This window comes from Dermacentor andersoni, chromosome 7 (genome assembly GCF_023375885.2).
Source record: "Dermacentor andersoni chromosome 7, qqDerAnde1_hic_scaffold, whole genome shotgun sequence".
NCBI lineage: Eukaryota > Metazoa > Arthropoda > Arachnida > Ixodida > Ixodidae > Dermacentor > Dermacentor andersoni.
The window spans coordinates 149,883,243-149,955,331 of record NC_092820.1 but is presented as its reverse complement, the minus strand read 5'-3'; the positions used below and the strand labels follow the sequence as shown (position 1 = coordinate 149,955,331).

Below are 72,089 nucleotides of genomic sequence, written 5' to 3'. Positions count from 1 at the left end.
CTGGAGGCGACGTGCAAGCCGCCTTGGAGCTGCTTTTTTCGGACTTTGGCGATAGTGATCCGGCCAACATGCCCACGTAACTTTTCCTGTAATCGGCCGGCAGGTGCCGAAACTCTCCTTGTCGTGCTGTCAACTTATGAATGTTGCCCAGATAAAAAAAAACAAAAAAGACAGCAGTATGACAGCAACACGTGTTGACGTTTAGTTGCCGTTTAAAAAAAAAAAGACAATGTATGGACGGTGTTGTATTTGCAATGATGCACAGATCTCGGAGATGGTCACAGTAAATGCAAAGCCTTTACTGCCTCCTTGTTCACTGCTTCTGCCTCGTTACCCCTGGTAACTCCGTCACATGTGCCCTCTGGAATATCCTGTATGTCGTGAGCTTGATGTAACTGAATGCATGATGCAAAAATTTTCTGTTCAGTACAAAAGCATTTACGTTGAGGACACGTTGGGGACAAGTTTGATGTCCCAGGGGCAGTTTGTAGCCGAGGCTGTTACGAAAAACGTATTGGCAAGGGAAGAACACAGTTGAAAGAAACATACTCTCGCCAGCAGAGACTGAAAAACATGTACATTGACATTGGCTGCCCCGTACAGATCTCCTCGTTCACAAAAGATATGAATTGTAGTTTTAATTACCTGTACAAATAATGACATTACTTGTATTAATAATTATTGCATAGAGGTACCACATTCAAGTTATTGGTTATGCAGTGTTATGTAATGATTCTTAGAGCGGCAGTATGATAAATTCTTGCTTCTTATGACGAGAAACAGTGTCCTTTGGTTTGGCCACACTGTTGGCGTTCTAATGTACTCGTGTGACATCTAGTTCCAGTAATGTAGCTTGCCTGGCAATCTTGAAAATGGGTACTGAAGAGCTTTGGCCTGCTTTCAGAGATGTGGCAGACGTGAATGCCATAATATTAGAATATCGTTGACAGTCTAAAATGCCTGTTTCTTGATTTTTTTTTTCTTTTTAACTTCCCAGTTTTTTCGTTTTTTAGTGTTTTGTACCATACTAGCCTTTGGATTTTGACTATGCTCGGTGCATATGTGGTTGTGTTGCGAGCATCCCCGTCCAGACGAGTTTCCGTCGAACCCTCGACCTCATTTTTCACAGCGGCTCACTTGAGCGTAAGGAATCGTCACTGTTTGTCGTATCGTGTGAAGCGCCTGTCAGTGGATGTTGCGTGCAAAAAATATAAAGATGGGGGGAATAGAAAACAAAGCTGGATAATAAAAGGAGGGCTGGCTGCCGTGGCTACATATGTCTTTGACTTGACATTTCATTCTGTGTTGGCGAGTGTGCGTTAATTTTTACAAAGGCAGCTGGGGTAACCTAGCACTTCTTTGATTGGCAAAGGGACATTCAACATTTTGGTGCACTCGAAAAAGAAAAAAATATTGGGATTGACAATGTTTGCAAATGTACTTTAGCGTCTTTTTTGTTATTTTTTTGTTCGTTTTTATTTTGTGTGTGCCACACACTTATTATTGCAGGGAAGTGTGCAAAAGATTCCTTATGTAGTGTGCAAAGAGGGGAAAAAAATGAAAATGCATACCCAGTCATTCTTACTTAGAGAAACCAAAGGTAAATGTTAACTGTAAATAAAGGGACAACATTTTTGAGATAAATCTTTCAGTGCGTTTACCATGCTGAGTGATAGATTAGATGGCGACAAAATGTCAGCTGGAAATAGGACACTTCCTGCGGGATTTAGGTAGAGTCCTGAATATAGGATCCTGCCTGAGAAAGTGTTCTGGTGCGATATAGGGATCCTGGGCTGAGCTGGCAATCTCTGAGGCCATGCTTTTTGAGCTACTGTTGCCCTCAGCAAGTTTGGAGGGTAGCATAGAGAGGGCGCCACGCTCTAACAACCGTCACTGGCACAGCAGCCTTTGTTGCCATCGTCGTTACGTTTTTCTTTTCTTTTTCTTTTTTTTTTTTTTAAGTTGCAGCGACACCAACATGTGAATAGTGTTTTTGACGGTAGCAAGTTGTGAAATTGGGGTGCACCAAAATGCGCCTGGGGAGCGAATAAATATTTAATTTTGCGGGAGGGACGACCACACTTACGGTGTGTTGGCTTTGGAAGAAACCTTGCTGTGCCTCCATTTCATCTAATAACGCAACACTGACGTGGTATTTCAGACACTCATATCAGTACCCTGCGAGCACAAATTCATTCTGCATGTGGAACTTCGTCATAACTGGTTTCCATATTTCAGTGTTCGTGATGCTGGTTTTGCTGTACCAAGACTGAGAGTTTGTCTCTCTTTCTTTATCTGCTGTTGCATCTGTGTTTGGGATTTAGTTTGTGTGATTTTTTTTCAGAAGCTTTTAATGTTTTTCCAAAGGTGTTTCGTGATGTCCAACGGCGTAAAAGAGCAGAGAAGATGCTTGCTTCACCGATCGAAAAGTCACGTTCGACCTAGTCTCCTTTGCTATAGCTGTGCTTGTTAGTCATGTCACACACTGGCCATTTCGAAGAAGTACCTCGAGCGTTTGATGTCCTGGTCATTCATTTTCTTTGTTCAGCTTCTTTTTTTTCTTCTTTTCGTTCAAATTCCTGTGATTCTTTTTTTTTCCCCCTCTGAATCGCAGTTTTGCTGGCTGCTATGTCTGCCTGCGGAGACCAGCAGGAAGCCGAAGCTCGCATGCGATCTTTCGTTGTTGTAGCAGCTAAATTCCACGCAGTGTGCACAGATTGGCTGAGCTGCTTGTGTCAGTTCGATCCAGATGCAAAGCATGGGTGGATTGACAATGCTTGTAATGACAAAAATCTAGGCATCCTTAATTTGCATAAACTACTCTAAATATATTGAAATATACCTAAGCTCACTGCACATATGATTAAATATGTTCAGTGCATTGCAACGGTTCACTCCAAATTAGTATTTTTGGACATAGTTTTGAAGAGAGGCCTCTGCAATAATTTTTTTACCATTTTAGGTCTCCCCGACACATAACATCAACCACTCTTTCCTGTTAATATGACTGTGACCGATGATACAGTCATGTTAGCTTTTACACTAATTTGGTGTTTCTTCTAAGAGTGGATCATACTGTTTGTTAAATGTTACTGTGTGTTGTTTATGAGTCGTAGTGCTGTTCAGTGGCGACCTGTGTTACAGGGTTGTAGCCTTTGCATAACCACTATGTTTTCTGGCACTTGTTGGAAATCAATAGTGGTATTACACACAGACGCCATAGTTATTGGCAGTGATTCTAATGTGCATGAATTGGCCATTGTTAATGATTGACCGTAAAAGCTAGCTCAGAAAATAATACGTGAGTGATTAACAAGACTTGGCTGCAGCACGTATGCAAAATATCTCAGCAATGCGAGCCGTTTGTTTTCAGGCAGGGCTGAAGATGTTGAGGAATACGCTTTGGAGCATTCCTACTGGCAGCCGTGTGATGTTCACGTAGTGGGAGAAGTTGGTATGTACAGGCAGTGTCAAATATTTATGGAACATGGATTTTGAGAAACCGCTGGATGTTTTCACAGCCCGGGCAGCACAACCTGGAATGTACTCAGGCTTGTATATGTGAACAGCATGCTGTCCTGCCATCTTACTGGATGTGGTCCTAAACTGCTCCGAAATCCCCACGTTTTCTCAAATCTCACAGTCCGTAAACTTTTGACACTCAGCTGTAGAGGGCGATGCACGAGAAAACAAGCCCAAGTTAAACAAGCATAAGGGATGAGGCGGCATGAACGCTGACCTTCCTCCTCCATTGTTCTTGAATGGTTTGTACTTTTGTCGCTCACTCAAACACGCGAGACCTAATTTCTGCATCAAAGGATGTCTAGGTAGGGCTGTTTTCACTGATAATTGGTCCACTTTTACAGTTAGTTTTTTTTTCCTCACTTTTACAGTTTCTGCAATTTCTTTTGCCCCTGCCCTATCTGTGCACACTGGGAAGGATCTGTCACTGCGAAAATGAATGGAGGGGTTGAGGTGGCACCGAGGCTCCTGCAGTTCCCAAAGTTGTAACTTTCCCTATGCATGTAGGTGGCTTAACTGTCTTCACTAATTTAAAGATCTCTTCCTTAAAGTTATAAAACATTGCTCACATAAGCAGCTGGTATTGGGCTTATATAATGAAATGTGCAATGCTTTTTCGGAAGTAAAGTGTGATCACTCTGGCAGGGAACTTTATTTTTGGCGCGGTGTTATGCAGTAAAACCTCGATATAAGGAAGTAGGTAAAATCGGCAATTTGCTTTGTGATATCGAAATTTCGTTGTATTGAAATTCGACCTTTTATGCAAATAAGTACAGTCGTCATTCAATTTTTCTTAGATGGAAAGGGGCCGCAGAATTTTCCCGATTATCGGGCAATCGAAAAAAGCAAATTTGAATGAGAAAACAATTCATTTTGATGGATTTGGGAGTCGGTGACGAACTATACGGTCTATCTACGGTCTATCTTCACATCGGCGGTGCGTATTAAGCGAAGCCAGCCACGTTTTCGCTTGCATCGCACCCCCGCGGCTGATCGCATTGCCCTCGCTGGGAGGACGCTATCATGAAAAGTGCTGACGTAGGGTAGCGAATGCTTAATCTGCCTCTCGCTCCAGTGAGTCAAGAAAACTCGAGATTACGCAACCTTGAATACTAAAGGCGTAGGAAGACGGCTTACATGATGCCACGCCGTCTCGGCACGCCCACTCTGCACGCACGCGGCATATTACCTCTGAAGCAGGATGCGCAGCTGAGCGTGCGCTCGGCTGCGTTTACAGCCATGCGCAGCCACGGCCAAGACGCCCGCCAACTTAAAGGGACACTAAAGCGAAACAATAAATCAGTTTAGACTAATGAAGCATTGTTTGAGACCCCTGCAGGCAGCCATTTAAAAAAAATTTTTTGATTATTAGGTGAGAAAACGAAGGTCCAAGTATCGGTATTTGAACTTTGCGGCGAAACTCCAGGACCAGTACGTCAGCATGACGTCGGGGATACCAAAGTATGTTTTCACATTTGGGCCGCGTTGGCTGAATAAAGGTTCCCGAAACTTGCCATGTTTAATATTTGGTTCCTTTAGAATACAATGTAGTCAATCTGTACCGCTATATATAATTAGTAGGCCCTAGACGATGCCATCAAAATCCAAGACGTCACAGCCCCCAGGTGTGGGAGCTTAAGTAGGCGTCGCCACCCGTATTTCGTTCTTGCGCTTTTTCTGGCTTACCAAACATCTTATCGTTCTAAGAGTGGTGTTTTTGGTGTTGTAGAACAGTAATTTACTGATGCAGAAGAAATAATTTTTCACTTTAGTGTCCCTTTAAGCACCCCCCCCCCCCCCCCCATAATGCCACTCGCGTGCGCTTGGTCGCGTTACTGTGAGCTCGCTCCCCTACCCCTCTTTCCCTTTGCTTGCGCGAGAAGGCGGCACTCGAAGCCACCATCTTTTTTTCTCACCCTCACACACTTTCACTCGCGCCTAAAGCACAAAGTGCGCGTGGCGCCATAGGATCTTACTGCATTTGGGCTTTATATGAAACATGATGCGGATTCACTTCGGCAGTCGCTCTTGTCACGCCGCACATGGTTTGAGAGGTGCGTCTGCAAGCAGTCGCATGTAATTCAATCATTTCACCATATGCGTCCGTGGAATTTTCCACTTATTGGTTCGGCATTCCTTGCATTCCTTTGCAGAGGAAGTGAAATTTCGTTATATTGAAACACACTATGTTATATTGAGGTTCTAAATACATGGTGTTCTATGCACAAGAGTTTCTGAAAAGGTAAATACTTTGTTATATTGAGAATTTCTTTATATTGTTCGTTATATCGAGGCTCAACTGTACTTTTTTTGTTGACTTGAGTGCCAGGCGCTGAATTGTCAGAGCTTGGCATTTGGTATCTTGCCTTAGTGATAAGGCTACAAACTGCGAGATTTGTCAAGAAATGTAGATAATCTATATGAATTTCGAAGTCACTAAAAACGCAAAAATAAGTGCCCGACTTGCATGCAACTTGGCATAGCACTATGACTTGTAGGACTGTAGCTTTCTGTTCTGAGAAAGCTGAAGGGAATCCTGCTGTGACCTTTTCCTCGCGGTTCATTTTCATCTCAGGATATGTGTAGCTTTATAATAAAATTATCCTTAGCTATCACAAGAGAAGTGGTTCATTTTTAGCCTTCCAGATAGTCATGGCTGTGTGACCAAAGTCTTGCCCGGCAACATTTCAGTAGTCAGGATAGCGTGAAGTCATGGTGGTGACTAAGGCATTGTTACAAGTTTGTGACGTTCTGTAGCAGTTAGCTTGCATTGACTTGCTTGCAGTCATCATATGAATGGCCTTTAGGCTATCAAAATGCCCTATGAAAGTTCACATATATTTGCAGCACAGATGCGGGGCCTTTCTTTTTTCTTTTTGAAGTCAAAACAGTTTCATACGCACATAACCTTGAAGGGGTGTGAATCTTGTGGTGGGTGTTTTGGAAGTTGTATGGATGCATAACAATTTTCTGTCAATGTCGTTCTTGCTGTTTATGTATAATGGCGTAAGTTTAAAGGCAATATGATATCTGCTAGATAATTTTGTGGAGTGTCAAGGGTTTGATTGTAAATAAAAATTTTGTGTGTTTACATAGCGATTGCAACGTATTGCAACACACAAATTTTGTTCGCCATTCTCAAAAACGTGTACTGTGTGTATTGAAATGCGCAAACTGTGGTATCTCTTAAACAATCCACACATTACCTCGACCTTTTCTGTATACTATACAACAATCCCACGAAAACTAGGAAATTGAATTTCGACTCAACATTTCTATAACTCTTGATGGAGATTCCATAAACACTTTGCCATGTGTTAACCAGGAAAACATTAAGGTAATGAAGAATTCGTTAGCATTTATTGTTTGTTACTAGTTGAAGAGATGACGTGTTGCCAAAAAGGCAACAGGCTGGACTCGCATACAATGGAAGGCATTTAAAGGAGGTTTATTGTACCAGAATATATTTAGGCTGTGACATAGGACACTGTTTGGCAGAATAACAATACTAAATTGTGAATAACAGCATAAAAAAAGTGTTGGGCACAAAGAAAAAATCTGGACAAGCATCGTCAAAAGGAAATGTAGCAAATTTTATATATGTGTGCAGGATGACGTAACATTATTTACTAGCTTTGATTTGTCAGCAACTGGCATTTATGCTTAGTTGTACTTGTAGGAATTTGAAATCATCTTTTATTTTTTTCGCTTACGCATCATTACCTTGGTGCCTGTTGAATAGTGGCAGTCAAACGAAATGTGTTTCCAACATATTTTCGACGTACTGTCATTTGGCATCTGCACATGTCCGTTTGATGCCTCACTGTGACCACACTCTAAGCCTGATCAGTATGGGTTTTGTAAGGTTACTGACTGATGCACACACTTCAGACTATATGCATATCAGCTGTGATAACAATGTGGCTATAATCTGGCATTAGAAGTGGACACGCCGATGCTTCGTGATGTCAAGCTCAACATATGAAGGATCTACTTTCTGCACGGTTGCTGCTTCACATATTACTGTGCCCATTTCACTTCATGGCACTGAGTCACGCTGTATCGGGTTAAACAACTCAGAAACGTTAATTTAAGAATGCGCATGTGCTTCTATCTTGTGGACATATCTTTTTTTAGAATGCCAGTTTTTCCTGAAGAGCAGCAAAAGAAGCTTTGTCTTGAACGTTCCATTTAAAGGTGGCACTGCTCTTTGAACTGCAGCCATTTGCTGCTTGCGTAGAAATTACTCGTACGATTGTGTGTGTAATGGCAGCCTCTGCCATGTTCTAGGAAATGGCAAAGCTTGGGAAGGGTAGCAGGTGGTTGCATGCACAAGCTACTTGCCTACATCAAGTGTATCTCTAGGGAGATAAAAAAATGGCAAAGGCTAGCATGGACAGCATTCTGGCCAATTTCATTAAGCCGAATTGGGCACTGTGTATCTTTTACAGATCACTGACATTTCATGCCATGCACATTAATAAAGAGTCAGTAACCAGTAGACAGTAGAAAGTTATTTCAATGTTGGCACACTCTATTGCATCTGCAAGGTTAAATTTTGCTGTTATATCTGTTATAAACCATTGAAGCATATCTTGTGGTATGCTGCTGGTTTTGCATTTTCATCCCACAGTACTGCCATTTGCAAGTCGTAATTATTAGCATCTTGTCCCTGCCACTGGCTGTATATCACAGGTTTCTTATTACCAAGATGGAGATGTAGGCGCAGGTGTATACTGAAAAATGCATCCAAGAGCATCACTGGTGGTGACAATGTGAGACAAGCCATAACACGCTACAATGTACTTACGTCACACAGTTTTCTTCTTAGAAGAAAAATCATGAAAATGGCCATCGCATCATTATGTCGCTGCTCACAGTGTAGTGGACAAGTTAAACACGAGTGGTTATTGCAACATAAATTTCTTGCACTTTGGTTGAATGCACCACCACAAGGACGTTGCCTCAAGGTTGCCTCCTGACGTCAGTATTCCGTCATTCATCTACACTAGTAAATCTCCACTATGATGTGACACTGTTAGCCTTCACAGGCAGCATTGCAAGTTGCAGGTAGAATTAGCGTGAAACACTACACCGTGTCGTAGCGGTAATACTAAAATGCTTTTGTGTCGCGACCTGCAAGCATTTTTAGAAACGCTCGATAAGCTCGTGGCTAATTTGCGCTTTCTTGCTTAATGTTTAATTTGAGCTGCACAAAATGTGCGCCACTACAACGTTCCTCTCTCACTGGCAAATGTGAGTGATGGTAAGGCTATATTTGCAATTTTTTAGAATTTCATCACCTACATTTGTTGAAAGTCATCTAGACCAAAATGAAGCAACAATCTATTCCTATTGCTTTCCTTTTTGCATTTTGTCATTGGTCTCAAGTGACACCCTTCTCATACTAATGCCAACATCAGTCAGTGCATTGAGGGATAAAAGTGAAATATAACCAATGTAAAAAACAAAAGTTGGAAGTCTGCATTTTACTTGCTGCACTGAAACTATTGTGGCTTTATACAGTGATTAATGGCTTGATACCTGTGTATTGAATATTCGGTATTTACAGCCATGAACTTTTATCAACGCTTTTTAATATGTACCTCAGAGATGGGATTATATGCGGACTTTGCACAAAAAGGAAATAGTGGCACGGTATGTTGTGTGGAGTAAATAGTCGCAAGACTATCGGCCCAAGTAGTAATTGAGTTGAACTTAGAAGTTGCTGTGAAAGTAAGGCTTAGTGCTCCACGTTTTCAGTGCTACAGTTCAAGATTTGGCACAGTAGTTTGGATTCAATTTGAACGGTTTTGCAACAAGTGACGTTGCACAGATTCTTTCAATCAGTCACCCCGCGCAGCAAGTGGCTTCTAAAGGCAGCTACTTTCGTGATGTTAGAGTTGTTTCACTTTTGTTCAAGCTATTGTACTTTTCCATATTCGTGGTATAGCTTATAAACATATCATTTTAGGAGCATAAGGAATACATCTTTTCTGCAAGCAAATGGAAATCCTTTAGCATGATTAATGCACCAGTGTAGGAAAATTTCTCCTTTGCGTGAGCTAATTAATGGCCTTGTTCTTTGGACAAGGCCAATTTTAGCACTAACCAGCCAGCAAAACATAAAGCAATGAACTTTCATAGTGGAGTTTCATTTATAGCTAAATATGAAGTTTGGTAGCCGCTTATGTGCACAAGTCGGTAGTCCATGTGTTTCAACTCTTACAGGAATCGCTACATGTTAAAACTACTGCTACATGTTTATCTGTGTGCAGAGCAAAGCCACTGAAACATCTAGAAAGAAGTAAGATGTTTGCAGCCAGCTAGACGTAAGGAATTGCAGTTAACAGCACATTTATGTAATATTTATAATCCTTGTGTCGCACGATCAAGGTTAATGCCATTAAGAGTCTGGGACCCTAAGTTTCTTGATGTCATTACATAAAGTGTGATACCTATGTGAATATTTTCCATGACAAACATCTTGACACTAGCTGTAGTAAATTCAACAAGTTTGCCAGTCACAATATTATTAACAAATTATTTATCAGGCGAAAGTTCAAGAAATACTACTAAAAATTGAACAGGCACGTTTTGTGTAGAGCTGTATTTCAGATTACTTCAGAAATATGTTTTTAATGTACAGCCATAGCTGCTAATGCTGAGAGTGACAGTGTATATTTGGTAATTTATTGATCTGTGAGAATACAACATGCTACAAAGGGCATTACATTTTAATGACATCATGCATGTCCCTGTGGCATTGCATGAATGCCTTTAAACTTAGCAGTTAATGTCATCTATTGTGGCATGTTGGCATGTATATTAAGTAATATAAATGATTTAAGATGATCACAGGTCTCATTTAAACTTTGAAAAAAAAAATGGCTCCATATTCATTGTCTGGTAATATTTGTGCTGTTTGATTGTGTTTCTGTACAGGAGTGCCAGAACCTTAAGAACATCTATAGCTACTTAATATTTGTGCTGACGTAGTTCTTCTGCAAAATTGAATGTGACATTTCGAAAGTGTATGGTGTTTGAACTTGTACAAAATTTTTCGCATGCTCAAGAGACCTTACTGTGGGCGCTGTGTTTCTGAAGAAAGAACTGAATTTTTGTCGCGCCTGCGGCATAAACACCGAAGGTGGTCACTTATGTGTCACACAGTGTGGTCACTTGCCGGGTGTTTTGTTGACTTGTCTCATTGTCCACACAGTTAAACGTTGTTGAGCTGTGAGTATAATTTGGGGGTGGTGAAGTATTTTTATGCATTTCGCTGTGTTGAGCCATCTGTTCCCGTAGTGTAATGTTGAACCTGAAAAAAAGAAAAGCTGTGTACAAATTTTTAACTAGCACTCTTGTCATCGTATGTTAACTTCCTTGAGATTGATCTTTCTGTGACTGCAAAAGGATTCCACAGAAATATGTTTTTTGAACATGCAAGGCAATGGGAATGACATTCTCGGTGATTCTCATTCACTGAGGATGATGCTCTCTTTCGCAAGCAGTGGTGTCCGACATGTAGAGACGGGGGCACGGTTTTCTCAGAGAAACCTCATTTTCAACAGAGGTGTGTGATGTACAAGACAAAGTGGCTCAAGGAAGTAAAGTCCAAGACTGTACTGCTGAATCGTGCTTTGCATTGCTTGGGATCAGTCTGGAGAAGTTGAATAATTTGGTGAAAGCTGTTTGGCTCTGTTATATGTGTTGTTTGTCGACACACACGCATTTCCTGTGGCGTTTAGTGCCTGCAAGACCGCAGTGTTACTTGAGTTCCGCTTTACTTTGATGTATAAAGTGCAATATACAAATAAGTGTTGTGATGAAAATGAACACCTTTCTGGCATGTAACCATTGCTTGCTTGGACTTCCATGTTTAGAATAAAGTGATATTTGGTGGCAGCTTTTGTATGATGCTAGGTTTGGCAATGGTAAGGTTCCAGAATATTTGTTTTTTTCTTTTTCTCATAATAAACCGCAGCTTTGCCTGTGGCAAGGCCCAAAGAAATTTCAGCTTTACCACTGAAAACACTGCATTGTGCCCTGTGTTAGGAGACACATCTCTCTGCTTCCCTCCCACCATGGTAGTTTTCTAGGCTGTGCTAGCTGTGGGGTGTAACAGGTTGTTTGCATGCTTTAGCTCTGTCTCAGTGAAAAGCACCATGGTAGTTAATGCAGGAATGTTGCATAGTGCGGCTCATCCATGACTTTTATTTTGGCGAGATGTCTAGTAGAATTGATAAATGTTAACTTGTGACCAAATAAAAGAAGCTTTCATTTGCATAAGGCTGTTTGCAGATACGAATGTTAGACTGCAAGCCATTTCTGCTGCTATTGTGAGAAAAGTAAAGATGCTGTCGTCGCTCGAGACATGCTCAACAGTGCAGTTAGCACCAATAAGTTCCCAGAATGTTGCAGTTTACGTACTTGTATATGCAACAACTCTGCTGATAGCTATTCCCTGCCACTAGGAACTCTATGCTGCCTATTGCATCAAAATTCTGCAATGCATAGTCTGCCACGATTCGCTTCCTTTTTTATCTTTAATTCTCTCTGGACTTGGCATGTGTTGAGCGTTGGAAGATTGTACCCGAATGACGTGGGAAGGAAGTGCACAGCACCATATTTTTGGATCCATGTTACTGTAGTCGTGTGAAGGCGCACTAAAAGCTGGAATAAACATGAAGGAAAGGAAGCAGCTGTTGTCTTTTGTCTGTGAACCCTTGCAGCAACATGTTTGTTTATGAACGGCATGAAGAAAACTAAAAGCTCTTTGCGTGATATAGGTACTAAAAGGACTTGCAATACAATCCAGGTACATGCCTCGATGAAGTCCATTTGCTGCGGCGTCATATGGTGGCACCAACTAGTATGCCCTTGGCAGATTATTTTTGTTGCTTCTGTGATTTAGGTGAACACTTTTAGGACTTTCCTGCATTTCTTTTTTTTTTTGCTTGATCAGACATGACGTGCAAGAGGGCTTCAGACAAGATAAAATGAACCTATTCAAACACTAAATATAACGCTATCACAAATAAAATGTTGCATGATTACACACTCGGAGGCACATATGACACCCAACAGGCTTCAGACAAAAAAACTTCACAGACTATACTCTGATTCTACATATATCGCACAACACTATATGTAGGACTCTCTCACTGCTTGCACACGCATCTCAGAAATAATGCATTACATATGAAGAAAGTAATAGGTATACGGCATGTAATTTTAAGCAACACTAAGTGTCATATTATTATGACAAAAAAATATGAAGGATTTATTGCGTGCAAAACGTCACAGATCTGAACCTATTCAACACCGAATGAGCAAAGTTACACATTTCTGCAACCAGTGGCCACAGAGTGCATCGCTCGTGACAAAACTGTAGCATGCCTACTGGAAACAAATCTCGAAGTAATAAGAGTTGCACAAACAATATGTAACTTGACATAACCATGCATCCGCAACTGTAGGTAATTCCATAGCTAAGGCAACTTCACTGCGAAACGTACACAGTGAGAGTTCATGACCGCATAATTTGCGGTGTGAAACGGAGTGCAGTCCAAACATTACTTGTCATCGTAATACCAAAGCCGTGCCAAGTATATGTGGTATAGTGTCCACATTGTTGCTTGTTTAGTCGAACGGCTCTACAGCAAATTCCACTACAACGAAGTATCCTGTGTGTCCCGGCCTACTTCCTATCTCTCATGTGCATTGTGAACGACTACAGCGAAGACCACTACAACAGGTTTGCCTTTGCAATGAAGTAATTCGCGCGTCCCCAACGGCTAATTTGTTGCTCTGCAACGAATGCACCGAGCAGGGCCGCCTCTGCCCTCCGCAGCCGCCACTCAGCAACGCGGTCAGCGCTAGTACTAGCGACGAGCGTGCCGATTAGAGCGTGAGTACCGTACAGACACGTGCAAGGGCCGCACCCCCAACTTGCCAGCCCAAAATTTGGAAGAAACTGGACTGTAAAACTTTATTTGTCCAACAGATCTAGGGAAGGCTTTAAGCCTTCCCACCTAGACGACGGCCTGGAGTCCTTGGACCCTAGCGGCGGTTTCGGCCAGTCGGACGGTCTTCAGTTGAATCTCCGGATCGGAGCTGAGTAATAAAATTTCCAACAGTGAAGCAATCGCGTTCGGTGCCCGATGCCGCGCGCGCGCGCTCATCGGCGAATTTTCGCGCGCTGCGTACTTCCGCACGCTGCTACTAGATGGCGAGAGCCGGGGGTCTGCATGAAAACCCCTTAAACTTCATAAAGTAGTGACACTCCTCCTCCGCCTTCACTCCTCGTTTCTCCTCTCTTTCACACTTTCTCCTTGACCGTGGCGCCACCTACACTGCTCCAGCGTAGCAACGGCGCCAATATGCACTCCGCGCCACTCCGTAGACTCTTCTCGAGCAAAAGTGGCGCTGATGCACGGCGCGAGCGCCCACGTGATGCTATTAGGCCAATAGCGACGCGTCGTCGGCATCGGCCAGAGCGCGCGAGGAGGATGCGGCATTCTTCAAAGCGTGTCGCCACTTTACGAAGTTTAAGGGGTTTTAGTTTGCATAAGGTCCAGGGTGTGCACAAGTCGCCGGCTAGGCCGTCACTATTTTTACCAAAAAGTTCGGTTAGAGTGTTCTAGGTACGTAGGAGTAGTGGGTCCAGCCAGTGGCGTAGCTAGGTCATCTGGTACCCGGGGCTCATAGGTCTTCTGTCACCCCCCCCACTCCCGGGTGTAGCCGGCGGAAAGAGGGGTGTCTTCAGCCGTATGACACCACCGCCCAACTGGCCCTTTGCACCCGGGGCCCACGGCCCCCCATGTTGCTACGCCACTGGTTCCAGCCTATGGGTCCAGCGCGGGCTCCCCGCTGAGCCTTTCCTTTTTTTTTTTTTAATTTGGTGGCGCCACCGTCGCCTTCACCTGAGCGGGCGGCCGCTTGTCGCGTCGGAGACCCTACCGCAGCTGCATGGAGCTTTGAGAGGCGTTTCACTCTGCTGCATCTAGTTTTGATACCCGGAGGCGGAAACACCAGTTACTTTTACTAAGAAACCACCGTTGTACGCATTTAAGCACAAAAGTGACTGGAACACCAATGCATTTCGACGGACACGTTGAAAATGATGTCGGAACTGGTGCTGTCCAGCGAAGCCGTTCCAAGTGGATGCACCGTGCGAACTCGGCGGCTATAATTCGTAGATTGAGCTATGTGGCTTAACGTAATTAATCATAAAGTTAATTAGGATTGCTACTCCTGTTATAGGATTGCTACTGCTGTTAACCGCATTAAGTGTACTTTTTCTGTGTATTTATTGTTGGAGGTCCCTCCCCAGTCTTTGACTATGGGACCTCCTAAGTTACTTTTCTGTAGAAAATTTCAATCTCATTAACAAACTGAAACTGAAAAAAAAAGTATGTTAGTTATTCAATTGAACATTTTGATTTTTAGTTGCAGTAATGGCCGCCTGATCGAGTAATTTCGATCATGGGTTAGAATTGTGCTATATGCCATAGGCAATCACCAGCTGCACCAAAACATTTGGTGCAGCTAAAGAAAACACCCCGCATATACTTTGAAATCAGTGACACCACACTGGCGTACCGGCGCTTTGGTTACCGAACTTTTCTTTCTTTTCTTGTTAAATGGGGAACTTTGACCTGTAAGTTTCTGCTTCTGGAGGCTTTTTGTCTGCGCTCCTTAACATCTCTGTGACGTGAAACAAACTTGATTTGCATTATCTCTCGCTATAGCGTACACCCAATCTACTACCGCGAAATTAAAGAAAATGCCGCGTTCTGAAAGAGTACTCAATCAGTTTAGACTGGATTAGTGTTTCTATTTATAGCGTCCACTGAACTACTCGCGTTTGTTGAAGTTCGGAAAGAGAGAGAGAAAGAGGAAGGTCATTTATCGTTGAAGTTCAGAGCACTATATGCATGTGGAGTACCAAGTGAAATCAGGCTTCTCCCTCTGTTCAAAGGACGCAGGTCGTTAGGCGAAGCACGGTGGCAGACGACTTTCTGCGGTCTGCGACGAGAAAATGATGGTCTTTGCCGGCCAGCGCAAGCATTCCTATGGAAAGAACACGGGATGGACATTAGCCGACCGACCGAGTTGGTGCTGGGCTGTCATATGTGCGCCTTTGTTTACAGTGCTCGTTTACGCGAGAAAGAACGGGCGCTGTTCTCGAAGACAAACGGCGCTCTCGGCGAAAGAGCCAACGACAACGACTCCCTGGAGTTGGCTTAGCCGATGGCATCGTTTCGCCAGTTTTTTTTTTTTTTTTTTCAGACGAAACGAGGAAATCAGATTCGGTAATCACGCGGATTGCATGTGTGGAGCGTGCGTTTCTTCTTTTTTTCTTTTTTTTTTTTCGCTGCTGAATATGTGTCGGTATAACGATACCGCGTTAGGAATCTGGGCTGTTAGTGACGATTTTCAAATTTATATACGTGGGGGTGGAACGTATATGATGTCTTTTGTAGATGCTGGTTGCTGGCAAAATTTAGAATACCGTATGTTGTGCGTTCTTATGACAACCGGTATCATCTTGTTTATTTCCAACCGCAGGAGGAAAGCCTTTCCTTGCAGTGCCTAATTGTCCCTGTTCTGCCACAGCTAACTTCATTTACGGCGGCAAATATCCTATCTAATCGCGCCACGTAATCTGCCTTTGTCGACTGCGCTTTCCTTCCACTGATGCTCATTCCCTTAACCAATAAATTGCCGGTGATCTGGTCTACGCATTAAATGGCCATGCTCTCAAAGACCAACCGCAATAATCATGTTCCCTCTCAAAGCATCAAAGCAGATCGTGGTTTTGGGGTGTAATACACCCCTGAATTTAATTTTAATCACTATACCAATATTTATCGAGCCGCGCAAGAAGGCCGATTTCTTGCACACATGCAGACGTGGAACAGTCTCCATTCAAAATATTTCGTTCAAACTACGAGCGGATGCGTCACGATAAAGCTCGCAAAAATAGAAGTTCCTTATACCGAAACAGAGGAGGAAGAGGAATGAACGTTTATTGTGCGAAACAGCGAGAAAGTGTCTTGGCCAATCCCCGCGAGTGGGTAAGCGCCAAACTCATCAAGGACATCATCATCATCATCATCAAAGTGTCCTTTCTTCGCCCTAGGTGGGCGGCTCTCTCAGTCCAGTAAGCCGTTGGCTAATGCCGCGGCCCGGGCACGGTCCACCAGACCTTGACTCCAGGCTCCGTGCCGTCAACATTGCCTCCCACGTTTCTTCAATGGCTTGTAGCGTTTCCGAAGCTTCATTTTGATGGTTTTTGTCGTGCTGTAGGCACACCAACACCACGTGCTGGAAGGTGTCTGGTACATCACAAAATCGGCATTAATTTCATGGATATATGTATTTGTTTCTAGCGTGGGTAGGGCGGTGGCTTCCTTCTTGCCTAATTTTCGATGTGGTAGTGGATATTGTCTTCTTTCCAGTCGGTAGTGCTGCACTATTACGGCGTAGTTGATGGAAATGCACTGTAAGTAGGTATTATATATATAGTAATATATATATATATATAATTATTATATTATTATATATATATGACGCAGAAGGCTGAGAACCAGCGCTGCTCTTCAGAATGGCATTCGAGATCAGGTGACTGCCCGGGGCGCACTGATCTCGAAGGCGACGTGCTGTGATTTGCGTCATATCCGCTAGCCGCCATGTGCACGCGCCATCTCCTTAGGTGATGTTCGGAGGTGGCTATTAAGAAAATTAAACAATTATCAGCCCTGCAGCGTTGACAAAATAGCTCCAATCGTATAATGCTACTACTCCTGTATGTTTTGTCTGAAGACACACTTTGTTGCGGTTGGCATTTAACCTTCTTCTTTTTTTTTTTTAAATTAATGACCTTAGGCGACATTCTGTAATCGCAGAATTGAAGTTAGTGCTGAAAGTGTCACCATTTGCTGGATACTCTGTGCCTTGCACGACTTTATATAAGTACGGACGCAATACCCGAACGAAAAGTGTAAAGCTGCTCCAAGTAACGCGCTTCTGAAACGTGGAAACACGCAGTACGCAAAAAACAGAGTGATTAACTGAGTATTAACAGAGTATTAACAGAGTATTAACAGAGTATTAGCAGAGGGAGCAGTGTCCTTTCAGGACGTATTCTGAATCCGTGTTTGTCGAAATTTTCGCAGCACAAAGCTATATGGCGTTTCTGGGGAAACGCTTGTGCTTAGAGAGCTGACCGACATCGATTCTCCGATTACACCATGCCCCCCTAAAATCACTAATTATACAAATATTTAGTGAGCTTTTAATTACAATGTATTGCAAGTGCTTCTTCGACTCTATCTGGGAGCAGCTTGGCGTTTGTTGTTGAGGACGCGCGGCGTTTGTTTGGAAATTTCAGCTGCTTTCGGAAGGGCGCACAGCGCTGTCTGTATAGTACGGCCAAACCTTGTGAAGGGCCATTTAAGGGGCCTCGCTTGTCCCACGACTAGTAGCACCGTTACCCACAAAGCTCAAAAAAATTTTGCTACAGCACAAGACAGCGAGCTCCAAGTAGACCAGCGACGAGCGAAGCCGTATTCGATAACTGTTGATGCGCACCGGAATATCTGATACGAGACTTTCACCGTGATAGCTGCAAATTTCAGCCTCGCCAAAATTATATCCGAAGGACCCATCCCCCCTCTCCACGTCCACGGCGTGCCTCGTAATAAGATCGTGGTGTTGCGCCCAAAACTCCATAATTTAATTTATTTAAGTGGTATAGCTGTGAAACTTTATTTAAAGCCGTTTTCGTTTGGTCTGGTTACTGTTCCATGCAGTTTCCATGTCGTCTGCTATCGTGTCGTCGTGTTTACTTGCCTCAAAAAGTCGCGAACAAATAATTTGCCATGTACCATCAACAAATCTACTTTAGCCCTAAGTCATGGGAAAACCAGATTAAACTATGAGGTTTTACGCGCCAAAATCACGATCTGATTACGAGGCATGTGGTATACTGGAGGACTCCGGAAATTTCGACCACGTGAGGTTCTTTAACGTGCACCTAAATCTAAGTACACGGTTGTTTTCGCATTTCGCCCCCATTGAAATGCGGCCGCTGTGGCCGGGATTCGATTCCCGCGACCTCATGCTTTGCAGCCAAACACCATGGGAAAACCAGCACCCTTAAAGTTGACACTTATTTAATTTGATGACCACTAAAGAGGAGAAGAAAGAAAAGTACCTGCACTCCCAAAATTTGCTGAGCTGTTCTTGTTCGAAATCGCAATGGGCAAGAGGCTCTTATATAGGCAAATTCGTGCGAAGAAGAACTGTGTGTGAACAGTTCGAATAGTATCGAGATTTTCGAATAACGTTCAAGAGGAACTAAGCTTTAGAATCGAATACTTTTTTTTCTTATTTCCAAGTATAGTGAAGTATAAAACTTCAGTGGCTCGAGTGGCAAAGATAAAAGAAGAGGCGTATATCGAGTGTGTTATTTCAGCTTCAACTTTTATTTTATTTCAGCTTCAATTTTTAAATATCGCCTGCGGCACTGAGCATAAATTTACTTAGCGAGCTGGAAAACTCGACGAGGTGTGCATTACACGGTGAATCAGTACACGTAATTTTCTAGGTAACAAAATTTCACCAACTGAATTGGAAGCGGCACTTGGTCTTTTGGAATAGCTTGAGGAGCGGGAAAAAAAACTGCAGTTTGGAGCAGAAATACACGCTTTCGGAGCAGAAATATTTGCCGCTTGGAGCAAGAAAAGAATGCTTTGGAGCAGTAACTTACTGCTCTGGTGCAAAGAGGAAGCTCTGTATATGTTAGCACTTTCTGAAACATCGCATTCGATATGTATTACAATAAGATGCAAGTATGTCTTCTCATAACTTGCTGTTACATTTTATTGTTCTTATATAAGAAGACGAAGATAAGCGCAAGCTCAGTCCTAACCCACAGTTAATTCTGCATTTCAATAAGGAATTGAATAAATGATGTACTTTCGTCTCAAGGAATTGAGCCACCTGCAGTGTAGAAGCCCATCCCACGTTCGCATATACGCAGGCGGCACAGTCACAGCTGCGTAAATTTCAGTGTGTATGTCATCAACGCGCCTATACGTGTTAATCAATTTCCGCGCGCGAAATAAAAGGTACTGCAGTTAGTACAGAGATGTAGTGATCGGACGGCCGCGGTGAACAGCTAAGATTGTGCGGGCCTATTACAAAACCGGCGTCACCGTGTATATATAGGGCCCGTGTACCTCGTCGGTCTCCCATATCCCGCAGCTGGCCCTGCAGGTGATCGCTTCTATATCGCTGCTCACGGCAACATAGATATCTGCTACAGTTTGTTTTATCACATGAAGCAGCACTTAATAGAACAACGTTAGGTCAAATGTGCGAGTGTTTTGAAAAGCGGGGCCCAGTATACTAAACCACTGGCGTGATCGCCGGCAACGATCCGGCGGCCATTTCGTCGCGCGGACGGAAAGCAAACACCGATCAGTGACGAGGCGGCTCGGGTGGCTTGCAAGTACTGCGTTTCGTTTGCTGTTCGCAACGACAAAACAGAGATAAACCAGTTCATATAAGTCCACGTTAATCGTGTTGTAAAAAAAAAAAAGAAAAAATAAAGTAAACGCACCAGGACGAGCTGCGGCCAGAATGCGGGCGCCGTCTGCATAACCAATCTTGCGCAATACCTGCTTAAATGACAATTTTGCGCGGCATGTAGCAGGATTTCTTTCGCGGCGCAGTTTGGCGCAATTGGCGTAGCGCTTCCATCCCTGCTCATTACCATTTCAACTTTACTTTGTTAGTGTACATATCGCAATGCACGAATTGAAGTCGGCGATTTCAGAGGGCACATTCACTTGAAACGAACTTTGAAACGGGCGCCAGGCTCGAGGTAAACGCTGTCAAACTTACCGTAAAAATTCATTGTTGTTACGGTTTGCAAAGTATATTTAGCACCAGCGAACAAGAACAGAAGGGAGACGACACCACAATGCACTACATATGCTTTAAAATTAAATTATGGGGTTTTACGCGCCAGAACCAATTTCTGATTATGAGGCACGCGGTAGTGGAGGACTCCGGAAATTTCGACCACCTGGGGTTCTTTAACGTGCACGTAAATATAAGTACACGGGTGTTTTCGCATTTCGCCCTAATCAAAACGCGGCCGCCGTGGCCGGGATTCGATCCTGCGACCTCGTGCTCAGCAGCCCAACACTATAGCCAATGAGCAACCACGGCGGGTTACATATGATTTCCAAGTTATTTTACCAACATGCCCAACAAATGGCAATGTTCCGGTTACTTTTTTTAACGAGACGCCATTTCATCCGTTGAAACTGAGAAGTTACTGGAGCACCAACACGCTGTGGGAACACACACATATCTCGAAACTTCTGTCATCCTCAGAATTATATCGAAGTGGCTATCGCTTTAAACGTCACCGGCTATAGTTTCTAAATTGCAACATATGGCGTAATTAGTTTGTAAGTTAATAAGCAAAGTTTTGTTAATTACTGAATATTCACATTATTTTGTTTTCTACGAATAATGTCTATCTCTGCGAGTAATTAATCTCAACAACTAGAATTGTGCTACACGCCATGCATTGTTTTTCAAAATTCTGTTAACGATAAAACGCCGGGCTTTCGGTAAACGGGATCTCAAGGGCGACCAAGAAAAATCAGTTCTGTTTATCAGGAGTTCCATTTAGCAAGGGATTGAGCTCAATGGTGTACACAAGTGACGCTTTTGAAAGGGGGCAGGCATCTTGTTCCCAACAGCAGATAAAAGATATAATGTATATTCGGTTACAAAGCAAAATTTTCTTACAAAGATTCTACTTTGCAAAAATGTAATAAAGCAGCCGCTGACTAGAACAAACAGCGCAAACACAGTTAAAAAAAAAGCCATTTCGTCAAAAAAATATGCATAGACGTTTTAGCGAAGCTAGAAATTATCCATAACTATGAGAACACACATTATTTGATACCTGTAATGTTGTTCACAGATGGACTTTCGGTCAACTTTGGAGCGTTTGAATGAGAAACAACTGAGACATGATTGTCGCTGGCGTGCGTACCCTGACAACGGCAGTAATTAAATACAGAAGCAGCACGGCGTCAGATTAAATAAAGAAAGACAAAGGCAAATTATAACAGGCCCGGAAATCTTTTTAAATTGATGTAAACATAATGACGTCATCCAAAGAATGATTTGGCTTTCCCAAACCAAGACAACAACTTTGTAGTTGTCTAAAGGCAAGGCATCCCTATTGAATGATTGGAAATGATTGAAGAGTCGTTGACTAGTCGATGCGTTCGCTCAGCAAATGGAGCCAAATTAACAGAGCTTTTTGTTCGCAAGTGTTATTTGCCCTTGGCTTGTTGCCTTCGCTGGTAATGTGACCCCACATCAAGACTGCCAAAAAACTTTCTCTTACGAACGATTCTATCGCAAGACCTTTTACGTGAATACGCTCCTGCTCCTACGAAGCAACTGCGGCTCTCTTGCAGCAGAATCATTCGGAACAGTCATCGCCTGCGTCCGGATTTTTTCCATGCGGACTGCAAGTGTCAGCCTTTATATTCGAACATGGAAGAATATTAAAGCGAAAGCTTTACTGGCCGCGGACTTGCGATTTCGCCGTGGCATAGCTCCGAGGAGGCACATGACGTCACAACGCGCGCCTCGCCGCGGATATTTCTCGCTGTCTCTCTCTCGCTCCCTAGTCACTACTGCGCATGCGCCACTAGTAGCTCCGAGCCACAAGTGTTCCGCCGCTGCGCAGCGCCGCGCCTTTCCGCCGCCGCCAATTGGTATGACATCACACCGCGTTCCTCGTCGTTGCGCTCGCCTCCGCTCGCTTCGCCAGCTGCGTCGCATGCCTGATAACGTGTCGGAGGATTGAAAAGGAGAGCTCGCGTGCGCCGCAACCACAGTTGAGGCGGCAGTATGGACGGCGACTTCTGATAAGCAGGAGGAGGCCTGGAATCGACGTCAGAACGAGATGAAGAAGAAACGAATCGCCCAGGAAACAGACGAACCGCGCGCCGAATTCGACTGGCTAAACGCCGCAACACAGCTGGACAACCAGACTAACCTGGACTTGCAATCAAGATTAACCAAGGCTAACCACGCTATGCCTTAGCTTTCGCTACGTATACCCTGGCATAGCCGAGCTAAGCCACTGTCAATTTTTCCTCAGCTTCGGATCGAGGGAAAATCAAACATCAGACTATCCGACTCATGTTCAAAATTTCAAATAAATGGTGTTATCCAATCCAAAATATTGTTATCCAATACGCAAAAACAATACACAAGTTGTTACCTACCAGCAAAAATCAGCATAGTTAAAAGGAGAACTGAAGAAATAAGGGTATGTAAGAATGCGATGACAGCGGAAATTAACATACATACTATATTCTACTGTACAAGAGACTTAAAGGCCAACCGCGACTAAATTTCACTTTGGCTAAATTTGTTATAAAATGGTAGTTCATAAGCCACTGAAGCAGTCTTGACAAATCCGCAGGGCTGGTAACTGCATAGTTTTCTTGTTAGCAGCCTCTAGACAGCAATTAAGCAGACGACGAGTGCACCAGCATGACGCGTCTTTGCACGCCGCCTCTCAGATCTCAGCGCGTCTAAGATAGCCGTGGGCGCCGCCTTATCTCGGAGGTCATGCCGAGGAGAGAGAAAGGATGCACAGAAACGCAGGTAGGTTAACCAGAGGTAGCTAGGGTTGGCGACCCTGCGCGGAGAGAAAGAGTAGGGGGATAAAAAGAGAAAGAGAGCGGAATGGGGAGAGAGAGAGAGACGAGCACAAACAAACCGTGTACATTGTAGAGCGGTAGGGGGCGGCGTCCTTAATGTCTACCGTGAAAGCCCCTAAACCGCAGGAATCCTGGTAACGCGAATAAAGCATTCTGCGCAGATGCTCTTTTGGGGCAATGGCATAGAGCATTAGTTCTGATAGTGGACGATTGTCCAATTGGTCCAGCACTCTGCAGATCACTCTTCTCTGGACACTATATCGCAGGCAGACACAGATAATGTATGTGAGCGTTTTATCGCTGCTACATGTGTCGCACTTGGGGCTGTTGGTCATTCCAATGAAGAAGGCATAAGATTTTGTTAATGCTACGCCTAGTAACAGACGGTACAGCATGGTCTGTTCACGTCGTGGTAACCCAGGCGGTAGATGCATCTGCATATGCGGAGGCAACGAACGCAAACGACGCATGGTGAAAACGCTCGAGTCCCACAGGGGCAAAGAACATTCACGGGACATCAATCGCAGCCCAGCCGCAGCGTCTGTTCGCGAAAGCAGAATCAAAACACATTGATCTTGTGCAGATAGGGCGGCTTCGTCGGCGTGGTCATTCTCGCTGATGCAGCAACGTCCTGGAAGCCATCGAAAGACTACGTTGTGTCCCATGTCATACCGAGGAGCCGCGTGCTATATCCCATGAGTCACTTCCGGCGGCGGGTAATGCCGGCGGTTTCTTTTTGAGTTTCGATATTAAAAACAGCTATCTTTGCGAGCTTTTTGTGATGTTTCCAATTGCCTTTCCAAAGGGAAATTTTGCATGGAGGCTCCTCTATACCTACAGTATCTTAAACATATTTTTTTCACGTTGTCTAAACTGCCGCGCTTTGTTGAAGGATCGTCGAGTAGCCGCACTGTGTAGAACCTGCAAAACTGGCTGCCTCCTGGGCCACCATCCCAGCACAGTCGGCGTCTGCTAAGACAGCTCGAACGAGCTCTGCGCTGCGGCACCAAACTTCGTACGCCGTCTCCTCGTCGAGGAGCTTGCGGGACCAGGATGATTCTCGACAGGATACGAAGTACTTTCCAGTGACCTCACGTAGGCCTGGCGAGGACGCGAGGTAGACCGAACCCCGCGCTCCCTTGCGAGGGCTCTGCAAGAAAACGAAGCGAAGGATTAGCAGACTTTGCTAAGCGTTGGCTAAGAAAACGTATTTGGCCCATCTGCCGAGACTTTCTCGATGTTTGTCTGCGTAGTCTCTCGACAATCTATAGACGATGAGCGAAGCGAGAAAATGGTAAAAGCGGGAGCCAGCGTTTCGACAAGTGGACTTGTCTTTTTCAAGGCGACATACAGTCAAGACGAAAGACAAGTCCACTTGTCCAAACGTTAGCTCCCGCTTTTACCTTGTTCTCGCTTTGCTCATCGTCTTGAATTTCCACCTCCCGCCTTCCCCTCGTTTTCACTGAACAATCTATAGAGATGTACTATGTGCTGTCTACATGGCAGAGAGTAGTGCTTGTTAAACAGCCTAGTCAGTACGGGTTTGTTTTGAAAGAACCGGCACGAGAGAACGCACAGTAAGACTAAGCTTGCCTTAGCAGGTGTTTGTGACGTCACACACTCTCCCCACTTGCATACGTCACATCTAGCTTAGCGTTGTCAGGGAGCAGCTTTAAGGTTTCATGTTTCCCGCTGCCAGATGGAGTTATTATCGCGAACCATTTTTTGCGTCATATCGGACACTCTGCGATAGGTAGGCAAATTACCGCCTCACCTTGTCTTGTTTTCGTAGCCACTCCAAATAGATAGAGGAGGACGTCCGAACCGAATATGTTGTAGTCGCATTGCTAGCCCTCTTCCAGTGGTTGCCCCAGTGAGAGAATGTGGCGGATTTAACTTTTAAAGCTAATATATTTGGCTGTTCTTTCAGCCGTTTCAGTGGTTGGTGTAGCTAGTCGGAAAAGGCAAGGAAAGCGTTCATTCGCGCGCTCCCTCGTTCGTTCTTCGTTCGTTTGTTCGCTCCCTCAATCGTTCGCTCGTTCATTCGTTCGGTCTTCTTCGTTCACTCGTTCTTTCTTTTCGTTCGTTCGTTCGCTCGCTCGTTCGTTACTTAGGGCTATTCGCTTACATTGACAATCATCGTCGTTGGTTTCTGCACGATTTTTTTTGTTCCTACACATCGTTTCCTTCTGCAATTTTCCGTTAAAGCTCCTTGACCATTTATTGCGCAATATTTCTGCTACCTGCGTCCGGGCCCTGGACACGCGTGACCGGCGGTAATTAAATTTTCGCCGAATGCGATGTGGCCAGCAGATATGACGTCACACGCGTAATCGCGGGTCCTCGAGGGTGTTTTGCAGAATGCTCACCGTTCCGAACGTATGGAGGAACGAGTTCCAGAGAAAATGGCGCAAACCCGGTTCTTTCTGGTTGATGGTCGTCGCCACTACACCTGGATGGACCGCGTTGCACGTCACCTCTGTTAAAAAAAGACGAAAAAAAGCATACATATATATATATATATCGATCAGTTGCTTGAAGTGCGCACGATGACAATGATAGCTCGCGCAATTGACCGTGATAACAGTGCCCTCCGTATACGTAAAACAGAAATTTGCCAGATTTACCGGAAGTGTGAACCGTCGACGGCTATAGCCCCAGATGACTAATTAATGTTGATGGCGTGATTATGTCCTCAATAAATGGTCTCCAAAAAAAAAAAACACCCCTTTCACCGAAAGGATATAGCATCAGCTAGCGCACTTGCACAGGTGAGGCCAGTATACGGCCGGCGTCTTCGGCCTCCATGACCTGGAACAGGGTCACCACCGATGTACCAGGCAGCCAGCATCGACGATCAGAGCCACGGAAATCACGCTCTTAACTGTGGCTTGGCAGTTTAGCGCTCCCAAAATGCTGTATGCAGTACGCCTCTGAGATTCGCGTCGGGATTCGCGTCAACAATGGTACGTCTCAGGACTTGTCCCCGTAGAGAAGACGACGTCGAAGACCAGGGCCTTCCCATGAGTTCACGAGGTCGCTGATGCCCCTGAACGTTGAACAGGCAGGGAAAACTTACAGAACTACACAGACCACACATTACGGTTCCAAAAATAATTACACTTGTAAACGTAACACGACTTGTAGATTGCTATACCTGAAGGCTGTGCTGCAAGGCCTCCGCAGTGGCTTCGGAAAAACGCGCGCATATTTAGGCTTAAGCTTATCTTGATGATGATATATGGTGTTTTGTGGCGTAAGTGCCAATGATGGCCAGTGAGCGACGAAAGCGTCTCTTGAAAACTACAACAAACGCAAGACCGAATTGTGTTTTAGAAACCGTTTCTGTCCCAGACCAGGACGAATTTTTCTTCAACTGCGAGTCTTTCTTTCTGAGCAACCCGTATGGGTTTCTTTTGTAGCTTTGTGCTACATTTCGGGTGGATGCCAATTTTCCCCTTTCAGAAGTGTTTACTCCGTCGACCAGGAATTCCTCGTTTAATGCAACTGATTGCCCTGCTAAATTTGCATCTGTTTCTACTAGTTCTCTCTCTCTCTCTTGCAATGTTCAGTCAATTACTGTTTACTGATAGCCGATTCTATTCTTATACTGTTGCTGTCCTTCTCATTCTGCTTTAAGTCTCGCCTTTCCTCGTCATTTACTTTCTATCAGTGCAAAAAATTATTTACGACTGGCATAAGATCCATCGAATCCTCGGCGAATGTACGACAGTGGGCATGATACGACATGTTCACCGAACAACAGCGACGACATCAACGATGACACAACGACCTCAACAACAACGACAACTACTACTGCTATCGATGTACAAGGCAGTAGACGGTTAATTGAAGCCGCTGACGCGTTTAAACCACCTTAATAGAGGGGATGGTGTCCGTATGGGGGCGCTACAGTGGCTTTGCTTGTAAATTTGGTTGTGGGAGATCATAGTGCTTTTGTTTTCTTTTTTAACCTAGGTAGGACATTAAGCAGTATGATAGCAAGAGCTTGGTGGCGCAACCCACCGCCCCGTTCCAAAGGGGACGCTCATAACATCCATCCATCCATCCATCCATCCATCCATCCATCCATCCATCCATCCATCCTAGGCGCCTGTGCTCACCGGTTCCTTGGAGTTGGCGTGCCAGCTGGACGCTGAACAAGTTGAGCAAGAGTTTGCTACTGGCGTACGTTGATTCGACACCAGGGTACTCGATGCTAACGCCGCCACCTCCGGGAGCCTCCAGCTGCTCCCACGGTATGCGGCCCAAGCGGTAGAGCGACGACGTCACGTTCACCACTCGACTTGGTCCGCTGCGTTTCAAAAGGTCTGCGTCGTGCGAAACGAAGTAAGTACGTCAGCGTGAAAGTGTCGGTTAGTTTATAATTTTCAAGCGGGAACAACGCTAAGCATAATGATTAAGTGACAGACGACAGACAGACAGACAGACAGACAGACAGACAGACAGACAGACAGACAGACAGACAGACAGACAGACAGACAGACAGACAGACAGACAGACAGACAGACAGACAGACAGACACAGACAGACAGACAGACAGACAGACAGACAGACAGACAGACAGACAGACAGACAGACAGATAGATAGATAGATAGCCTGCTAACCGCACCGTGTGTCTAGTGCACGGCTGGGCTCGATCTTATAACGGTTCGGAAAGTGAACCGCTTGCATGGCCTCGCGTGATTGGTCAGAATCGTGTTATGGCTGACGAAAGCGCCATTCTGACCAATCACGCTAGGGCAAGTGAACTAGTTCGCTTTCCGAACCGTTATGAGATCGCGTTCCTGAGCATCGGTTAGCAGTGCGGGGGAGGAGAATGGACAGGAAGATGAAATAGACTGCGAGAGCCGGCTGCTGTCGTAGTAACTGAGCACAGAACAATAGAAATCGCTCGTCTGATGATTTTTTTTAAAGATGAAAGCTGCTTAGTGAGCACTTTGCTACTAACCCAGCAGTAGATTGGTGAGCAGGAAGGGCCCGAGGTAATTGGTGGCCAAGGTAATCTCTATGCCTTCACGTGTCAACCGTTTCTGCCTGGGTGCTGAAAAACAGCGACAACAAGAAAGCTTGCACTCAATACTCACCTTATGCTCTAGCATTGACTGAAAGGATTGCCTATATTTTTATACCATTTATTACAAAATTCACAGGGTCAGAGAGACGTTACAGAGGGTGGTAGTGAGTTATGAGCACCACCAATCCAAAAGTATCTAACTATACAAATTGAATATGATTTTGAATAGTTACAATCTGTGCGGGAAAATGGTTCACTTAACCGCTCTGTGTTATAAGGACTCTAGTAATGTATTATTTCCGTGCAGTGGAAGACAAACTTTGAAAGGCTCGTCTAGTCGTCGTGAAACATGAGGCCATTAGTTCATCGCACGGGCGCTGTGCTCGTATATTTTATTGCGATAGCAATTACTGGACACCCCAGGCGAATTTTCGGCGCCAGCATCGCCGTGAGGCAGTGCATGTATTTAGGTATACCTATGCTATATATTTATCCATGCCACGTATAATGCAGGTTACATTGCTACACTACTCCATTAATGAAGTTGCTTCATACCAGGTCTTACGCTCTTAGCTAAATTATTCCTCAAATTTTTTTTTATAATGGCAGCTAGCCCTCGAACGATTGTCGCAAAACATAACATTCACAGCGCGTACCTTATAATTATTCACAGAATATTAAATAATAGATGCTGCAGAACAATACCAGTGCTCAAACCTGAAAGTGATGTAATTTAATGGCGCAGCTCTTTACGCGCAACGTGCAGTGGCGCCTCTACGATGTCTTTTCAGGCCCTATACACAGCGTGTTAAAACTGTTGAGGGTGCCAGAAATTTTGGCGCACCCGCGTATGTGACGTCCGCGATAGTAGTACCCGCGCATATTCGAGCGTAACGCTAATCCTTGCTATTGCAGGCGAGTGCTTCGACCTCCGGGCGTAACTGCCAGTTTTTATGCGAAATTACCAAACGGAAGCTCCTACGGTGAGATGAGAGGTTGTAAATAGAAATGGAATGTAGTTATCTTTGTACCATTTCAAGTGAGGGAATCAGGTTGGAGTGCGATGGGTCTCGTAAAAAAATGCAACGTGTTCCGAGTTTGGAGCGAATTATATAGTGCTTTGTATATAGCAAAAACTTCTTCCCCATCCGCGATATTGAAAAATTTGCATCGGACGCCTGATCTCAAACCTAGGTATTCTTTCGCCACTCCATTTTCATCCATTTTGCAAAAAAAGAAGAAAAACTGATCATTATCAGGGGAACGCAAAACGAAATTTCCCGTCGCAACGCCAATGCCGGCGCACATCCTGAATTACTATCTAAAGGAAACGGATTTAAATGCTCGCTCTTAGACGAGCTGTCCGCTAATCTTGTGAACGTGGTCAATCTGAACTGCTGCCCTTCTTTCTCTCTCCTAACACCCTTACCCCGCACCTGAAGCCTCGTCGGGGATGTCGCGTCAAGCCGGCGACATCATTGACTCCGATGATGTCGCCGACCAACGCCGTCCTGCAATGTAACATAATTTGCAATACTAAATGTGACAAAATAAGGGCGTAAATCTGCCTTTAACGCACACCCTTACACTCTTAAAAAAAGTTTACACCCTTTGTGGCTTATCTCATAACAATACTCGTCATCTGCCTTGCTTGCCTTTCGTTTTTTGAAAAACTCGGCGCTCGCTATACTTTCCTGTCAAGAATGCTGTGTCACGCTGATCAACGCGAAATTGCCTCTCGTTACTTGGAAGTATACCCGGCTCGCAGCGTTAACGAAAGTCAATGCGGGCAAGACAGGTGACGGTTATCGTTGCGGGACAAAATAATCCCCAAAGGGTGTAAACTTTTTTTAAGAGTGTACACTTTTTGCAGATGCCACCATGACACTTTTTTTTTTTTTCTTTACACATTTTGCGGTGTGCCACCGATGCGGCGAGGCCTCATCGCATGCGGCCAAGACTACAGAGGATCGGGATGGAGGGCACGTTTGGCGCATAATTAAACACATACCTCCAAATGATGATGTGTAATAACAATATGAGAGAGCATCTACTAGGAATTCCGATCTCGTGAATGTATACTATACGCCGTGCGCGTCGCCGAGTGGCACAATGCTTCCGCGTATACACCTCATCCGGTGTAAACACGAGGTAAGCCCAGAACTTTCTTCACATGTACATGCGAACTCTCCCAGCAGCTTACTCTGTTAAGAAAGTGTACTCCGTTTGTGGTGTTCGAGAACTCTCGCAAGTAGGAGCGAAGTACAAGACAAGCAGCTCTTCCCGCAAAAGGAGTCGACAGTATACTCCTCAGTTTTTTTTTTTTTCGCAGAGTGTAGTTTACCCCGCTCCTTTTTATTCCTTCCATTTTCCCCCTCTCTCACTCCCTTTCCCGTTAGCCTAGTGCCTTCCTATACTGCAGTTGTTAAATATAAGTGAATACATGCAAGCTTGCGTCGCACATCAAAGACAAGCTTTACTTGTGATGTACTCGTGAGTCGGCTGCTCTTTTGTCTGAGTATGTCGTGAATTATTGAAGTTATAATTCTCAATTATTATATTACACAACTGTATTGTGTGTATGTTACCGCATTGCTGCCTTGCTTCTAGGACAGGCGGATCTAGTCAAGCCACTGCTATGCGGCTGTTCTCCTATTTTTCCTGACACTTAGGTTACGTAGATGCATTTGTGCGTTGAAATGCAGTATTTCATACTGATACTGTAAAATGTCTTCCAGCCTTAAAAAGTGAACAAGTGTGTAAAATGTGCCTATAACTCACACCATTACACTCATGTAAGGGCGTACCCGCCGCGGTTGCTCAGTGGCTACGGTGTTGGGCTACTATAGCACGAGGTCGCGGTATCGAATCCCGGACACGGCTGCCGCATCTCGATGGAGTCGAAATGCGAAAGCACCCGTGTACTTGATTTAGGTGCACGTTAAAGAACACCACGGGGTTCAAATTTCCGGAGTCCCCCACCACGGCGTGCCTAATAATGAGATCGTGGTTTCGGCACCTAAAAACCCCATAATTTATGGGTAAACGAGAAGAAAGGGGGTTAACCGAGGGGCCCGAGCTTTATTAGTCGCATCATAAGAAGCCAACAAACACCGACGCCAAGGACAACATAGGGGAAATTACTTGTGCTTAATAAATGAAATAGAGAAATGTTAAATTAATGGAAATGAAAGTGGATGAAAAAAACAACTTGCCGCAAGTACGTGGGGAACTATCACACAACCTTCGTTTCCCACTTGCGGCAAGGCAAGTTGCTTTCTCATCCACTTTCATTTCCATTAACTTATCGTTTCTTTATATCATTTATCAAGCACAAGTAATTTCCCCTATGTTGTCCTTGGTGTCAGTGTTTGTTGGCTTCTTAAGATATAATTTAAGGGTGTGAGTTATAGACAGATTCACGCCCTTATTAACTTTTACCGGCGTAAGTTCTTCTACAGCGTACCGCATACTGATCTATCCCCCATTTTCACCCCAGCATAGAAAGTACTCCGTCTGTGGCGTTCTATAGAACTCTCGGAAATGGAACGAAATGCAGGAGAAGCAGTTCTTCCTGCAATGTGGGTCGACAGTACTCCCCCCCCCCCCCCCCCCCCTTCATTTTTCTTTCTCGCACGGTGCATACCTGCGATGCCGGCGTTGTTGACGAGCACGTCGAGGCGCTCTTCGGAGGCCAGCAGCCTGTTCGCGAAGCCGCGCACCGAGGCCAGCGACCCGACGTCGAGCAGCGCGAACTCGACCCGGTCATTTCCGGTGAGGCGGCGGATGGCTTCGCAGGCGGCGTGGCCCTTGCTCGGACACCGAGCCGCCACGATCACGCGGGCGCCGAGTCGAGACAGTTCGAGCGCCGTCTCGAAGCCAATGCCTTGGAACGTGGGGAACAGAGAGACAGATAGGGACTGGCTGCAGGAGCTACGGGGGCATGTATATACGTGTATTTTTGACACACTGGGCAACCAGCAATTTTCTCTAGGAGCCCATCTATAAAAAAAATATGAGTTCTATGTCCTATTTATATTACAGAACATAGTCTCTTTCAGGAAGGGGGTGCTTAAAGGAGGCCAAGTGCAACGAAATTTCACTTTGAATAAATTTGTTACAAATATGTCACTCATGCGAAGCAATCTTGGCAGAGTTCCAGGGTTCAAAATTGCCTAACTTCTTTATTATCGGCCGTCAGATAGCACGTAAGCGGACGAAGCTATAGTTGCACCTGCCGGATAGCGGATGTGACGTTAATCCCAACACGTCCCCTCCAAGACAACCGCAGGTGGCTCCCAATCTCGGAGCTCGTGCATGATGAGGGGAGTAGCGAGCGTCCTGGGTGACGCGTCACTTCCGGCGAGCGCTAAAGCGCCCGACCACACGGAGCACGGGTCACGCGTCTCGCTACGCGTATACGCGTCAGCTCTTATACGCAGCTACGAGTCAGTACGCGAGTAACAAAGGGAAAGGCGACCGCCCACACGATGCGCGCACAAATGCGCGCATATATCACCGTCAGCGGAACGGTTTGTGCTTGGGTTTGAGGAAAGTTTATCCGTAACTTCATTAGGCGGCTTTCGTTTTCTATTCATATAATCAATATAAAGGTATCGCATTGGTTTGAAATTGAGAAACACACGTCGTTAATGTAAATAAACCTATACGAACGATCAACCTCACCACCGTGACGGAAGATTACATGCCGGTCACGTGATGTCGGCGCACAGAGTGCCACATCCGTCGTGGCCCAGCAGACGCGTGACCGGTAGCAAGGCTCGTACGATTAGCTGCGTGTGGTCTAGCCTAAAACGTGGTGTTCTTTTTTTTCCTTCCAACTTTCGCCATCAAAACCGTTTACTTTTGCGACCTTTACATATGTCGCATTTTTTTTCTTCTTTTTTTTGTAATTCAGGCGTAAAACTTTTGCACGGAGGGTGCTCTACATCTGCGCTATCTGAAACTAGCCTTTTTTACGTGGTCCAATATTTTGCTGCACTTTTTCGTTATTGGGTAGGAACTTATATAGCGATTGCATCGAATGCGGGATCGAAACGTTAGCATTGTGGCTGTGCTCCTGCAAGCGTATTCAAAAGCGATTCCGTTCGGCCCCAAATAGACAAGGACATCACAGTCATACAGCAAGCAATGGGCATTTAAAAGCAGCTGCGGGGGCATTAGCATGCAGAAGATTCAGATAATTAAGCAAGAGAAGCCAACAGGGATTGGTGTTGAATCGCGACAGATCTGTTAAGGCATGAACGAAACGAAGGCGGCAAAATGTTTTCAACTACATGCTGCTAAACAAGGCAAAGACGAGGCGCAAGAGTGATGAGACATCTGCCGAAACCACGCCATCATAATTTTCCATTTATAGCAGGGTCACATTCCATTTACACTGTCACATTCCCATTAAGGAAGGCAGGCAGGTTAATCACAATGTCATCCAATTTGCTACCCTAATTTGGGGAAGTGCGAAATAGGAAAAAAAGGTCAGAAATACAATCAACAGCTTGTGGATCTATGGCCGTACATTTTTTTTGTCTACTCTCTTCTGTAGAAACTGTGCAAGCAACGCGCCTTAAAGGGTATCGACAGCAATCGACAAACAGAAAGAGGCTCGGTAACGAGCGTTATGTATGCACAGGCAATCTGCACATTTTTGTAGACAAAAGAACAAATCTTTAAACAGACCAAGGCAGAATTTATTTGAAGGAAGGCGGAGACGAAAAGTATAGTTTTTGCGCCAATTCATTGTGGCTAAGCAGCAAAAGGAAACACGTTCACGGCGAAGAAAATGACAAGACATGGGTTTTACTCTTCGAGTACGTGTTTGCTAGCGCTGTTTGACCCCAATGAATTGATACCATCTATCTCAACTTTCGATGTCTCTTACACTCTACGTGAAGCCTATGCTTAGACAATCATAGACTGACACTAAACTTGTTTTTGCGAAGGGTAGACTCACCGGCATTGCCTCCAGTGACGACAACAGTCTTGCCGCGCATGTCCGCACCCTCGTGCGAGTGGTATACGCAGCCCTCGCCTTTCCGCTTCTTGCGAGAGAGTGCCTTGAACATCACGACGGTCGCGGAGACGCACAGGATCACGGCAAGAAGCAGGAGAACCGTGTGCTGAACCCGGGTGTCGACGAACAGCAATCGGTCTACGGCCAGAAGGGGTGGATGGCCGCTGCATTGGGTCAAAGAGACTGCTCTTGTGAGTGGTGTACGTGCGGCTCAACGACGACCCTCTCAGTAACAAAAACGGATCTCGAAGTCTGTGCTTTCGCTGAGTGCATGCGCCACGAGCGATTGCTGGAACCGGAAACACTTCATGGCCGCCATGTTTTGGACACCACCTATGGTGTTATATAACGAAGTTCACCGACTATTACGATACTAGCTAATGCGAAATTTGAGCGCAGGCTCTATATGTGTTTTCATTTCGCGATATATTGCCTGGTGCTGACAATCTGTATCGCTCATCGCTTTGTTTTTCTTTTCTTTTACAGTAGCAGCTGTTTACAACAATAACTTCGATCGCGCACCGCGGTATGTGTCACTGCCGTAGTAGCTACCCGGTAATTATCATTAACGTATGGTAGTGCCAAAGATACACATCGAGACCGAAGAAGGCCAGTCAGTAGATACTGAACCCGCGACTTCTTATTTTCGGAAACTGAAGGTCCGACCAAATACGCCGCCTAGATCGTTTTTCTTTCCTCCTTATGGTCAATGTATATTTATTGCAGCATGTAAATCACACACACACAAATAACGTTATGAGATAGGCGCAATATTAATGGCAGTCATAACACAGGCTAAACATGCGGCAAGCAATAAACCGACTACTGGTCCAGCAAGTTATGGTGATTTCTTTAAAATGCACAATTAGAGAGAGAGAGAAATAATATGTAATGGCAGGTAAATAAGTTAACCAGACGTGCGTTTAGCGTCCGGTTGGCTACCCTGCACAAGGGAAAGGGAATGATGTAGCAGATTAGCAGACACAGTTTGTCGTTTAGCATCTTTTCAGGACTGTCGCTTTCAAGAAAGTCATTAACGCGCGTGTACTTTTCTGTGTTGATGATGGGGCGGGGGGGGGGGGGGTGAATAAGCACTTAGTCACGATTAGCTGCCAGTCTGGCCAAAGGCCCCCTTTCGCTTTAATGCATCATTTAGAGGGACAACCACACCAGTGAAGTGCATGCATTCTGTGTACCGCAAGGCTGCATAGGGTATGAACTCAGTGAAGGCGGTCTAAGCGATATTGCCTCACCGGGCCGGCAGTGCATGGTTACACTGCGTAGACTCTGTAGGTGTCTCGATATGCTGTGCCTAGGGTTTTGGCGCTGTAAAAATTTTGCTCTCGAAGTGCACTTGCTGACCATTCCTAGCCGAAACTGTGGCTACAATGCAAATTCATAGCGCAATTTCTCAGTGAAATTTTATGAGGCACTGGGTACATAGGAACTCACCGACACGCGCTCATGCTCACTCACTCACTCACTCACTCACTCACTCACTCACTCACTCACTCACTAAAGCTGGTGCATCTGTGAGCGAGCAGAGCACTTTCGTTTGATGAGATTGGAAAGAAAAAGTGCGCTATTAACGATAAGCCGAAAGCAGACATCGAAAGAAGAAGGAAAGGCAAGAAGTGCGGCAGATCGAAATGAGCCGCAAGAAAGTGTTTGCTTCCCTCTATAACTGCAGACAGCAGGCAAACGAGGAAGCAAAGGACGGAAAACGTACCTTGAGCGCGACTTTTCGGTTCGAGCGCAAACAGAGAGCTCGATCGAAGAGGCGGAATATACACTCCTGCAACCTTTGAATTCCATCAAGTAGACAGCCAGGAAGCGTCATGGGAGAACGCATTAGGCTTAGCTGTGTAGCTGCATGCGGTACCGAAATTATAGGGGGAAGCTTTACTGTACAGACGTTAATCACGTGGTATTTCGTGTGGCGCGCTCCAATCTAGGGTGCAATTACCGTAGGTTTGTCTCGGCTAACCAGGTAAACGCTTATATAGAGCGCTATAAGGTTGAGTGAGTGAGTGAGTGAGTGAGTGAGTGAGTGAGTGAGTGAGTGAGTGAGTGAGTGAGTGAGTGAGTGAGTGAGTGAGTGAGTGAGTGAGTGAGTGAGTGAGTGAGTGAGTGCGCGTGGGACAGTAGCTCCTCAGGATCAAATAAAGTCCGTTGTCTGTCTGTGAAAACGAAAAGGAGGCAGATTTCTAACATTTTTATTTCTATGAACAAAATTTTCTTTTCAGTACTCTTTCTCTAGCGTCCTTTTTAGCTAATTAAAAGCACGCGTCCGGAATTGTGTTTTAGTTTTCACAAGTTCAGTTTTTATTAACAGAGACGACAAATATTTCCTATGTTGAATTTCGCGAGGAAACCGCGGCACCGGAGACGTCATTCTATAGCTTCACAAATTTAGCGATATTTTCGCGCAGCCATTTCTTGCTGGCTTATTTCCAACGCAATGTGATGAGTACTCCTTGCAAAAAAAAAATAGCGATAGATAGATAGATAGATAGATAGATAGATAGATAGATAGATAGATAGATAGATAGATAGATAGATAGATAGATAGATAGATAGATAGATAGATAGATAGATAGATAGATAGATAGATAGATAGATAGATAGATAGATAGATAGATAGATAGATAGATAGATAGATAGATAGATAGATAGATAGATAGATAGATAGATAGATAGATAGATAGATAGATAGATAGATAGATAGATAGATAGATAGATAGATAGATAGATAGATAGATAGATAGATAGATAGATAGATAGATAGATAGATAGATAGATAGATAGATAGATAGATAGATAGATAGATAGATAGATAGATAGATAGATAGATAGATAGATAGATAGATAGATAGATAGATAGATAGATAGATAGATAGATAGATAGATAGATAGATAGATAGATAGATAGATAGATAGATAGATAGATAGATAGATAGATAGATAGATAGATAGATAGATAGATAGATAGATAGATAGATAGATAGATAGATAGATAGATAGATAGATAGATAGATAGATAGATAGATAGATAGATAGATAGATAGATAGATAGATAGATAGATAGATAGATAGATAGATAGATAGATAGATAGATAGATAGATAGATAGATAGATAGATAGATAGATAGATAGATAGATAGATAGATAGATAGATAGATAGATAGATAGATAGATAGATAGATAGATAGATAGATAGATAGATAGATAGATAGATAGATAGATAGATAGATAGATAGATAGATAGATAGATAGATAGATAGATAGATAGATAGATAGATAGATAGATAGATAGATAGATAGATAGATAGATAGATAGATAGATAGATAGATAGATAGATATCACCGGGCAGAAATTGCCAAATTTGTGACGTCCGTGAAAAAGCAAGAACGGACCGCACCGTTGAGACACTTCATTAGACAATCTGCATCCAATACTAGGCTATATATATAAAAGAGAATTTCCGTGCAGAAACATGCACTATGTTTTAGTGCATCTCAACAGGATATCTATCGAAGATCAAAAAAAAAAGAAGAAAGACAGATAGGCATTACAATTATTTCTATACCGATTTCCCAAGAGTTGCGTCGAAACAGTCAGTTTGTCTGTTTCGACGCAACTCGCATCAATACTGAACCGAAGCGCTATATCAAGAAGTCTTACTAAATTTCTACCGTGGCACCGACACACCGTCGACTGTACGTGCGCTACAAACGAAACTTACCTGAATGACAAGTGAGAGTGACCAGCCAATGCTCAGGAGCCGATGGTCGAGAGCCCACACGTGTCCAAGGATCGCGCGTTCCCCCAGCTTAGTTGAGTTAAGCTTATAGAAACATAGTTAAGATTATAGAAAACTGACTATAAACCGTACCTCGGTCAAGCGTCACTAAAGTTAGAAACAGCAGACGGCAGCCGTGCTGCTGGGTGACTCAAGTGCAAGTGAAGCCTTCTGGCCCGTGTTTCGCTTAGCGATGTTTGTCCGAGAGGAAAATTGATGCACCACGTCTCGCCCGCTGCGCAATGCGGCGTATTATCATAATGACCTCTCCCCCACCCCCCACCCCACCCCTATCCTCTAACCGTCAACCTATTTGATGCCACCGTGGAGGCCAAAAGTATCCGTAAATCATTACATCTGTCTAAACGGGACGTCTTCGCAAACAACTGTTGCTTCCCATCGATTATTATTTTTTTTTGTATCCGACAAATTCTGCTACTGTATCAAGGTATACTGGAGATGTCGCCAACGAATATGTCCATCAGCTTCATCCGCATTGTTAAACTGTTGTACAAGCAAAACGATAGGTAAAGCAGTTGGGGTATACGACACGCTAGGCGTTCGTATTTACTATTAAAAACTGGTATACAAGAAATAGAGAATACTTTCGACATACAGAGTTTGAAGCAGGACCTGAGCGGAACAGTATTTGAGCGTGTACATTCATTTCCAAAAAATAAAAGACCGCGAAAGAAAAGAAAAGAAAGAAATTCCACATAGGTTTACGGTATCACTCAAAAAAGAAAAGAGACAAGTATTTAAAGCCAAACGCATGCACTCTCACACGAACGTGAACACACATACGCACGCACATAATCGCGCACACACGCAAACACGCACAGACGCTCGCACGTACAAAAATCACCGCACTTGAAATCTCGCCAAACGAAAAACGATCCGCCACCTACAAAATTGGGGACGTAACAAGAAAAACGCAGAGCCCGACGTCACAAAAATGCGGTGTCGCTGTACCGTCACATGTTCTGCAGACACAAAGTTTTTTTTTTCTACGCGGTCTAATGTCGCATATTTTTTATTGAAGGCAACATTATATACTTGCAGACCGGATTCTAATAGTTGTCTAGTAAATATTATCGTTCGAAGCGTCGAACAGCGCACAAATGCATGTCAACTTTAGTCGTCCAGTCGTCTGGTCGGTAGTTTCGATTTTCTTTTTTCAAGCATTATCCGCCTCTTCATATAATCCAGCTCAAGCATTGGAATTGCGCTATGTACCAGGGGTGATTACACAGAAAAAGAAACGAACTGATGACATTGAAATAAAACACCTCGTATGTACTTGTTTACCAACAAGCAGTTCGAGCAGTACAGAACCTATATAGCGTAACACAACTTGCGGAAGATGAAGACAGCGCGAAGAACAGAGTAAGCGAGAAAGAGAGATGCCAACCAGACGGTCAACCAAGGCACACCTTGCTTGGAGCGGCGAAAAGGCTAAAAAAGAAAGAAGAAGAAATCAAGAACCGTTCAAAATAAAATACAATAAAAACGCGGAATACGGAGTCTACCACCACCCCCTCTCTCTCTCAATCGTCCCAGAAACCAGAACTCCGGCATGGGACGGCCTGCGCCACAGGAACCGGTTTTTGGCCGCGTATCCTTCCAAATTTAGCGTCGAAGACTCAGTGCAGCAGTTGCGGTATGTGCGAGAGGTCAGAAAACAATGAGGAGGAGACTAAGTAAAGAAAGAAAGAAAGAAAGAAAGAAAGAAAGAAAGAAAGTAAGAAAGGGTGATCGATGTGTGTGCACGCCTGAATGCAATGCGAGAAGGCAGCCAAAAAGGATGAAATATAGCGCGCACGCACAGCAATTTGCATACTGAAAAAGAAAACAAAAGTGATACAGTGTGCTCCAGCTAGCGTTCGCCGAGCTCTTAAAGAAAAAAAGATATAGTCCAATGATTACTCCTGTAAGTGGCCGGTCGGTCGGTCGTCAGTCCTTCTCCGTCACCAGGACAGATTTTTGCGCACGGTTTGCCTGGACAACTAAAGTAAATTAATTAAATAGGCGTCCAACTCTTTGAATTGATAGCGCGACTTCCTATGGCGCAATGTGTCGTTCCGTCCTGAAACGTCTTTTTCCAGTCCTTTTTTTTTTTCTGTTCAGCTCGGTAATTACCGCGTAATTCTTTTCTTTTTTTTCCTCGCTGCACTCCTATACAGCTCGCGAAACACGAAAAGCGCAGCGTGATTAGGCGTCCGGCACGCCGCAATACCAAAGGTTACTAGAAAGTTATTTGAGGGAACTACAGTTTCGCCCACTGCCTGACTCCCTCTGGAACTGGCGTGGCTGCTGGTGTTGGAATCGGAAATTCCGCTGATCGCGAGCAGCCTGGTTACGTTCAGAAGCAAGAGTCGGGTAACCACGTCTTGTGGCACTATCAACTGGTTCTATACACGCTGTACAAATAAATGACGAAGCGAATTAATTAATTAATTAGCAGATTATCAGGCACGCTAAAACTCTATTGTCTTCAAATGGATGACCCCAAGCACTAGAGGTGAGTTGGCTGGTGCAGGGCCCACCCCAGCCAGAAGACCCCTAAGAGACACTTCCTCCAACCGAGAAAGTTTGTGGGGAAGGGCGCAGACGTGCCAGGGGATGAGGGTACACCTGCCCCACCGGAGGGTATACATTTTCGGGCAATGAGAACATGCAGAGCGGGGGTCAGAGGGAAGGGAGAGAGTTAGGGGTGCCGAGAAAGAGAGAGCATTGGCGGTCCACAAGGTGAACATTGTGATCATGGCCGTGTGCCTGGACCCAGTGGACGGTGATGTTAACACGTGAAGACTTGCGGATTTCGTGAATCTGTCTCACAAATGTGCTTACTACTCACCAGATTTGGCTTCGCTTATTTCGCTCTTTTCCCAAAGTGAATACCCGTATTCATTTATTCTTCATTTAGAAATTTCTGACGGCCTCCAAACAGGAGTATTATGTGAGGAAGGGACAGTACGCAATGAATGTAAAAAAGAAATATGAAAAGGAACAAGAACAAGGCAAGGGCTAAAAGTATGCAATGTAATATAGGTTAAATCAATATTGAAGATACTTAGTATCATACACTTTTGTTTTTGCGCACAAATAAGCCGTTATTCAATACGTAAATATGAATACGTGCAATGGGGAATTTAGCAATCACCAGAAACAGTCATAGATGGTTGGTATATCGCGTTTCTAAACGCCTCGGAATCATTAACATCAGTAACACTACCAGGCAGATCGTTACAATGGCCGAATACACGTGGCAGCGCCGATGTATTGAAGGCTTCGGTGCGGCTGGAAAGACGAGCAAGGCTGGGATGATTACGAAGCCGGCAAAATGCGCGACGTGGTTGTGATAAATGTATACATTCACGTTTACCGTTGATTGTTTCATTGAATAAACAGACAAGGCTTATCTTTCTATACGTGATTCCGAGGATGGTAGCTATAGCTAGCAAGGTGTTTATCTTGAGTCACACTATAATGGCGCGTACATTATCGAGCGACGAAACGTGCTGGGCGTTGTTTTGTACCGATTTTAGTGAAAAAAAATTGATTACATGCATAGGCTTGGTGAGGTGACCAGATTTGACGATGCAAACTGGAGTTGCGGACGAACGAATGTCACGTGAGTAAAGCTCGCTTCCGTGTTACGCGGAAGGCATCGGGCGCTCGAAGATATCGTTTTATGCCAAATAATGTGCGTGATGCAATGTGCAGTATACGTAACACTACCATAGAAAATCATGTCATCGCCAGTACCAACAAGGAGCATTAGCTATGCGTGAAAAAGAAGAAGAAAAAAAGAACAAACACACAAAAAGCAAAGATAGACAAAGGCTGCCTTGAACGTTTGAAGTCCCCTTCTCCTATCGTTTCCGAAGGCCCCCCTCTTTAGAGGAGAAAAAGAACAGCGAAAAACAAAAAGAAAAACGCTAACAGCTTCTCCAAAATGACCATGACCACGTACTTTCTTCCTTTATATATTCGTTTTCTTTTTTTCTTATTGTGTACCGACCACGCTCGATCTGCCTAGATCGCAATGGCGTTAACCAGCGCGAAGCACAAAAGAACCGCAGTGCCAGAGCTTCCTGCTATTCAAACTCACGCAAGGACTCCGGAGTGTCGTTTCCGCTCAAAACGCGCAATAACTGGACACAAGCCAAGCCGGAAGACTGCAAAAGTTTCACGCGATTATTCTCGGATAGTTCGGGAAATTTTCACAGCGCACACTCTAAGAACAGTTTACACCCTTTGGCGTGCCCCTTCTGCCACACAACGATAATCGTCATCTGCCTTGATGCGTTTCCTTTCTTTAACGCTGCGAGCCCGGTACTTTCCAGTAACGAACGGCACGCGCGTTATCAGAAGGGGCACTCCAAAGGGTGTAAACTGTTCTATGCTGATAACGCGCGTGCCGTTCGTTACTGGAAAGTTCCGGGCTCTCAGCGTTAAAGAAAGGAAACGCATCAAGGCAGATGACGATTATCGTTGTATGGCAGAAGGGGCACGCCAAAGGGTGTAAACTGTTCTTAGAGTGCAAGTTGGCATTTCAGAATGGTGAATTGCTGGTCTGATTGGTGAGACATTTGTCCGAAAGGGAGCGCTAAAGTTGTACGGAAAGACAAAAAACGGAGACGTACAAAATCAAAGTTCGGTATAGGGGGTCAGAAAATTTGGTTGTGGGAGTTCACAGTGTTTCATTTCCTTTCTTTTTATTAGCCTAGGTAAGACATTAGGCAGTATAATAGCAAGAGCTTGGTGGCACAACTCACCGCCCCGTTCCAAAGGGGACGCTCATAATATACATACATACATACATACATACATACATACATACATACATACATACATACATACATACATACATACATACATACATACATACATACATACATACATACATACGTCCGTCCGTCCATCCATCCATCCATCCATCCATCCATCCATCCATGAAAGAAGAGTCCTCTTCGTGGGCTCTTTGTTTCCGTATAGTACTTCAGCGCGCGAATCCGCACCAAGTTGATACTGTCACTTCGTCGTAATGGTGCAAGGAAAAAGAAACACTGGCTTAACTCTGACCTAAGCAGTCTGGGAGCCGTACTCACAAAAAGCGCTTGGCGCTAGCGTTGTTCGTAAGCTAAACTTTTTGCCAATACTCATGTTCGATACACTGTTGATTAGCTGAGGCGGCTGGCCCTTCGCAATGAACGCTTACGAAACAAAAGCTTTGCGAATTCGACCTTCGGTTGAAGCATGCGGATTGCGTTGTTTCACAGCTGAGTGGCCTTTTTTCGTGCGCATTTTGTAACCACCTGAATTTTTGGGTAATATCTCTCGTGGCGGAGGAGTGCAATTTTGACGCCGGAAAGTACAAAACGCGGCCTTATAGCCAATGCCAATCAGTACTTTGGCCGCGCCTTTACATATATGGCAGGGCTTCACTCTTCAGTAACATTCGTAAAAAAAAATAAGAATACTCCAAATTTGGTCTTTTACTTTTTCAGCTTCCAAGCGGTTCACTAAAAGAATAAAGAAAATTCCAATTGAGATTGCTCTAGCTGGAAGGGCAGCTCGTCGACCTATAATATATGCAGCAGAATTCCACATCGGCGGTGCATGCAGCCCCAACTCGCGCTTGTTACTCTCCTCCGCTTTTTTGTCGACTTCGTTGACCGTGGCGCGCATTTCCATTAACAATTTCACAACTGCACTTCACAAGGTGACTTTCCCGGCGGTTATTCGGCGATGTCGCGTCTATTCAGCGGTAGCAAGATCACCGCAATGCGTGCCGATATCGCGCCGCGCGGCGTCGTTTGAGATGTAAGCCCGCACCAACGACGGTTGTTTATTATTGAGGTACAAAAACAGTAATGCGGCGAGGGTACCAAGAAAAACGATCGAGACGTAGCCAACAAAGCGAAACGACTATTTAACAGGGACTCCGTTTCGTAACTGGGCTTCATTGCGCTTGTCTGCGGGACGCACTTGGCATGTGTGCGGATTGGGTTGTCCCAAACGCCGGTAACGTTGTTACACGTCCTCTCTCATGGATGCCCGCGCCTTTCTTGCAGCTGTCACCACAGAACAAGCACCCGGACAAAGGAGAAATCATCGCTGCGAACATGCAACCCGCGTGACAAGGGTTCCTCAAGAGCAGCAATCCGACGCATCAGCAGGCTGCGCCACAAATGCACCATAGGCGCGGGCCGCCTTTTCATGAACGCCTTTCACGCCAACTCTTCAGCGAGCTGCACGCCATAAAGACGCAGGGCGAGCGCCGCTCTTCAGTCAACCTCTCGCCAACAGGGGTCACTGAGTAGGTGCCACTGAGTGTGCGGCAAACGAGGGGAAAATTCTGAGCTCCGGCATCACCGGCACTTGGCGCTTCTGGTCTCGGAGGCCATGCGCGGACTTCTCGGCAGTGCAGCTAGATGGCGCAGCGCGTTCAGAATGTGAAGACGTCTGCGCGGTGGTCGATTTCGGCTCCACTGGCCTCCTTGAAGCCCTTGGGTTCAGCGAGAGCAGGGGGAAAGTAAACATGTCCGCAATAGGGATCAGTAAGAGGCGATAGGAGGATTGGTGGAAGTAGGGAAGCGCCAAGAAACGGAGACGTACAAAAGCACAGTTCGCAATATCAGAAAATTTGGTTGTGGGAGTTCATAGTTGTTTTTTTTTTTCTTGTTTAACCTAGGTAGGACATTAGGCAGTATAACAGCAAGAGCTTGGTGGCGCAACCCACCGCCCCATTCCAAAAGGGGACCATCCATCCATCCATCCATCCATCTATCTATCTATCTATCTATCTATCTATCTATCTATCTATCTATCTATCTATCTATCTATCTATCTTTCCCTCCATCCATCCATCCATCCGAAGCTGAAGGGAGGAGCCTGGTTGCCGCATGACGCGTTTCTCATCGTTCGCACGCGCCGGCGCATCTTGGAGGCTACGCTCAGGCTTCGCGATGGTGGCGCAAGATGGCGCCAGTTTCTGTTATGGAAGGGCGACAGAGGAATCCCGCTGCAGTACATGCCTCATAAATAACTCGTTTAGCCTGCAGCAATACGTTGTCTTGCTATATTGCTTTATTGCTAAACGCATTACCGTCGAGAGTCATATATTGAAATGGCTATTTTGCCGCAATTTTTTGCTTGGTGTACATGATACGTTACAGCGAAATGTGACATCTTGGGTCCTTTGCGCATGCATGTCGTACAGTGCGAATTACTGTGGCGGTTACTGCTGGTAATCACACACACACACACACACACACACACACACACACACACACATATATATATATATATATATATATATATATATATATATATATATATATATATATATATATATATATATCCCGGAGACTGCCCGCTTCGATCGCCTGTTGAGGCAGTTACGTGTTCTGCGGATAATCTGTGGCGGTTGCCACTGGTAAACGTAATAGCCACTCTAGCCGTGATTACGTATCAACATGGCGGGCACCCATGCCGCCCAGACCGGCCGCTCCGTTCACCTGTTTGTTTTGACGCTGCTATAACAGAGGCGACGCCAAACCGTAAAAGTGCTTTGATCTTCAGCTACATCAGATGGCGCCACAGCATTAGCACTCACGACGCATTGACCGTGCGAGACGCTATAAAGGCGTAATTATTCACGGCATCAATAATTTAGTACTGCGCTCTAGTACGGCTAGTGAGGTAGGTGGCGAGCAAACGCCAAATAGACGCCGAGCAGACAATGTGGCACAGGGGAACAGCTATGCTTACGAGGCTCGAAAGAACTACGTAGATGTAGCAGAGCCTCTCCGTCACATTCATGCGGATTCAGCTTATGGTTACAACGCGAAAACACTTGTTGCGTCAATCCAACAACAGTGGAGCATTTAACGATAGGATGGCAAGCAGACGCTGAGCAAAGACGTGGCGCAGGTGAACATATCTTGAGGAGCATTCGGCCTTCCTATCGGCTAAGAAATCCTGCAGCGTCCACAGTGCTGCAAGGAACCAGCGAAATAAAGTATAGAAAGCTTCGCTCATAAAACTGCCTGACGTGATGCGTAGGGTATACGTATATCGGTAAAGAATATTGCCGAGCCCTCCGTATCAAGACTGAGCTGTTAACTCCCGGGATACTCAGTCTGGGATACCGTTCACAGTGAACTCTACTGCACATAGTTCATTGCACTCTCTTATCGTCATCGGAGCGCCCAAATACCTCTCTCTCTCTCTCTCTTTCTCTCTCTCTCTCTCTCTCTCTCTCTTGTTTTCCATTTTTCTTCTCATATGCGAAGTGACTCGCCAGAGTGAAAGCTCCTCCCGTTGAGCGCTCCGCTATTTCTCGCGTCGAAAATGCCTGTTTTCTCTAGACTATCGGCTACGATCATGTTGCTGATGATGGCAATAGTGTCGATATAATGACCGTAATAACTTGTTGCTCACGTTATCCGCTGCTGCTGCGGCGACGTCGACATGGAACGGGTGTGTCGGGCGCCGTCTAGTTCTGCCGATCAACCGGGCGCCACGCCGTCCGACGCAAATCCTCCTTCCGAAAAGAAGCCTCCCGAGTTCGGAAAATGGGACCGCATCTGCTTCAGCGCCCCAGCGGCACCGGCGCCAGCCACATAGCCTTCGCTGCCTTGGCCGTACGGTGAAAGGAGGCCACTGCCACTCCGAGTTTGTTTGAGTACCGACTCGTCGAGGGGTGGGGAACGACGCGGCGACTCGAGCGAGACCTGCATGGGCGAGAGCGTACGACAGGTGACGGCCGACTCTTCCAGCCACTCCACTTGTACGCGCGGGCACCACAACGCGGCGCCTTTTGGATTGCGCGCGTTAATGTCAGTGGCCTTGAGAGACCCCTGCTTCGCGAGGGCGGCTGGGACGTTCACTCTGCCGGTGTAAATTTGTGCGCGTTGAGTGTTTCCCTTTCTATTCTTCTCCTTCTCGGTAACTGAAGGGCATTGTATGTACGAGCACTAGCCGAATGCCTTCTTCATTTCTTAACGAGAAGAGGATTAACCGAGGGGCCCGTTTTTATTAAGCATGTCATAAGGAGCCAGCAAACACTGACACCAAGGACAACATAGGGGTAATTACTTGGACTTTACTAAATGAATTAAAGAAATGATAAATTAATGGAAATGAAAGGGATGGAAAAACAACTTGCCGCAGGTGGGGAGGGATCCCTCGTTCTCGCGAGATCGTTCCCCACCTGCGGCAAGTTGTTTTTTCATCCACTTTCGTTTCCATTAATTTATCATTTATTTAATTAATTTAGAAAGTACAAGTAACTTCCCATATGTTGTCCTTGTTGTCAATGTTTGCTGGCTTCTTATGATATTCTTCCATTCTTGTTCTTTGTTTATACTCGCGCAACTTTACTTTCCATAACAGCGAGCTCAAACGTGGAATACTATGCGGGCACTTCCGAGTTTCCTTTTTTGGAGCCGGAAATAAAAAATCAGCTAGGCGAGCGATCGCTCGGCCAGTGGCAACATTTTCTTTTTTGTTGTTGTTCACGCGTACGCGAATACATTTTAATCTGCGCTGTAAGTGGCCATACCGAAGTTGCCTGATCAGCGTTGGCGACTGGAAGTTGCGCAGTCGGAACCAACCACCGCTGTCGGAACTAGGTCGAGAGAAGGAACTTTCTGCGCGCGCACACACGCCTATTCCCGAACGATATCGTTGCACATACAGTTAACGACATCACGCGCAAGGCCGTTCCAGCCCTACAATTCTACCGCTGCCGTAAACTAGAATATTACGAGTCAAAGCAAACATCAGGCTCTTACATTCATTGCGCTCTGCAGGTGAGCTTGCACAATATTAAGATTGCAGCACAAACATAACGGATAATCAAAAAGTATACTTAACACAGCATCTTTGTTTTTCGCCAAAGCCTTATATCGCCTGCCCACTCACCGATCTCCGTGGTGGCCGAAATATCGGATGACATGAGCCGTGCCTGCGGCTCAAGACAGCCGTGCAAGCGGGCAAACGCTGATCAGAAGCGCGCAAGGGCGAGCGCTGTCACGTGAGCAAATATGGCGGCGCCCTTTGGGTGTGGTGCCTTATAACGTCTGTACGTGCATACGCTTTCACTCGTGTGGAGTTTACCGAGGTTTTCTGGAAAGTTGGTTCGTGTGAGCGTTTATCTTATTTACGAAATGCTTTGCATAATCTCTTCGATTTTGTGATCAGGCTAGAAGGTCTGGCATCATTTACAATCGCGCCCACCTTCATTCAACCTTCTTTGCGGATTTACCGCAGTTCTCGTCATTTCCCGCTACAGTTATCCCACACCATCTAAGAATTCCTAAATAAACCTTGGTTACACTGTGGAGAACACTGACCGATATCCTAGGGTATACGGTATAGATAGAAGCTGTACTTATTTACGAAGTGAAGTTTTCTTCACAGACAGGAGCTGGCTGCTGTAACGTAGAGAAACACTTGCAATTTAGCGTGTTATTTGCGCCTGACGTACACTAATTAAGGCGCGATCTCTTTAACCAATTTTTACGGTGACATCAGTTAGCAATTCTAATGTGAGTTTGCTGGGTCCGTCAGGCAGTCATCGTCGAGCCGTCGTCTTTAGGCCGCCGTTCATCGTCTAGCTGCTTCGTCCGCAATCGTAAATAAAAAAGAAAAAGACGAAGCTTTGCCCATCACCGGATCTCAAACTCGTGCTACAGCGGTAAACTATAAAGTACAGCTACAGCCTAACACGCTGAACAACAACAACAACAACTAGAAGATGATGACGAAGACGAACAAGAAGTAGACGAACAAGAAGACGAAGAAAAATACGAACAAGAAGAACCCGAACAAGACGAACAAGACGAACACTAACAAGAAGACGAACAAGACGACGATGAAGATGACGAACATGAACAAGAACACGAACAAGGAGAACCACAAGTTTGGAGCCGGAGTGAAATTGGTGAAGTTGTTGTTCTTGCCTCAGAACATGGCTGAATTCCTTCTGACTTTCTTTTCTCGATCTCATCATGGCTGTTTTTCTCGTTATCCATAGCGGATTTTAAAAAAAGAAGGACCGTGAGGAAGGTCGCGAAAGGATGATGGCCCCGAAATCCCAAGGCGTCGTTTACTTTATAGAATGGCCGTCACAACTGCCGCATTAATGGTCGGTTCCTTTACCCTCGCATGTTAAATAATTGTCACATTCATGGATGTTGTGTTTGGTACTTACCAACATTTATTTATTTATTTTATTTTATTTCTTTGGTGTAGCTCACTGTCACTGCAGAATTATAAAGGGGAAGACATTTAATCAGCATCGGCCCGTCGACCTAGACTGTTCAGCACTAATGGCGTCGCAATCAAATGAAGTGGTGCGCTGTAAGCTGTCTTCGCGTGGACCTTCACAGAAAGGCCACGCAACCACTTTCGGTGGCATAATTAGCTATGCAATTAGTGAACACGAGTCGCAGACTCTCTCATCATTTAACGGCAGTTGATGCACTAGTCTTCTCTCAGTTCAGAACCGGTTGAGAGAGCGCAAACGCGCATGCGCGCGAAGTGCGAAAGAGAAATAAAGAAAACGAAACTATAACAACGCTTGTTTCCTTTTTCGGAAAAATTTTTTTTTCGCCCTGCTTCTTGTTGTTTTAGTCTCACTGTGGCCTAATGTCACGCGAGGCTCCCCGCAGAAATAGGCCGAACTTGCTTTTCGTCAAGTGAATATAATCCGATCTGCTTTCGCGAATTCAGCGAAATGCAGACAGCCCAAAGAGCCTCGCCGAATTAATGGGCTGGGCGTAATTGCGAAGTTTTCGATAAGACGTCAAATCCAGCTTTTGAGAGAAAAAGAAAACTTCACGTAGAAACTCCACTGGGAGTTGTCTGAGTATGCGTAAGCATTGTGCCGCTTGCTCATTTCCACGCAGCCCGGTGTCATTATCAATGATACGAAACTTGATCCGATCAGTCTACCTGTGATAGCAACCTTATCGGTCGCTATCACCCTTATCTAACTCCATCCAAGCCTTATCAACACTTAACGGTCCGTATCGACCTTATCGCAATCGATGCAATCCTTATCAATCCTCATTTGTCCTTATCAGCCTTATCTGGCATGATCCGACCCTTATGGACTTATCTGTCCTCATCAACCTTACCGGTCTTGATCCGACCCTTATCGGTGCTTATTAAGCTTATCGGAATTGCTCCGCGCATTACAAGCCCTCATCGCTCTTTAGCACCTTATCCATATGCGTCGAACCGTTATCAACCGTCATAAGGCTTATCTAAACCCCTCATCACTCATTATCGTCCTTGTAAACTCATTGAGTGCTCATTGACCACCGTCAACATTTTTCCTTCCGAATTTGTTCTGTGCTATAAATTAATTTCTTTACAGCGATCTGTCTTACGTGACAGATGGACGGACGGACGAGTTTTCTCGTTGGGTAGGCTTAGGAATGCTTACGTATTCAGGAACTTCCGGGTCGTGGTGGCGCTCGTGGGCTGCCAATCGTGTGAACGTTAGTGGGAACCTCTAGCTCGGTGTCAACAGCTCTGATTACCCTTTTCATATGTGCGTAGAACGTGGAAATTCTTTGATTTGGCAACCGCTGTACCGATTTTTAATAAAATTTAATGCACTTTAGAGATAAATAAGTTTAAATTCCGGTGACTGGTGAAGCAGATTTAAATTTGGCTGAAGCAGGTTTGGATTTTTTAACGAAAACTTCCGGAAACTGGCAAGCTTTAAAAAAAATCTGAAGCATGAAACTTTAGAAATCCGTAACTCTGCACCAAAAATGATATGGCAGTTCTGTACACTGCATCTGTGATAGCATCTAAAGCCTACAATGTTGACATATGAATTTAAAACCTACATGCAATTGTTACAATGTTTACGAGGGTTTCGCAAAAGTCCAACCCATGTACTAGCGAAATATTTCAAAGTGGTGTATAATGCATCAATTTCGTCCACTTTGGATGCAGTTCACAGAACTGTGATATCCCTTTTCATTTCCGAGTTACAGAGTTAAATATGACACTCTAGATTTTTATTATTGCAATTTTTGACACTTTGTTATTTGAAGGCATAAATAAAAAGAATTAGTTTCCTAGGGCCACTAGATCTCGAGCTCCTTTTTTTCTCGGATGCGGTAAATTTAATCGAATTCGGTGGAGTGGTTGCCAAGAAAATCAACTTCTCTATTCCATGTATTTGGACAGAAACCGCAAGCAAAGCTTCCTCTTAAACATTGAAGTCCGGTGAAGAATTAAAAAAATAACGAAATGTAAGATACATTGCCGTGTGTCGTTATCATCCTATATGCTATATATGTCCACTGCAGGACTAGCACCTCTCCAAGCGATTTCCAATTACACCAGTCTTGCTAAAGTATAGCCCGTCCTCTATTGGGCTGTAGACTGAGAACGATTCACCTAAAAAAAAATGCTTCCTGTTACTGAAGCATTCCATGCCACTCTTGAACTCGGGAGACAAGCGACAATTCATGTAGTGTTGACTTCCTAAACTAACACTTGGACCAGTGTTGTTTGATTGACGGTTACACCTAAACTGTTGATTCTTAACTATTCGACATTTAAAATTAAGCGACGCTGTTGGACATTAAGCGACGCTGTCGTAGTGGAGAGATTTTGACAAGCTTTCACTCCTTGGTGTTTTTCAACGCGCGCCGCAGACAATCAATCAATCAATCAATCAATGTATTATTTCGGTTGTCTTAGATAAGAAACTGAAATTGGCGACAAAAAAAGCAGTCTTCACGAATGAATCTTGTTTGCATTTCTGTTTATTCCACGAACTTCTCTTCCCTCCCTCCCCCTCCCCCCTACCACACACACACACGCGCGCCCGCACACCTGCGCAGCAGCCCCTCTCTGACTGCGGCGAATATGAATAATTCGTTTAATATGTTCTTCGAAAACAATGCGAAATTGCGATCACGTGCAACTTGACCCTTACCCTGGCGTACATATGCTAACCATCAAATTACTATTAAAGCAATTTGAAGCCTTTTAAGCGGGAAAGCACTTTAGACTTGCAGAGAATTTGAGGCATCTTGTAAAGTGTGAATGGTACCTTGTAATTATAGTTACATTACACTATGGCCATCACACAGAGAAACGTTTATTTCCAATATAGGCTTCGCTTAGTGGTGCATTCTTATAGTTCGTGCTTTGTGCAGTACGCGGGGCGGTACCGATCCATATTGCGTTGGCATTATGCATCAAAACAAATTTTAGATCTCCGAAGAAAAAAAAAAGGCCTAAGCTCCCTTCTAACTAAAATTAGTGAACAGTCTATCAAATAATTTCGGGACATGGTAATGAAATAAAAGAAGTACTGTATTATTCACATTGGTGAGTGTCTTTTGCCCACAACTCACGTTTTATTCTTTCACGCGAAGAATAAAAGTTTTGTTTACAGATATTGGGAAAAGTTTGGCCAGGGAAGCAGGTTTTCGTAAGCATGAATACAAGGTTAAAGAAAGACAGTGTCTTGAATTCACCCACTTGCTGTGGAACTGATTACCGATGCAACTGATGGTTACCCAAGTCAATGCAACTGTGGTTTGAAAAACTTGCTTTTAGCTGCTCTCAAGTTCGTCGGATGCACTGCTGCACGTATATAAGGTTTTTTTTTTTTTTTAACCTTCACAAAATTTAAAAACAGATTGCCTGTGACCGATAGCACCGTTCTAACCCTCGACCTGATCTTCTCGATATGGCGGCCATTACTTCTGCGACAAATGAAAACGCTTAATTTAATTTTTAATTCAACCACACTCTTTTTAATTAGTTACCTGGCGGCACATATTTCAATCTACGAATTGTAGCTAGCGAGTATGCAAGGCATATCGACTTGCAACGAATTATGAGGATGGCACTGGTTTCGATATTTGCGCCGTGAAAGACGCAGTAAAAATGCAGTGTTGCTCCACTTACTCAAAAGAAAACGAAAGAAAGAAATACGCCGTGTAATTTATTGAAGCACGAAAATGCAACTGGAACACCAATCTATTTCGTCTGACACCCTGAAAATCAACCTCTCGAAAATGGTCTACGTAGTCCCGAGAATTCGATATTCGATCGAAACATGTCATAAACAATCTTTCACAAGCGATTATTAAAAATTCCGTAGAACCTAAATATGATCACCCCGCATACCATCCCAAATTACAGAACCACCGTCAGAAGGATTGCTAATCGCATTACCCTCGCCAATGATCTCCACAGGAAGGACGCGGCGCCAATTCTAAATGCGATTAGCATTCTTGGGAACGTCACGCAGTTTGCGGTGTGTTCGCTTGCACCTAACCTCTTTCAGGTGAACTTGGGTAAGTGGGTAGCCAATGGCCTAATGGTCGAAGCATCGGGCGGTTGTGCTCAGGGAACCCGCTTCGAAATCAACTGCGCATCAATCAATCGTAATCGTCGGACATTTTTTTTTTTTCTGTATCCAACCACTTTCACGCCAACTTGGGTCACTGGGTACCTGCTACTGGGTAGTGCCAATCTTCAATGAACATTTTTGGACGGCAACTTGGGTCATTGGCTATATGTTCCTGGGTATTTGCCGCTCTTCGCTGACAAAAAGAAAAGACCTTTTGAAATTTATTTGGCGCTGAGCGAAAGCGAACCTTCAGACACATACTACGCGCGCGAACTTCGCGGTGGCACTACCAGGTGGCGCAGATTGTCCAGAGCGAAAAAAAAGTAGGGAATAGATTGACAGAACCGGAGTCATTGCAAGCGTAGGTAATGGTACAAAATAGCGATACAGGCTTGAAATACGAAAGCGAAGATCGAGATCAGATAGGCAAAAAGCTACATAGCGGAAGATTTAGTAAAACTTGAATAAATCAAGCCGGCTAGGTGAAAATTTGTCCTCACCCTGTTCCAAAGGAAACGCCATTAAACATCATCATCGTCTAAACGCGTGAGAGGAACTCGGCTGCAGTAACCGCCTCACACGTGACGGGTTTAGGCGGTGGCAATGTGGTACGTCGCTACACAGCTTCAATGCCAATTGCATTAGCTGTCAAAGATTGATGGTGGGGTAATTCGCACTCTCCGAACCGGAGGGGATGGGGCGACAACAAACCCACCCCGCGTGCGTTTAGTGAGGGTTCGACTGCTGACCGGCGATAAGGTCCACGCCTGATCGACCGTGAACCAGAGGCATGAGACGGGAGGCGACGTAAAACACACACATTCAATTTAATAAAATAATATCATGTCCGAGACATATTGGAAAAAAAACATGCAAACTTCCAGTAGTGGGTCCTAGCTCGCGGAAGGCGTGCGGGTCACACAGCACACGCCCTGACGCCACTCGCGCGACACTAAGCCCACCACGTGGGAACCATTAACACTCGCGAAATAACAAAAAAAATCCGTTACACAAATGAAAAATATACGCGACAATAAATACGGCAAACACTACACTAACAGAACATACAAAAATTAACACGCGATGGATAAACAAATGAAAGATTAAACGCGATTAGAAAAGAGAGTCCGGCGGAAAGTTCGGAGAGCGGCCTGGAACACGAGGCTTATCTGGGGCGTGCTTGCCGAGATCCCGATCTGAAGAGCGTCGGGCTGCTGGTACCTCGCTGCCGAAGATCCTGACGGACTTGCACCGTCTGTCGGTCGAACGGCGAAGACTTCGGCCTGGAGGTTTCAGCCTGCCGACCACATCTTCAGCTGTCTCCCGGTGCACGACCCCGCTCCTTCGTCCTCCAAGCTGCTCTGCCGGCTCGCCGAGCCACCTCGTCCCTCCGCCGCGCTCAGGCGACACACGTGACCAAACAGGTCGCGCGAGCTCGGGACAATGGGGAGTGCTCTCTCCCCATCGCCGTGCAAGCGGCGCTGTAGCTGGCGCGACACTGGCGGCCATCCCGAGAGGGACGCGGGCATGCACTCTGTGACACCACCCCGACGACAAGAATGTTATTCTAATAACATTCAAACTAACACATAGTCATGCACGCGCACCTTAAGGAGACCGCACTCCCCACGCACTCGAAGGTCACGCGCACAATCACGTCGTCGTGTGGGTCACGGTTCGTGAAGTCCTCCGCACAAGGCACTTCGCCGCGCACATCGCCGCCTCGCTCTCAGCCAGTCAGTGCACTCCGCAACACAACTCAGACGCAAAAAGGAGAACAGAAAACTAATGATAAAATAATGCTCCCGAGAATCCACAGATTCAAAATACATGCGACAAGGTATTGTCCCCTTGGGCCCTGTGAGTGGCGCAAACCACGACAGAGCCGGTACGCGCACTCTACAGGCAACACGTATCACACACACAAAAGAAAACAAACAAAAAAACAGATCGGTGAATTGAAGGGCAGAAAAATTAATTCGTTAACAAATGCAATCAAACATAAAAAAAGTTACGTGGCACTATCAACAAATCTAAACTGTCAACACAGTGCCGGCTGCCCTGCTCAATACCTCCTGCTCTTCAAACGGACTCGCTGCGGTCGCATTCCTGCCGTCCCCCGAGCTTTCCCGACGCATAGGTGGGGAGACGCACTAGCCGCTCTACAGCGACATATCACCTCGCGCCCCGGTTGCCTGCTTTTGGCTCGGTGGTTGGGGTACACTGAACCTTGCCCGGTCCTCACCCACGCGCAGCGCCTGCCCAACCGGGTGCCACGAAGTGCGCGGCTTAGCAGCATCTGCCGCAGCGAATATATCGCTCGCGCTCTCTTTCGCGGCGACGAGGAACGCTTCGCGACCGCCAGCTCCGTCGACGCCTCCGCGGCCTCTTCCTCATCCTCTGCAATCTGCTAGCGGTCCGTACCTCGTACCTCCGCGGTGTGCGGTAACCCGCCAGCCTCCGCCGCGCCACACACTTCGCCGCCTCTCTCGGCCTGCGATGGCACAATTTGCCTGCGCGGCGGCTGACGTTTTTCGTGGCCGGCTTCTGACCATCGTTACCCGCCACACCGCCTGATTCTCGAAGTACCGGCCTCTCGTTCGCTTCGAAGGCCCCGGCACCCAAGGGCTGAGGCACGAGGCAGGATTCGGGCTGAGCACAATCCTGAACAAGGCTCACTCCAGAGGGCTGAGGTTGGTCAGCGGCGGCGGTCGAGCCCGGCAGGCACTCTCTGTTGCGAATGCTCTCGACACGGCCCTCCCTCGCGCGCAACAGCGCAATTTCCTTCTCTAACTCGAGGACGCGCTGGGAAGACTGTGCCGCATCGCACTCATCCGCCTCGCGTTGTCGCCGCTCTCGCGCTTTCCTGCGCTCGCGACGATCCGCCTCTTCTTTGGAGCGCATGTCGCGCAAAAACTCCCGGAGCGCTGGCCCTTCAAGGCCCATCTGCCTCCCGACGGCCACGATGCGCTCCAATTCATCGAGGAGTCCATCAGCCATATCTTGGCCTTCTCCCGCTCTCCGCGATACGCGCCTGTTCCGCCCGCTATGCCTCGTGGTCACGGAAGATCGCGGTCAGCGAGTCCTGTCGCGCGGACGCCAGTTGTCAAAGATTTGATGGTGGGGTAATTCGCACTCTCCGAACCGGAGGGGATGGGGCGACAACAAACCCACCCCGCGTGCGTTTAGTGAGGGTTCGACTGCTGACCGGCGATAAGGTCCACGCCTGATCGACCGTGAACCAGAGGCATGAGACGGGAGGCGACGTAAAACACACACATTCAATTTAATAAAATAATATCATGTCCGAGACATATTGGAAAAAAAAACATGCAAACTTCCAGTAGTGGGTCCTAGCTCGCGGAAGGCGTGCGGGTCACACAGCACACGCCCTGACGCCACTCGCGCGACACTAAGCCCACCACGTGGGAACCATTAACACTCGCGAAATAACAAAAAAAATCCGTTACACAAATGAAAAATATACGCGACAATAAATACGGCAAACACTACACTAACAGAACATACAAAAATTAACACGCGATGGATAAACAAATGAAAGATTAAACGCGATTAGAAAAGAGAGTCCGGCGGAAAGTTCGGAGAGCGGCCTGGAACACGAGGCTTATCTGGGGCGTGCTTGCCGAGATCCCGATCTGAAGAGCGTCGGGCTGCTGGTACCTCGCTGCCGAAGATCCTGACGGACTTGCACCGTCTGTCGGTCGAACGGCGAAGACTTCGGCCTGGAGGTTTCAGCCTGCCGACCACATCTTCAGCTGTCTCCCGGTGCACGACCCCGCTCCTTCGTCCTCCAAGCTGCTCTGCCGGCTCGCCGAGCCACCTCGTCCCTCCGCCGCGCTCAGGCGACACACGTGACCAAACAGGTCGCGCGAGCTCGGGACAATGGGGAGTGCTCTCTCCCCATCGCCGTGCAAGCGGCGCTGTAGCTGGCGCGACACTGGCGGCCATCCCGAGAGGGACGCGGGCATGCACTCTGTGACAATTAGCGTCGATGGTCATCCTGAAATTGCTCACGCGCAGCTCAATGCCCCAACCACTGGCACGCGCTGGAAAGCTTCGGCGCGCGCCGAAGGGTCAAATGCGTCAAAGCGTCGGTCGGGAACTCGCTGAAGCGGAACGTCGCGCAGCGATTATGTCTACTGCCGATGCTAGAAGTTTGCCGGCGCGCGGCGAAGCTGCGCCGGCGTGCACCAATGAGAGGCTGCGACGCCTCGCAGGCGTCAACCAATCGGAGGCTGCGGAGCCTCCGGCTGCTAGGGCTGTAATGGCCGACCGTGCGAAGGCGCCGGCACCGACGATCGTCCGAGTTTTTTGGACGCACGACGCGCGCGACAGGGTTCCTGAAAGACAGTGTTGTAATAGTAGGCCGACAACGACACGACCGACCGACCGACGACCGTGGGTTGTGGCAGTGCGACGTGGATCCGAAGCGACTTCGAACGACGCCGACTAATCCAACCTGCCCACTGGGTTCCGCCGGGCTCGGTACGATCGTCTGCTAAAACAGCCAACCGAATCACGATTGCCGCAACGTCTGTGCTTGTTGTATGTGCATATTGTTGTGCTCAAAACGAATGGAAACACGTTTACGAGCTCCGAAGTCTGGATAATCAACACTCGCCTATCGCCGATGTTGTTTACGTTACGCGTAGGCCTAGCGCGTCCATCGAGTTCGTAACTGGCGAGTGAACGAACTCACCTGAGAAACTCTGTCGAAGGAAATGAATTTTCAGGTCCGTTTGGTGCTGCAGTGATTTAAAATATGGCACTCTTGACTTCGTGTGACCTGTGATGTGGTGAATGAACCGTGTGGAAGTTGGGTTGGTCAACCGCGGCGTGTTTAGTGTGGTGTCGGTTGACTCAAGTTTAACGGGCAAGCTCTGCGCTGTTTCCAGTGGTAAAGATAACTTCCGAAAGCGAAATACACTAGTAGCCGAACTATTGGAAGTACTTACATAATCAGCCGTGCCGCCTGTTTCAGCTGACACTGCGCTCTTCTATTCGGCATGTGAATCCAGTTCAGTACAAGTTCACTGTACTCATTCACTCACTTCTTTCTAGTGCGTCCGTCTTTTGGGCTAGTTGGGCATAAATCGCTCGTGAAGCAATCAAGAACACTGACGCACTGAAGCATACGTGACAACGCAGTCCTGTTTGAGCCTGTGTGTCGTTATAGTTGAGCACTGCAAAGAGAAATTATCTGTTTGCAACGTGTGCCCTGTGTGCAGTGCATAGCAGGACCTGCATCATGCAAGACCTATGCATGTAGCAGCGTATACCACGATTGCTTCGATGCCCGCTTCAGAAGCAGCAAGTACTGAGTCAATGAAACTGTAATTGATTTTTTATCTCACTTTTTGCTTATGGAAAGTGTAGATGGTGTGAGTGCACTGTGGGGAACGTGAAAAGGTGTCATCAGTGTTTTGTGCAGTCAGTATGCTTAAACTGCTGGAATGCCTTCAGCCTCTACTAAAATGTTTCTTGCTGCGATACTATAAATTGTAGTCAGGACAAAGAACTACTCAAAACCAAGTTACTAATGCATCTGCGCAGAATGTGTTTGATTAACAAGTTAACGCTTCCACAACAACAATATGCCGATGCACAGCATACGTGCTTGCAATAAATGCATTCCGTAAAGGTGAACGACTGGGCCTACAATATCAAACTTTGTAGTAGCACCGTAAAAAGTGCTGCCATGCGTATCAGCTACAACGAAACTGCTGCACGTCCAACCTTCTTCCTTGGAGGCACTTCTATAAAGACTGTTCGGGCCCTTCCCATTCTGGGTGTAGCATTTAGCTGTTCTCTCAACTTTTCCGCATATGTCACCAGCACTGTATGTAAGCACCGGCCCTTTCTTGGGTTTGTGTCCCGTGTCTCCCTTCCCTGATGACCTAAGGTTTTCCGAGCACTCTACACTTCTATCATTCTGTCACGACTTGAGTACTGCTCATCAGTATAGTTCCCGTACCAAACTCGCGACGCTAACAAGCTTAAGCTTGTTCAGTGGCGGACAATACGCACCCGTTACTCCCGTCTTTTTGGTTGTCACAAGCTCATGCCAGCCTTCGAGGATTGCCTCAAACCCCTCAAGTAGCACACCCTGCAATACCAACGCAACATTGCACTAGTCTATACTGCAGGGTGTTTGACGTCTCTCTGGACAGCACTAATCTTTCTTCAGTTCGTCTGAACAAGTGGTCAGCACAGCCCGAGCCCTCATCACGCCTCTATGGCCCGACACCACAACTCCATGATTATATCTGGCATGCAGAGCTTTCTCTCCACCCCACTGGCGATTTGGATTCTCCTTCCTTGGAACCAGACTTCATTGGCACTCCTGTGTGTTATGCACCTGTCGAATGTGTGCGTGTGTGCCGTGCTGTGTTATTGAGCAAGTGTGTGTGCACGTGGAGGGGAAGGAAGTGTCTTCTGCATCCTGCAAATTCCTGCTTTAGATGGCTGGTTATCAAATGCTCTAACATACAGGCATCAGCCTTCTTTTTAGTCTAGTGTGCCAAGTTACCACTAAGATTATTATTATCATCATTATTATTATTATTATTATTATTATTATTATTATTAGAATCATCACTTTGACCACATTGATTGTGTTGAAGCCAGCGTGACACATAATTCAAAATATTTCTGGAGCTTTGTGGGCTCTCTCTTCTAAAAGGAGTGCCAAAGATGTACGTCTTCTTCATGAACATAGTGGTGTTGTATCGAACACTGCTGATGCCTTTGCAGAACATTTCTGTTTGCTATATGGTGTGAAATATGCTTCAAGTAACCTTCCTTCTCAGTCTGGCGCTGTGTATGCTAACAGTCAATGAAAACCTCATTTCCAAGTATATGAACTGCCTTAAACTATCCCTTTCTTGTGGTGTTGATCGTATTTCCTCCACAGAGCTTAACCCTTTGAGACGCTGTCTACACAATTGGGCAAAGCAGGAGCGTGCATCAATAGCAAAAGCACTGATGAAAGTAATGGTATTTAAAATGTGTTTCATACATCTTGAAACACTTATTATTGGAACTGTGCTGCAATTTTGAATAATGTGCAGAATGTTTTAACAAAATGAGTGGGAAGGTAGACGGCTGGGTGTTGTTACTCTGTGTCAGTATGTTGTATGTAGCGGGTTCACTTCTTTCATTGTTTTTTACAATGTCGTGCACCAGGCATAATTGTCAAGTGGCTGGATAAGTGCTTTTCAAGCTTTTCAAAACACGAAATAGTACATGTTTTCATATTTTGTGTTCCTGTAGTGAGTTTTCGCATGGAGTCGAAATTTTGTAAACTTGACAAAACTCGCTAAACAATTGAAAATTCTTAATATTTGCTGCAGCTGTACACTTTCTACGATTCTGAGGATGCAAGAGATGTGGTGAAAGCAACTTTTCAATCAACGGGATAAAGTAGTGTCTGAAAGGGTTAAGACGTATGGAAGCATACTTGTTCCTCGTTCTCACAAGCATCTTCAATAGTTCCCTAAAGTCTAGTACCTTTTCTAGCACTCGGAAGGTAGCATGAACATTGCCCATGCACAAATCGGGTGCTAGATGTGCAGTTACTAACTGCCGACCTATATCTATCCTCTTCAGTGCGTCAGGTGTTCGAATCGATATGGGATTCCTCGCTTTCCGTTAGTGCTAAGAGCATTTTAATAAATGAACAGCATGACTTTGTATGCCGACATTTCAGACTTTCAGATTATTTCAGACTGTCAACAGTGTTCACCACTGCATCGACTTCCAAAAAGACATTTTTTCACTCTCAAACTGGTGTAGAAGCAATAAGTTCTCTTAAATGCTTCCAACACTATGGTATTAAGTTATATGCACAAAACGCACCATGTGAAATTTTGATACACCCTACGTGATGCTCCACTCCTTAGGGTCGATGAAATGAAAGATCTTGGTGTGTAATTCGACAAAATGCTAAGCTTCTCTTCACATAGATAATTACACAAGATGCCCTTCACGCTCTTGGAATTGCATGCCGTATATTGCATGATTTCCACTCACCTGTTGTGTTTCTGAAATTCTGCTGTGTGCCTCCAACTACTAGAGTATGCCTCTGTAGGAGGGGAGTGCAATGAGCAAATCTAATTCTGACCTCATTGAACGCATCCAGAATAAATTGATATCTATTTTAAAGCACCACTTTTGCCATTATGGCGACCACAGTTGAGCCTTCTCAAATATACTTCAACTCGCACCTCTAGATTCAAGTCTTAATTAATCGTACCTTTTGTTCCTGTATAAGGTGGTCCATGACATTATACATTCCTTAAAGCTTCTTGATTATATGCATTTGTTTGTGCCGCAACAGTATAACAGGTAGCATTCCACATTCGTTGCCTGGGTTTGTTACAAGATGGTGCTAATAAGACTCGACTCCAAAACATACTTCAGAGTTCATTTCCTGTGTATTGTGTATCTGTAGATAATCACATAGGATGAACTCCCTTTTACTTTTCCGCATTTCCGTTTTTCCCTATTTGTTTCTCTATCTTCCATTTTTTTGTCTACTACATTCATGTTTTCTCTACATTTTGTCTCACATAGTGCTCGTTAAGTGCACCAGTACAAAAGCTCTCTAGCTGTTCCTGGGCACTACAATAAAAATTTGAATGATTGATTATTATCGTAGTATAAAACTGTGCTTTTTAAGTATGTGCTAGTATACTATTTTAGTGCAGTAGCTTTCGTGCAATTAAAAAAAGGGCATGAATTAAGAAGAGAGTGAGAAACGTAAGCAGCACAGCACTGTTTCCTCATTTCGCAGAAGACCTGGTAACAGCCGCAGTTGCATAGAGAGATCGAGGGAATGCAATCGATGTTGAGTGAATTCACGTGTGTGCCACTTTTCCAATGTCAAAAGAGTGCGCTAGCTTGCCTAAGTGTTGGGCTGCGTCGGTCCACGATAAAGGTATAGAAACAAGGGTTGCTCCTTCGTGGGCTTTCCTAGCAGCTTCGTCAGCGAGGTCATTGCCGGAGATACCGCAATGACCAGGCAGCCACTGAAACACGACGTCGTGTCCTTTCTTGATCACGTGATGGTGCATTTCTCGTATCTTTGACACGAGTTGTTCACATGACCCGCGACGAAGAGATGACAGAAGACATTGTAAGGCCGCCTTTGAATCGCAGAATATTGCCCACCGATTAGCCGGTTGGTTATTAATATAATCAACGGCACCTCGGAGGACAACAAGCTCCGAACCGGTCGATGTTGTCAAGTGAGAAATCTTGTATTGGATGCTTAGTGATCATGATGGTATAACCACTGCGCTGGTGGAGCTGGTCTGAGTGGAAGAACCATCCGTATATATGTGGACTCGATCAAAGTAGAAAGTGTGCAAATAATCCAGAGCTGCTTGCTTCAAGGCCAAGGTAGGCAGGACGGTCTTCTTTCTTATCCCTGGAACCGTAAGACGCACTTGAGGTTGCTTTAAACACCACAAAGCTGAGGTTGAACGTGCTGAGGGTGTGAAGCCCGATGGTAAGGAGGCACAATGGATGCTGACCTTGTTGGAGAAGGACGCCTGTGGTCGTCGTTCTGGCATGAATTAAGAAAGTGCAATAATATGCTATGTGCCTGATCATATGCATTGTGCTATTAATTTCTTCTGAGTTTTAATAATGGCTGGCTACTGTATGCAGTGTTGTGCAAAAAAATAGTATGCCACAGCAATTATTGCGTGCCTCGCAGAACAAATTGAATATATCTTTCTCAGTCAAAACATCATAGCAGGCTGAAAACAATAAACTGCAATTTTTCTTTTTGTGTTGACGAAGTGTATAAATTGTTAAAATAACCTGTTTATATATTTCTTATACTATGCAAATGAGCTGCTCCCATACATTCGAATAAGTGCTTCAATAGTACGACTTGGCAAAGGGCAACGAAAGACTCCTATTAAAACCCTCTAATTCTCTAGCTTTTATTATCTGACGGTATGTCATTTCATTAATGTAAAGAAAGGCAAACTTGATATGTGGAAACCAGTTACAATGGAACATGGCCCTTACACTGTGAAAATGTTTTGTAGCAACACACTCAATGTGAAGGCCTCTGGATGCGGTGTTGATGCATCAAAACAACCTAGAATAATAGAGGTGCTCCATGGGCTAGATTTGGCAGAATCAAGAATTGGGGGGAGACAAGATACGAATTACATACATTTTAGCTATTCTAGTTTTTTTTTTCTGTGAGTGCTACAGGTGTTTCAATTCGTTTGTGCTGATTTTCTCAGAACCCACTTTTTCACGGTTCTTTCATGTACCAAGAAGCATAATTATATTGACACGGATGCTTTATCTGTGTCCGGTTACCGTATTTCACCGGCTAAAAGATGTTAAACGTTATCGCTCGCTGCACGATGCGCCTGAACGTATCGGAAGTTTCGCGAATGTTATCGATGGTTCTGTCTGTTGTCGACGAACCTTGCTAATCTGATTGCATACGCGACACGAATTGTGTTATAGTTTCTGGAAGGCGCGCGGGCACCAGTGAATAGGCTGTAACTTTCGACGACTGCCGTAAGCAAACCGACGCGCTTGACCCGCAGATGAGATTTTCTACGATTGTCGACATTGCTCGCCGCTATCGTTGCGATTGAGCCGGCACTATTTATTTACCGTCACTACTACGTGGCAATATTTCCAACACAGATTTTTTTCAGTTATACATTGCACGCCTAATACTTACATAGTTGGCTGTGCAATAAGCTACCAAAAAATGAAATGGTGCAACAGTTTTTGATATATGGCATCGTCGTGCAGGTGTTTGCAAAGCGATCTTGCAGGCAGACGACGCGCGAGCGCTGATGTCGATATTTTGTACAGTATTGTTACTTCAAAAATAAAAAACTGTTGCGGCAGGTGTATATTCATTATTAGAACGTGTTTTTTATATCTAAAAGCACATACAGATCACTAACTTATTGTTTCAAGCTTAGTTTACAGCAGGCTGTTTTAGGCCGGACTTTGACGGATGAAGACAGAATAGTCCAGCAACAGTGCGCCGCAGCCGAGGAGCGAGCTTCGGCGCGCGTCGGAGCTTGTCTCCAGTGGTTGCGCGCCCTTTCCCTCCAGCCGAAGCGAAGCGACGCATCAGCTTGCCAGCGCGCGCCGAAGCTTTCGGCGCGTGCCAGTGGGCGCCCGTTGCTGCGGCGAGCGTCGGCGTTGTCCCTCGTGACCGTACGAACGAGCACAACGAAGGATGAAAGCGAACGCGGAACGCAGCGGGAGGTGAAAGAAGGCGATAGCGAAGGAGCAAAGCGGAGGAGGAGGGTCCAGCAGAACTGCGGTGTACTACAATAGCGGGACCATGAGGCGGAAATTGGAGGAGGAAGGTATGTCGAAAGGGCGAGAAGAAAAAGCGTAGTGCCGCGCAAACGGGATTTTCGGCGACTATGGCCCCGAGATGGCGCCAGAGTAGCGCGCGTCGTCTGTGCATGGACACAAAGCGCTGCATGATATATATATATAAATTATTTATTTATTTCAAAAATGACATACAAATACGAGCCTGCCCAAGCCAACAATGGGCTTGTGGGGCAGCGCTCGGCAGAATGGAGCAAGCCAGGGAGCAGCACAGTAAATCAATTATGTACAAGACTCAAAATAAAACTAAAGAAAGAAAGGAAGAAAGAAAGAAAGGAAAGAGACCAAATTACACATACAAATCAAAAATATAAGATTTAACTTCTTTCCGTGTGCTGGAAGATAAAACTTTATCTGGCAGGTCATTTAACACATCAGGTACATAGAAGGCACGGACACGTTTGCCATATCTTGTCCGTACTCTTGGTAAGGTAAAGCGGTCACGTGTACGTAATGCTCTGGCGGGGACATACGGGAGGCAGAACTCATTGTTCCATATATACAAAAGGATTACCGTTTCTTTGAATAACAGCCTGAACGAGGGCATGTGCGAGCATGAAAAAAGACTGGAATTGTTAGTAATGTGCACACCATACATCACCGCCCGAATTATGGATTTTAGTAAAGAATCAACTTTATTGCGCCAAAACACTGAACAGAAATAAAAAGAACAGATTCCATATCTCAGCACACTGTACGCTAATGCATGTGCTATTGTTTTCCTTACGTAAATTGGGCATAGTGCTTTAATAGAATGCAGTAGGCAGGCTATTTTGCGCAGCCTTTCACAAACGTTAGCCAAGTGAGTGTTCCAGGACATGTTAGAATCGAAATGAACACCGAGATAATTGACACTTGAGAGGTATGGAATAGGAGAGCTAGAGCAATTGTTACACAGAGGAGAATGAAGAAACAGTGGAGTGGTGACAGGAATAGATTTCAGCGGATCGTGAAAACATACTAATTTAGTTTTATTCTGGTTAATAGAAATTAAGTTTTTACGGTACCAACTGATAACATTTGTAGTGTCAGTTTGTAATTCCGCCACGGCTTGATGGTAATTAGTATGACGGGATACTAAAAGCGTGTCATCTGCGTATTGAAACACCCGACAGCGAAAAATTGCTTGACTGAGATCATTAACGTACAAGTTGAATAAAAGGGGAGCTAAAATAGACCCTTGGGGAACTCCAGCACTCAACTGTCTAGGTTTGCTTTTAATATTTCCGAGAACTACTACTTGAATTCGACCGTGCAAATAATTCTCAAGGAAAGTTAGAAAAGGCCCTCGGAAGCCATAGCTATGAAGTTTACAAAGTAAAATTTTATGGTTGACAGAGTCAAAAGCTTTTGATACATCTAGAAATAATGCACAAGCGAATGCACTAATTTCAAGAGTACTATTAAGGAAATCGGTTAATTCATCTAATGCTAATCTAGTGCCACGCCCACAAGTAAATCCGTACTGATTAGGCGACATTATGTTGTGTGCATCAATGAAGCTCTGCATTACGTGAAAAATATGCTTTTCAAGTATAAGAGCAATGCACGAAAGTATCGAAATTGGCCTGTAGTTTGTGACAACATTGACCTGTCCGCTTTTGAAGAGAGGAACTACAAGCGCTTCCTTGAGGCCAGGCGGTATTTCTTTTGTGGTTATAATGTTATTTATAATTGCTAAAAGAACGTTCTTCAGGGCCTCGAAATTTCTGCGAAGGACGTCCACAGATACACCATCTAATCCAACCGACTTGTGCTGTTTTAAGTTAAATAAAATATAGCGAATATCATCCTCGGTACACTCAGGCAGGAATGCAGAGTCAACTACCGATTGTGGCATACAATAACTAGCCGTATTACCGGACAAGGTTGCTGCAGTAGAAGAGAAAAAGGAATTAAATTGGTCTGCTAACGTTATAGATGGTGGACCGAAATTCTTCGCAATAGTTTGGTATGCGCCTTTCCGGGGACGACCCCTTAATTCGTTAACCACGGACCAAGTCTTGGACGGGTTATTTCTAAATTCAGAAAATTTACCTTGGAAGTGCTGTCGCCTGGCACCTCTAAGCACAGCAGTGACTTTATTGCGAGCCATCTTATAAGCTTCACGAAGATACTGATTATTAGGTGAGCGCCGACAGCGCGCCCAGGCTAGTTCTTTTTCAGCTAACGCGGTTAGAGCATTTCCATTTATCCACGGGCATTTCGGCTTTCGTTGCTTTAAGAAGACTACGTTTTTGCAAGAGTGCACTGTCTGCGTATAAACGGCAATAAAAGATTTATACAGGTGACTGGCAGGAACTTCTGCTAGGAAAGATTTCCAGTCGTAGCCTTGCAACAACGAGTCCAGCTTTCTTTTATCAATAACCTCTATCTGTGATACTGGGTTGTTAGCCGCAGCATGCTGAGTCGATAGGGGAGGGGAGTTCTGTCTGCGGCGGCCGCTGTGACTCGTGCCCACGCGCCACTTGGCACGCACTGCCTCTCGTGATCTCCAGATTATGGCGAGGCAGTCTCACCGCACTTCGCTCCGTTTGCGACGTGCCGCACGAGACAGATTGTCCGCGCCAGCCAATATATCCCGAAATGAAAACACGTATAGAGCTGCGCTTTGAAATTTCTCGTTAGGGAGTATCGGAATCGTCGGTCAATTTTTTTGCGTGCTTTCCTTCTTAGTTGATTATGTATGCAAACTTGCCCGGTACATTTCACTTTGTGTAGTTGCAAGCTTTGTCGCGTACATTCTGCCCCATTTTGTTACGTCACTTTCTTTTGTTGTTGTTTTGATGGAAAAGTAAATTGACGCTGCATACCTCGTCGGTGGCACTGAGGCACGCCATCGACGTCCTCGACTTCTTGCTCTTGCGAATCTCGTCCAGGCGCCTCGCGGCGCGCACCACATCGAGGCCGTTCATCTCGGCCGCCGACAGCACCACCTTGCAGACCCGGCCGAAGCGGCGCGTCGCCAGGAGCCAGCACGGCGACTCCTCGACGAAGTACATGGCTCCTTTAAACAAAAGTAAGCGATAGACAAGATTACGAGTTGTCTGGCTAAAATCCGGACACACACGTTGTTGTACAGCGAGCACGTGTAAGTCACTCTCCGGTAAAATAGGGAGCAACCCGTGCGACTGGCCTATATACGTATATATACAGACTAGAGACAAGTCATGTCTATAGACTCTCTCCTTCCTCCCTGTCCTTTGCAGTTCCGACTTTCTGCGAAGAAGTCAACCAGGACAAGACGAGACAGATTCTCGCTGGGAGTTCTGATAACAGTTCACGCCCTTGAAAAAAACGAAAATTGTTGCAGAAATTACGTTTGGCGACTATAGGATTTTACTGCGACACACGCTTACACACGCTTGTCGTGACTTGATCTGAGATGTTTGGAGCGAATCTAGTGCTCCGTAGAGATATATGCTTCCCATGACAGGCAGTACGGGGGAATGAATGTGACGAAGTATACAATGCATATACAACTTACTAATATATCTGTAATCCGGTTGAGAGCAGGTTAATCTTGAAGCTTAGACTCATGGGCATTTCAGTTTTTTTGTTTGTTTGTTGGATTTCAGCTTGTTTACTAATCATTAACAATACGCAGATGTAAGCCGTCTGCGCCCGGACTGTGTCACATCTGGTGTACGAAACAGCATTGGGCTAGGCATTTTATCTCTTTCTTTTCTAGATATTGAGAACGTTGTTGATATTGTTAACCCATATGTAGTAGCTATAGGTTGTGTGCTGGTATCTGTGTTTTCTTTTAAATTGATCACTCGTCCTAACGATCGCAGTTACGTCAACACGATAGTCCGGCGCAATATGCACGAATGGTGTAAACAATTGGGTGGACCGGTACTAAACACGAGGAAATGCGCCTGCGCATTCCGTTAATCACTAGCAAAAAAAGAATACTACTTTCATATTCTTACCTATTGGGGCCTTTACCATTACAAGTAACTTAATTGTGACACTTACGTATGCTAACCTATACAACCCGCCGCTTTAGCTAGTGGCTGTGGCGTTGTACTGCTGAATGCAGCGTAATGGATTCCACCTTGGCCGCGGCAGCTGTATTTCGACGGGGGCGAAAAAAAAAAAAGAGAGAGAAGGCCGTGTACTTGTATTTAGGTGCCTTTATAGTAAGATTCTACAGATGGTGAAAATTAATGCGAGGTTCCCCCCTGCGCTTAGCCTCGCAATGTGTGATTGTGGTTTTGGCACGTAAAACCCCAGAATTTAATTTTTGCTAACCTATCTCTCGGAATCTTCATATAGTATGTAATATTTGCTCACCCCCTCTTATCAAGCCGTGCGTCCTAAAACAAGCTTAAAACTGTTCCCGCTAACGTTACACTTCTGTGCTGTGCTTCCACATTTTTTAGGCCGAAACCAAAATGCGCATGCGTTACCTGGAATCCTTTTTTTTTACTAAATGTAACGCTCCATGCAGCAAAATCAAAGGAAGTCTGTGGGGTTTATGTTTAACAAATCTGTCGCGTTAGACTCGCCCTCTCAATTGATAGGAGCCGAGGACATACACGTACTAGAAGTATACGAGGGCAACATTTTAGGCTAGAATTTCCCTCCCATCTTTACGAAAACAACTCTTTAAATCCATCGCCATATATTTATCACCGTTGATACATAGTATGTCCACCCAACACCAACAACAAACCGCGCTAACTCCGTATTTTGCACGCATTGACCTGTTCAGGTTCTTTTTATTTTTCGAGGACGATAATCGAATGGAATTCTTTAACTGAAGCATATATGATCAGACTGCAACATAGCATTACTGCGCCTAGATTACTTTGCTCGTTTTGTTTGTATTGCTATATTATTTTTGTCCACCCTGCTTGGACTTTTTAAGCCCGCAGTACGAAAAAAAATTATATTTATAACTGGCTGACTACGGAGGCGACTTATCTTGAACAATATGGTCTACTGCGTAGGGTTAACTATTTTAGCAAAGTTTAAAACCAACATTGTTTATGTTAGTGAAGTCAGCGCAAGAGATTATGAGGCGCGGGGATTTTCCGGAAAGCCGAATTCTCTCCGAAGCCCGGACACCACATAGGCTCTCAAATCCGTAGTTTTAATCTGAACTAACTTCTTCGACACAAACAGTAATTTTTTTTTTCAGATTACAAGCGCCAGAAGCCTTAAAATATAGCCGAAATTCACGCTTGTCCTACACACAGTTTCCTATGGTCCTCCAGAACCTGTGGCCCATAGAAAAACGGGAGTTTTTTTGTTTTGTTTTTTGCACTTGATCTCAACCCCACCGTTCTCTAAGCATGCACCGCGTTGTAGTTTTAAGGCGCTTTTATCTATGTGAGAAGTCTAGTAAACGGTGAAACATGTCTCCGGCATGGTCTAGTGGTCAGGATACCTGGCTCTCACCCAGGAGGCCCGGGTTCGATTCCCGGTGTCGGAAAGCTTTTTCTTGCGCTTATTTCTTTTGCATTATTATTGTTATTTATTATTATTATTATTATTATTATTAAGTACGCGTCGATGGGGTGCCACGTTACGCTAGGCTAGGCTAGGCCGACAGCGCGCGTAACAGACGGTATAATGAACAACAGACGGTCTCACTGCTCTCCCCTCTTCTGTCGCTATAGCAACAAGCTAGAGATATAGCGGATCTAGATAAAGTGTAGCTTATCACCAATATCACCAATTCGCTTATCAATGATCCTCAATGTAAGCGAATAGCCGAGCGCTTTTAGAAAGCTATTCGCTTTATTAAAGAAATGTCGAGTTTGAAGGTGTACATTTGTGGCAGTGAGGAGATTTAGGCAGCGCTTGTCGTTCCACGACGACTACCCAAATATGCGAATAGCCGAATCGCGCCTTGCATGAAGAATGAACCGCAGCCGGGAACCTCTCTCGCGCTACCCTCTGGGCACGCTGCACCATCTAGCAACAGCGCCGCGAAGTCCGTGAGAAATTGCGTGGCCTCTGAGATCGCGTGACTTCTGACACACGTGACTTCTGACACCTGTGGCGCGTCCGTGCTCACGAGCCGCGTACTTTAGCCGGGCTCCTCGGTCGCGCGGCTTTCCGGACACGCTGCGTCATCTAGCGGCGCGACCGCGAAGTTCTGATGTTGCCTCTGAGATGTGCGTCGCGGCAGTCCGTGCGAACAGTTGGCTTGCTCGTCAAATAGCCAAAAAGAAAAGGGATCTAATATTGCCAAGAATGGAGTTCACAATAAAAGTGCGCGGACAAGCCCCTGAAGCTCACTGGTCGCATTCTTGAAACCTGCTAAGTACATGTGCAACGCGTGATTGCGGCATTGCTTCTGTGCTAGAGAATGCGCTTGGGACGCGTCATCTTGCGGCTTTTGCGAATAAATTGCGCATAAGCGACACTGTGTGTCGCTCTTTTATTGCGGGAGTAATTATACGGACAATCCATGCGAATTTCTGGCGTTGCCGTCGCCGTGATGTTCAGTATAAAGCCCAATGACGTTAACATCGTCGCCGCGCGCTGTATGCTGTATGTGTGAGTGAAAGCGTGCAAGGATGAGTCGACGATGGTGCCTCAATATGGCGCGCGCAAGGCATCGGCTGGGGGGGGGGGGGGGGGGGAGTGCGTTCTACTCCGGCGACTGCTGAGTATCGCGTGACCGCGCGAACCCTACCTCGAAAGCGATCTGCGATGCGCCGAGGGTTGATATAGCTTCCTGTGCCCTGTGTTTTCGTCGCTTAGTTCGCGTTGAAGCGACAGGCAGCACGAAGGTTAATTCGCTCACTGCTGCTGCCGTGCTTCTTCACTCCAGCGTTTTGACAGCGAGTTTCCGGGATCATCAAGCGACACGCTTTCATGTTTGCGTGCGCGACACCATGCTTGTTAAGTTACTAAGCGAACGTTTACAAGTTCATACTGCAGATAAATATACTATCCTTACTTCGTATAATATTTGTTTACTAATTTGCTATCGCAATCGGTGTTTCGCCTTTCCAGCGAAACAGCAACTTCTCTTGCCTTGGTCTTTTCACGCTACAAGACGCTCACCATGATACGAAAGCAATCAGCCAAGCAGGCAAGCTATTTCAAAGTTCAGTT

General features: G+C 45.4%; 2 protein-coding genes and 1 non-coding gene across 3 annotated transcripts in view; 2 read left to right on the top strand and 1 right to left on the bottom strand.

The window, feature by feature from the left end:
• The window catches only part of LOC126533604 (ubiquitin-like protein 7), a 26,195-nt gene extending 13,972 nt beyond the window's left edge, over positions 1-12,223 (top strand). Inside the window, exon 9 of the mRNA XM_050180768.2 lies at positions 1-12,223. This exon is cut by the window's left edge and continues 70 nt beyond it. Coding sequence (XP_050036725.1) covers positions 1-80 — 80 coding nt within the window. The 3' untranslated portion in view covers positions 81-12,223.
• Positions 12,224-23,355: 11,132 nt separating this feature from the next.
• LOC126534473 (retinol dehydrogenase 14-like) lies at positions 23,356-46,826 on the bottom strand. Its single transcript, XM_055072220.1, has 7 exons — positions 46,631-46,826; positions 34,317-34,540; positions 31,992-32,231; positions 28,280-28,372; positions 27,431-27,637; positions 25,676-25,785; positions 23,356-24,456 (listed from the first exon to the last, which is right to left on the bottom strand). The coding sequence occupies exons 1-7, from the start codon at positions 46,660-46,662 to the stop codon at positions 24,175-24,177; spliced, it is 1,188 nt and encodes a 395-aa protein (XP_054928195.1). The 5' UTR covers positions 46,663-46,826; the 3' UTR covers positions 23,356-24,174.
• A 23,554-nt stretch (positions 46,827-70,380) lies between these two features.
• On the top strand, positions 70,381-70,452 carry TRNAE-CUC (transfer RNA glutamic acid (anticodon CUC)). The gene has a single exon. It is a non-coding gene; the product is annotated as a tRNA-Glu (tRNA).
• Positions 70,453-72,089: the final 1,637 nt, after the last annotated feature.

Coding starts and splice junctions, on each gene's coding strand:
- LOC126534473 (XM_055072220.1), bottom strand. CDS start 46,662: ATGTCGACGTCGCCGCAGCAGCAGCGGATAAC. Junction 34,541..46,630: donor CCGCAGCAGCAGCGGATAAC/GTGAGCAACAAG, acceptor GACCCAATGCAG/CGGCCATCCACCCCTTCTGG. Junction 24,457..25,675: donor TCCTCCATACGTTCGGAACG/GTGAGCATTCTG, acceptor GTTTTCTTGCAG/AGCCCTCGCAAGGGAGCGCG.